At 31.7% G+C, this 72,089-nt stretch overlaps 6 protein-coding genes across 7 annotated transcripts; 4 read left to right on the top strand and 2 right to left on the bottom strand.

Moving 5' to 3' along the window:
- Positions 1-14,114: 14,114 nt before the first annotated feature.
- Positions 14,115-16,048, top strand: LOC108471197 (histidine-containing phosphotransfer protein 1-like). The gene is made up of 6 exons (XM_017772805.2): positions 14,115-14,619; positions 14,721-14,851; positions 14,964-15,032; positions 15,414-15,485; positions 15,576-15,648; positions 15,754-16,048. Exons 1-6 carry the CDS (start codon positions 14,560-14,562, stop codon positions 15,796-15,798), a joined length of 450 nt encoding a protein of 149 aa, XP_017628294.1. The 5' UTR covers positions 14,115-14,559; the 3' UTR covers positions 15,799-16,048.
- Positions 16,049-18,130: 2,082 nt separating this feature from the next.
- Positions 18,131-23,528, bottom strand: LOC108471715 (nucleoside hydrolase 3-like). Its single transcript, XM_017773294.2, has 13 exons — positions 23,302-23,528; positions 22,936-23,107; positions 22,356-22,535; positions 22,068-22,178; positions 21,532-21,846; positions 21,276-21,452; positions 20,916-21,197; positions 20,608-20,730; positions 20,274-20,471; positions 19,792-20,045; positions 19,361-19,562; positions 18,952-19,260; positions 18,131-18,788 (listed from the first exon to the last, which is right to left on the bottom strand). Exons 1-13 carry the CDS (start codon positions 23,355-23,357, stop codon positions 18,471-18,473), a joined length of 2,697 nt encoding a protein of 898 aa, XP_017628783.2. The 5' UTR covers positions 23,358-23,528; the 3' UTR covers positions 18,131-18,470.
- A 1,393-nt stretch (positions 23,529-24,921) lies between these two features.
- Positions 24,922-27,286, top strand: LOC108472733 (uncharacterized). Its single transcript, XM_017774290.2, has one exon. The coding sequence runs from the start codon at positions 25,071-25,073 to the stop codon at positions 27,036-27,038; it is 1,968 nt and encodes a 655-aa protein (XP_017629779.1). The 5' UTR covers positions 24,922-25,070; the 3' UTR covers positions 27,039-27,286.
- A 2,024-nt stretch (positions 27,287-29,310) lies between these two features.
- LOC108474120 (gibberellin receptor GID1C-like) lies at positions 29,311-32,076 on the bottom strand. Its single transcript, XM_017776029.2, has 2 exons — positions 31,638-32,076; positions 29,311-30,926 (listed from the first exon to the last, which is right to left on the bottom strand). Exons 1-2 carry the CDS (start codon positions 31,674-31,676, stop codon positions 29,931-29,933), a joined length of 1,035 nt encoding a protein of 344 aa, XP_017631518.1. The 5' UTR covers positions 31,677-32,076; the 3' UTR covers positions 29,311-29,930.
- A 14,985-nt stretch (positions 32,077-47,061) lies between these two features.
- On the top strand, positions 47,062-48,300 carry LOC108470366 (histone H2AX-like). Its single transcript, XM_017771637.2, has 2 exons — positions 47,062-47,488; positions 47,823-48,300. Exons 1-2 carry the CDS (start codon positions 47,288-47,290, stop codon positions 48,042-48,044), a joined length of 423 nt encoding a protein of 140 aa, XP_017627126.1. The 5' UTR covers positions 47,062-47,287; the 3' UTR covers positions 48,045-48,300.
- A 106-nt stretch (positions 48,301-48,406) lies between these two features.
- LOC108470365 (uncharacterized) lies at positions 48,407-51,718 on the top strand. 2 transcript variants are annotated; one of them, XM_053021926.1, is made up of 7 exons: positions 48,407-49,138; positions 49,692-49,910; positions 50,088-50,174; positions 50,341-50,487; positions 50,841-50,867; positions 50,971-51,066; positions 51,424-51,718. In XM_053021926.1, the coding sequence occupies exons 1-7, from the start codon at positions 48,917-48,919 to the stop codon at positions 51,427-51,429; spliced, it is 804 nt and encodes a 267-aa protein (XP_052877886.1). In that variant the 5' UTR covers positions 48,407-48,916; the 3' UTR covers positions 51,430-51,718. The 2 variants fall into 2 exon arrangements, with proteins under 2 accessions (XP_052877886.1, XP_017627125.1); XM_017771636.2 differs by having other exon boundaries at positions 51,147-51,718.
- Positions 51,719-72,089: the final 20,371 nt, after the last annotated feature.

Genomic DNA, 72,089 nt, shown 5'->3' with positions numbered 1-72,089 from the left:
CAAACCCATTTTTTCAACAACATCTTGCTTCATGAAAAGTCAATTACTATCGAATAGTAATTAAATTATTTATCATAGAAAAATGACTCATAGTCATGTTTATTTTTCATCTATCATGTAATGCCAATGAGAGGATATCATTTACCATTTAATTTGTTATGAATTCCACTGTTGTAAAATGATGCTACATACAAATAAAGTCGTATACCTAACGTACCAACTTTTGGTTCCTTATCTATTTGAACTCAGGTTTTCATTTACATCAAAATATACGAGTCATACGTACCAACACTATGTGTTGTATCTGGTGCCCTAAGTGTAATATATTTGTTTGTAAACTTTTAATTTTTTTAATAGATTTGTTTAATCAAACCAATTTATAGATTACATTAATATACTCTATATAATTGTCCTCATACGGTTTTACACACAAAGAAAAATAGAAGCAAATATTAACTCATTAGTTGTCTAATATTTAAACTAATACTAAACATTAGTAGACGATTTGTTTTAGTAGACAAACCTAAACATGTCATTAGTCTAATAAAAAATGAGCAAATCAATTGAAAGACTAATATGTCATCTATCAATTCCAATTGCGAAGATGCCTTGTCTTGGGCATCGGAGCAAATGACTCCCAAAAGATAGAGACATAGACATGCTTGACGGGACTGACAGTACATTAGACTGAATCCAAAAAGAATAGATCCTGAACCTGTTTATGGATTTATTCACTTGTGACATTCATAATGTGACATACCTAAATCTTGAGTGGATGATGAACTATGTATGCGTGACTCGTATACTTTAATGTAAGTAAAAGCCTGAGTTCAAATAGATAAGAAACCAAAAGTTGGTATGTTGTGTATACGACTTTTGTAGTATGTAGTGTCATTCAAAATAGTGGAATTCATAACCAAAGACATGGGTAAATGATATCCGCTCATTAGCATTACATGGTTGATGAAAAGTAAATGTGGCCACGAGTCGATCGTTTTTGTGATTAACGACTTAATTACTATTTGATAGTAATTGACTTTTCATGAAGAAAGATGTAATGGTTACTATGAGATAGAATATGGTCATATTAGGAGAATGAATATTATCCCAAAGAGATTAAAGATATCCTACGAGGGTAACATACTTATGACAAGGTCATTGGACAAACACTAATCGAGTTGCTTTCGTAATAGTATGCCGTTGGGAAGAGCTCAATCATGATACTATAGTGGAATGACTTTGTGACTAAATGAGTTTATAATTAATAGGTGAAAAGTTGAAACTTAATTATAAATCATTTGAGCCTCAATTGCATATGTTCAATCGGTCCCACCAATAGCTTGTTGAAATTAGAAATGAATTGCATGTTGAAACAAATGAACAAAAATGAATAGAAATGGTGAAAGTGGACAAATGAGAAACATTTGGAAATAATTATGGTTTTCTCCAAAATAAAATGAAAAATGAAAATAATTTGGAAAAGAATTTATATTTTTTGAATTAAAAGAAGTTCAAAAAATGGAAATAAACCATTTGACCATAGTGAACCGTTGAATGTAGAAATATTAAATATATTTTCTCATAGATTTTACGGTAAAGTTATCATAATTTCAGCAGAACCAAAATTGGGTTAAGAAGATTATTTAATTGATTTATTTGAGATGTTTATTTTGGGAAATAGAAAAAAAAATTAGGTTGGATTGAATTATAAAATACTAGATTAAAAGTCTGGGAAGTACTTTTAATTGGACCTGATATGGGAAAAGCCCAAAAGGCCCTCATATTAAAGGGAGAGACGAAAAACCTTTATTAACTATGGTTGTCGTCTGCTATACTTATAGTTAGACTAGGAATTTGTTTTTCTAATTGAAATAAACTTCTACAATTCAACAAGGGTTCTACTTCTTCTCTCTATAAGTAGATGGCACTGTAAGACAAATACAGAACTTTAAGATATTGTTACACTACTCGAAAATAGGGAATTGATTTTCAACTATTAAATCTATTTTCTGAAATAAAAATTTCTACCGATTTCTATAGAGAAAGAATTTTTGTTTTCACCCTTAAACAAAGAAAATTATTTCTGTTACTTTGTTTGATTTGAATTATTCAAGTCCACACTCAAAGCAGTTTGTGGTACAAGAATAGTGGAGAAGCAGTTCGATTGAAAATAGGGAATAACAAGGATCTGTCCACCTAAAAACGCATATGCGAATTTGGTTTTTATTGCATAAATATCATAAACCGGCTCGATTTTCAAATTTTTAATTTTCTGCTGTGCAAAGAAAATTGTTTTCTAACTAGACTTTTTCCAACACTATGAACATCACAAGTGAATAAATTCATTAACAGGTCTAAGATCTATTCTACTTGGGTCTTATACAATGTATTGTTAGCCTAGTTAGTCACATCTATATTTCTATCTCTTGGGACCCTTTTACTCTAATATCCAAGACAAGGTATCTCCCAATGGGACTCAATAGACGAATATTAGTCTTTCAATCGATTTTCTCAGTTTCGATTAGATTAAAGACATGTTCAGATTATCTACTAATAAAAAAATTTTCCGTACTACAAACCGACCACATAATACCACTTAATATTAGTTAAACATTAAATAGTCAAAGAGCCCATATTTGCTTTTATTTTGTTTTGCATACAAAAACCATTGAAGGCAATATACACATGATATTAATATAATTAATGAATATTTTATCAAACCAATTTGTTCAAAAAATACAAGTATATATAAACAAAAATACTACACTGATGGCACTAGATCCCAAAAATGCGTGTAACAACCCAAAAGTCAGTGGTGTTGGAAATGGTCGTTTCAGAACCCCATTTCCACTGAGTGAGTTTTTAAATATAATTATTTAATATTTACAAGATTAGTGTAAGGTTTACTTAAAATTTGGTTCTTTAATTTTGCCAATCAGGTAGTTAATTAAGGTATAATGATTAAATTGTAAAAATTCTCAACTATAGAATTATAATTAGGCCAAAGGTTTAAGAATTTATATAGTAATTAAACCAAGACCTAAAATAACAAATATACCATTTTATACTTTAGTGGACGGTTTGGTAGAATGTTTATTTAAAAATAATATTAAATTTATAATTATAATAATATGTATAAAATATATTACTAATAACAAATAAGAAAGTAAAAAAAACCCTCTCATTTCCTTCATCATCTTCACGAAGGAAGAAAAGAAAGAAAATTTAGGGTTTAAAAACTTCAAGCATTCGGCCTTGCATGGTAAGTGTATTCAAGTCTATTTTTCGTAAATTTTATGTTTTTGAGATCGGGGTAGCTCGATTTAGCTAACCCATGTGTTATTTTTCAAATTTTTTTAAGTTTTCTAATGTTGCAATTGTTGAATGCTTGATAAAATTGGTGTTAATTGGTTAGAGTTTAAGCTTAGATATGAAAAAAGACTAGTTTGTAAAGTGAAATTGTTAGTTTTGAATATAGGGACTAAAGTGCAAGAATTTTGAAATTTATCTTAAATTTATTTAAATATAGATAATACAGGGCTTTAGAATGATGAAATTGAGATTTATTTTGAAATCGAAGCTTAAATTTGAAAGTTATGGCAATTTTAATTTTAGGGACTAAATTGAATAAAATGTATAACTTTAAGGGAATTCGAAAAAATAAAAATTAGGCTGATTCATACATTTAATAGTCTATTATAAAATGTTTGAAATTGATAAATTGAATTGAACTATTATACAGATCAAGATTTGAATCAAACAGAGAATAATAAAAGAAAAGGCAAAATTACTGAATAGTTTTTGCAATTCAACTTGTCTGTCAGTTTTGTCAGTTAAGTTCATATGGTGTAATTTGTTTAAATCTTTATGTGTTTACTATTGTGAATATATGTATGATTTATTGAAATTTGAATTGTTTATGGTTTAGTACAAAAGGTGATAACTGAACTATATTGTAAAAAAAGTAAATATGAACTTAAATGTTGAATTTACCTTGATGAAACTTCGTAAACGTATCGTACACATGGATACGGATACAGATTCGTTATCAGTGATTATTGAGCTCCAATTTTTTTTACAGACTCGAAAATACATGTAACACAGATTTAGCTTAAGCGAGTAACCTGATGTCATTTTAAATATTTAGCCTGGATGGGTAATGTAACGCCCTCATCCCAACCTGATTCACCGAGTCTGGATCTCGAGTGTTACTTCACATAATACTTAGCAAAAAATTCAAAACAGTCAACATGTACACTTAACTAAAATTTTTTTTCTTATTATTTGATCTAAGGTCTCATTATTAAAAAAAAGTATTTAACAATAAAATAACATATCAAACTTGTCACAAACTTACTACAAAACAAAAGTTTGCTAAAGACAGATACTTTAAGGCATAATCCTACTATGCACCACTTTTCCAAATAGCCCATTGTATGCATAATAACCCGAATCGTCGCTTCCTTGACGTATTCCTGGCATACTCACTCTTTTAACAATACTTGAAACATAAACATAACACTTGTAAATTACACAAAGTTAGTGAGCTTTGATACATAATACCTTGGCAAATATTGTTATAATATCATCCAAGTGCCTGTATGTCAATTTCCATACTTAACCTATCATTTCTGTTTTGGGCAGACACTTTCATAATATTTGAACTTGCACTTATACACCAACAATCATACTTAACGTATCCACTTTCGCTTCACTACTTAGCTGATTTCAGATTCTACTAGATAATATTTCACTATCCTTTCCTCATATAACCCTAAAAATACTTCTCAAAGGAATACCATTATAGAGTCCACTTCTTACGATTTTTCTCTTCAAACCAACACTTAACATTTTCCCAGAATGGTTGTTCACAGATATTGTTCACGGGCGAATATTTACTATATAGATTCATGTTTGATGGATTCCTAGGCCGAGTTCAATACTATCAGTCGACCAAACAAATCATAACCTAGCTCAAACCCAACACATGCTTATACTGATAATGAATTGTCCAGATCATTTAGAAGAATTCCACACAAGAAAACCCAAGATGACAAACAACTCAGATTCTAGAAGGTTCCAGAAGAAGACATGATAATTCAGATATGGTGAATACCAGATAACACATATTTCAATTCTATTTAGCGTAGATGAACTCAAACTGACAAATACTTATATCTTTCATATCTATGAATATATACCCATATTCTAAACTGGTAGATTACTATGGCGAATACCCTCATTAACAATACAGATACATATTTTCTTCTAGGAACTTTCCTTAAAACATATTCGATTACATCACAAAACTAATCAAACAAAATTAACTTCATACGTATAATATCCTTATCATAGACTTATCTATCAGAGACTCACAGAACTTACCATAAGGACGGATAACCAAACTCTTCTACAAAGACATAATCGAGTACTTCAATGAGACAATACCGAATTTGCCACAAAGGCTATACAGATTTCGCCACAAATTCTATATAGAATTATCCACAAAGGCTACACAGAATACACCATAAAGGCTTAGCAGATCACCCCACACAGGCAATATACATAATCACGTGTTTACTGTCCCAATGGACTTTCACAGAAGCTGCTATGAGTTTTTCCTTCATGACTTAAACATATCTTCATGTCATGATCTGCTAGTTCGATTTACATAATATCGAAGGCATTACTATGAACATTCTTACTATCATATCATGCAATGGGTCTCAGCCACAAGGACTTACTTGTACTTATGTCGTGATCTGCCAATCCAGCCTTCATCTTATTGGAGGCATCACTATGAGTGTTTTCATATCATACATTACCATGGGTCTCAACCACATGGTCTTGCACTTATTTTTCTATTGTGATATATTAGTCTGGTTAGCAATATAACTGTCCTACTAGAGGCATCACAAAGGGACATTTTTCTTCGCATTCACTTACCCAAATTCATTCACACATCTGCTGATTCTTACTCTATCATCTTAGGCTTAACTTGCATACTTACCACTCATTTTCTTATTCAGTCAGTATTTCATACACATCGTCATCACACATGTAACATCTTTTCTATGTCTTATACCCTTACCATTTATACAAGATGTCATCATCATTTATATATATATAACTTGAATAGTTCACATGCAAGAGTCAAAATAGAGACTTAACTGATACTTACCTAGACTGTAGGTCGAAGCTCCAAATTCAAACATCCTTCTTGAACTAGCAGTAGTTGCTTAAAGAACATAGAATCACCATCAAAACCTACTTAAATACAAATTTTTAACATCTCAATCATATACAACCCTCATGCAAGGCCTTGTATTCATAGCTTACTATTTATATACTTCTTAACAACCTTATTCTTTCAAAAACTTAGCATGCGGAGCTACACTACTTACCAGGAAGTGGACAACCACTAATTAAATCAAGAACCTTAGCTTCTAACTTAATGAGGAAGAGATAACATTTAAATTTAAGAAAAATAATTAGAGAGTAATTTTGAAGGAAGAAGAAACTTCCTCACGAACCCTTCTCACACACATATATAATCAATTTCCTCTTAGTGAGACTTAATAAGTGTCACTTGAATACAAACTTTGTCTTTCTTAATGGCTTACAAATTCCAAGAGAAACATAAATGAGAATCCTATATAATTGATACTTTTCTAGTCAATTTAGTTGGCTCTTAACTAGATCGCTTTATGGAACCCATTCAACACAATGCTCAGGTAACTGGGCGTACTATACCTTTAATAGTTAGCCTCATCATGCTTACTATTTACTTATCATTTCCTTTTCTTAAATAATAGAATAACCTAAGATAGAATCTTTAATCATTTCTTTGGAAGATACTTTTCGCTAGAGGCACACTATACCTTTAGCGGTTAACCTCACCAGGCTTACTCTTTACTTATCATATCCTTTTCTTAAACACTAGAATAACCTGAGATAGAATCTTTAATCATTTTTTCGGCAGATATATTTTGCCAGACTCTGATTCTCCAAAAGACTGTTAATTGGCATCTTGTACTATGCCAAACAGATAACTTCACCAGCACCTACCTTCTTCTTAGATTCTCCAAACTTGAGGTGTGACAAGTAACCTAACACAATTATATGTTCAGCTCGGACAAGCAATAGGTCTGATAGTACTAGAGTATTCGAGTTCATTTATTGAGTTTCATTGGGTAATATGGATAATATGAAATGAGAAATCGAAGTGATCCAAAATGTATTGATGATAAATGGGAAACCGAAGTGATCCAAAATCTATTGATGATCAAATGTGATATTAATGAATGAGTTGAATGTAAAGATTTGGTACACATTATAAGTACTCCAATATTATGTATTGATATATTATAAATTTGGTACATTACATGATTGATTTTGTATTAACACTCGTTTTATTGTTGTGAACTGTTATGATAGGCAATCTTTACTATGTTATTTAGTTAGAGTTGTTAAATTGTAAATCGAAGTAAGTTTATCGTTTAAATACATAGGAATTTACTGAGCATTTGTTATATTTATCTCGTTGTTTTTCCCTTTTCTTGTTAAATTACCATCTTGTGGAACATGTCGATCAGGTCTACAAGAAGTGTCACACCCTAGTTAGGTGAACCATACCGATTTGAAAGACTACGCCAATGGAGACCGCCTAATTTGTGAAACTTAGACCTGGTGAAGATGATAACTTTATGGCGAAGAGCTACGAAGAACGTCGTTGATGCTGCAGAGTGCTAGCCCAAGCGATAGTAAGATTATAGTTAGGGCGAAGACCTTATTAGGCAGACTTTCCCGCTAATAAGATCACCATCCGTGTTTTAGTTTCGTTACTTAAATGAGTATGATGGCTTGTAGAAAACATTTAAATCACCTGGCATCCTAGTGGAGGCAACGTGTCAATAATTAGAACACTTGTAGAGCCTCGTAGAATGTGATTAATTAGTGGAAATGTGCGAAAATAGGTAATGATTAGAGATAATCCTGATTGAGATTTGGATGTAGGTAAGCTATAAATAGGATAGTGTGGTAATAGATAGAAGATTTTTTATTCATATTCTCCACCAGACTTTGTTATCATCGAAGAAACCAGAAGAGTTCTTTGCTGCTAGCAAGGGTATTAATTGTAAAAATTAGGAAAACTTAAGTTATAGTTATCTGCTAGTAAATTCTTAAACCTTCCTTTAAGTTTTGTCAGATACATGGAGACTAACTTAAAAAAAGATTAGTGTAATTTCTTTGAATAGTTGGTAGGAAGGAAACTCCTATCCAGAAACCGCTTGCTTGTTTATAGATTCGTACTATATCTTAAATATTTGGTTATTTTTTATTATTAAATAAGTTGTTTTATTGTTTAGCTAAAGAAGCGGAAGAAGTGTGCTAAAGGAAAAGAACCAGTAAAGTAGATAAAGCTCTAAGTAAAGTATTCTGGTGAGTTCTTCTCTACTTTGTGTCTGGTATCTGTGTTAAATTGCTTATTCTTAAACTTTGTACAGTCGGGTAAATAGCTTAATCATCTATTTTTTATGTTCATGTCTGAGAGGTCTCATTCAAAGAGTCAATGCATGAATTGCTAATTACAGTTAAATAGGCTGAGAAAGCTTAATATATATACAGTACTCCTTCATTGGTGTACAAGCTCTGTATCCAGATGGGTGTAAAGAGGTATCGGAGGGATATTGTATATAATAACAAAGAAGATATAAGATAATATGAATGGTGAAAACTCGACCTTGTAAGAGAACACTTAGATGTTCATACAATGAGGGGAGTTAGAAGGATACGGAGTTATTATTCTTACATAACTCAGATGAGTGGATTTGAAGATACAAGAAATATTTGGTTCTTTGAGAATTGAGGATCAGAAGTTAGCATAAGGAAGGGTATATGTAGAAAAAATGTGCATATGGTATTGCATGTTACATGAGCACATGAGCAGTAGACCTATCTGTTATAGTGGATAAATCACGCAAGTGAGGTATTCGTGGAGCAGATGTGTTCGTGATTATCTTATATGAGTATAGAAACAATGTTGTTCGCCAACCGGTTGAGTTAAATTCCAGTATCATCCACCAGTTGATTTGTAAACCAAAGTAATGTATCATCTAAACATGGCATACTAATCAAGTCTCTTTTTCATTCTTGTCTAATAGTAATTAAGTCGGGATCATTTTTTCCAAAAACTCACCATGTTCTTACGAACTTATCCAGTTTCTCCTTTCTTTCAAGTTCTTAGATTAAGCGTGGTAACTGAAAGGACACAACCAAATTAGCGGCCATCTGTGAGCCTTTTTAATTTCAGTATTAACATGTATTTGTTGGGGGTGTTAGGTCTCTTGTTAAATACCGCCACTTTGGAAATTTTTTGTATTGAATGTTATTTTGAAAACATTGAATGATGAATAGAAGTCTTGACAGTGTAACGATATTTATGATTCATTGATGTAAATTTAGTAGACAAAAAAGGGTAATCTGAGTATAATTAAGCCTTTAAATGTAGCAGACTATTACAATAAAATCATGCAACCAAATACAAGTGAACTCGGACTAGAGAAGTACTACTCTGTTAGAGAAAGTATTCACCAAAACGAATAATGTTCTTTTCTAGAAAAGAAGAAGTTAATAGATGTGTTTTTAAATCAAGTCAACCTGTGATGCTCTATATCCGTATCCGGGGATTGGGCTGGGAAGTTCACACTATCCCGTCATTGATTTTGTAGTCTTTTAAGCATTTAAAAATTATGGTTTTGTGGCATGTACATAGATGCTATAAGTGAGTTAATTTCGAATTATTAACTTGGTTTGAGTTTGGCTAGTATATGAATTATGAGATGTTAATGCTTATACATGTATTATGGCATGATTTGGTCATATGTTGAGACCATATGGATAGTGTTTAAATGGCTCATTTGAATGTACAATGGTACGATTTGAATATGAAAATGGCATGGTTAAATGTTGTTTTGAATGGCTTGAAAGCATGGAAGATTAATTTGTGTTTTAACAATTTGTTTGATGTGTTCTGGTGCCAAATTAAGTCATGTTGAATTGATTGATTTTGGTAAAAATTAAATGATGATATGGTAAGCAATTTGGTTGGTTTTGTACAGGAACAAAGTGCAATTATGCACCAAATGAATTAACGGTATAGCTGGCTTGGATTACGTGCCAAAAGGCCTATTTTGTGCCAAAAATAGAGTTCACATCACGATGTCAGGCGATGGTCTTTGCAATGGGATCTGGGTTTTGGGTCAGGGCGTGATGAGGAACCTCGTCATCACAACGAGGAAAAACATATGGTCAGTCGCGACATCGTTTTGAAATTTTGTAAATGTTGCAATTTAATCTTGATGTGATTTCGGGTTAATTCTAGAGAGTACGTAAGATTGTATAAGACCCAAGAAAGATTGTATAATGAATTATGATCTGTAATGGTGGTGTTTGTATGATTTATGTTTACATTGCATGTTATTCGACTGTAATTGCTCCGACAACGACTATAGCATTTTGTAACTCAAACCCGACGATCAGGTAGAACGAGGGGTGTTACAATGTGAGCGTACCTTATTCCATTATTCATAACTTGCATGTCAATATAAGTTTCCGAGAAAATTTACAAACTAAGTTGAATCTCCTCTTTACAAAGTAATGCTAAACCCTTCCTACATTGAACAGATTCGACAACGAAGCAATCGTACATGTTGTATCTCCTCCTGATAGATTCAAATTTAATAACCCTTAACTGGGTCTCATAGAGAAATACAACCAACATTCATAGTAGCTCTAGAACTGGACATAGGTTCCCAAGCCCATGACAGTTCCAATTAAGGAACCTCATTGGTCCCAACAGGGCTGCTCAACAGTCGCTGCCAATCGATCAATATTCCATTATTAAACCTACAATGAGTCACACTACCTCTCCCTTCCTCCTCTTCAATTGACCTTACAAGACTAGCCCTCTTCTTTTTCCCACTCCCTAAAGGTTTGAATCACCCAAAACTATTTTTGTTCACCTTAACAATTCAACGTCCACCCCTTTAACTTAAATGTTATTATATTAAAAGTTTGGGGCATCAAAGTTAACACCATGTATTACGCGTAAGTTGTTGATTTCGTCTCTATATTTTAATTTGGTTATTTATTTGAAATTTCAGTCTTGAACCAAATTATTTTCAAAATCTCCTTTGGTTAACATATTATTACATTTGTAATACCATGTCAATTTGCTATTTGCACAATGCTCAAAGAAAAGTCACATTATTTTAATAATTGGATTTAAAGACTATTGTTTGAATTAATATTGAAATTTCAAAATTCGAAAAGTATAAAAACTAAAGTTAATTAAGTTGGAGAATAGGGGACTAAATCCACAACTTATGCATACAATACTAACAAGAAAATTTGACCTAATAAATTTAATTGCTACCATTTAAATCATACTCAAATTAAAAAATTATGCAAAGACTGAAATTGATGAAATTAAAATATAAACTATAGACGATTTTATTTCAATGCAAATGTTGAGTTCACAAATAATTTACATACGGAGTCTATATTGGTTCGAAGAAATTCAAAAGCCGCACAGCAGTCAGTAACAAAGCAATGAATCATGCAAGGCTGGGTCCTTCGGAAATTTTCTAGTATTTCAAGAATCAGCCAACACATTGATACCAAACAAAATAAAAGAAACTAGTAATGGTAAAACATGGTCATGAATCATATTACTTTCTGCACTGTTTTTATGATAAGTGTGATGAGAGTTTCTTTCTGTTCTGTTCATTGTTTTTTTCTTTTTACAAAAACTTTGGATACCCAAAAACATCCTTCATCTTTGTATTTATGTGGCCTGCAATGGCAACTACATTTATGGCATGAAATCTCCCATGAAATTTGGCCCCCACCACCTAGAGATGCCCTTCCCATCAAAGGAGCTAGACATGGAGTGGTCCCTTCATCTCTAACCAGTCACTGAGATACTCTTTTCATCTTGCATCATCCCCCCATTTCCATGTCCTCACTGAGGGAAAATCTCTCCATAAAATCAATCTTTCACACATTTTACAACAAATTTGGGATTTGGCTACATGACAGTATTGACAGAACTGGATGGCAAACAAAACTTGAAAGGGCTTCATTTAGGCCCCCTATTACCATGGAGATTGGAGCCATTCTTCTTCTGGTGTCCAGTCCATATATTTTTGTCTTTTTAAGGGCTTGAATTGTCTTAATCCAACACACCACCTATGGAGGGTCCCCAATATCTGGCCCTAAAAACCAACCTAAATTGCTAATTCATGTAGTCTTCCTAATTAATTTCTCTTCCCAACCAATGATTTATGGTTCAGTTGGAATACAAATTATGTTATCAACTATTCTTCATTTCAAGAAAATCTTGGAGCAATTTTCGGTCATCTTAATATCTTAATTTCCAATCTCTTTGCCAACCATTTTAAATATGCTTTAAATCAAATATATTCTTGGATAGTTAAGATGATTATATATACATAGTTAAAACCTTGTAATTTTACATTCTCCTATTCTCCTATGCTTCAAAATTTTCAAATCTTTCATACTTAGTGTATGAGTGAATTGGATACTAATTCAATTAGATTATGACTAAAATATTATTATTTTATAAACTATATTGGTTATAATATATTCCAAGCCTCCATACTTTTTGTACATTTGGAATTTAATATCTTTACTTTTATTTCAAGAAATTTAGTCCTTACAATTCCAACAGTTAAATCATTCAAATTCTTTTGTTAAACTCAAATTTATAATAACTAAATGAGTTTTTTTTGTTTTTTATTTCAAATATCATACTAACAAATTTAACAAAATAATTTTATTAATACTCACAATTGAACTTAAATTTTAAAATCGAAAAATACGCTCACAATAGTATTCTAATCATACAAAAAGTACAAAAATTTGAAACATATTTTTATTAAATATATTATATTATTTTGAAAGTACTCTTGCCAAGGTTCGTACCTAAAAACAATAATATTCAACATATTTATTTTACCATTTCAACAACAACCTCATCTATTTTTATATAAATTTTTAATAAATATATTTTTTTCATCTAACATAATCTAAAATGAATTTATGCTTATGCAAAGCTTTTGGTTCCTATACCAAAAAAGATCAAGAAATATTTCATAATAATGTTACCTTAAAATAAATTTTAAGAATCAAATTCAAATTAACATCAATTAAAAAGTTAAATATAAATCTTTTATTATTGCATTTGTGATTAAGTAAAGATATAAATGTGAAGATAAAACATTTCAACATTAAAATGAAAACCAATTAAAGATGGTATATGGAAGAAAAATTCAGGTTGAGAAACTAAAAGCCAAAAATAAAGATTTTAAAGCATATTCTACAGCTTAAAATGTTCCCTATTGAACACTCTAAGCCAATTAATTATCTATGAACCATATTTACTTGAACAGACAACAAGGTAGCTTTCAACAACTGTGGCATGATAAGATTCTTGAAAAGATTGACAGCATAATATATGAAGGGATAAGAGGAAAAAGAAAAGGGCAAGAAACTTGAAAAAAAAGGAGTAGGTAAGATAGAAATGGATATGCTTCAGTAATAACAAGTATCATTGATTTGTTAAATTTAAAATGTTAATGTTTTCTTATTGATGAGATTAAATAACATCATCACCCTTTTTTATTATTTTTTGGTTTTAGAAGCGACAAAATATGAGCCAAAAGAAAACAAAATATCTCTCATGCAAAGCTGTAACATGGTTTTCACATCACTTTCTTCCAAATATGGCCTGAAAAGTGTGGGTTTTTTTTTTTTGAGTTCTTGTAAAATGGTTAATAGGGTTTTTTTATTTTGTTCCAATAATTGTATGTTTTTTTTCTGAACACAGTTTCCACTAATGAATCCCAACGAGAAATTGTGAAAGAAAATGTTTTCTACCGCTGGTGCCATAATTAAAACCTTGGACCCTAATGCTGGTGACAGTGGAATAAATTATCTAGAACTGAAAATGGGGGTGTTGGCAGTAATGGTAATACCATATCCTTTAGGCTGGTTGGCACTTTGCATAAGAAAAACAAAATAATAATAAACAAAATGAAAGAAAATGATGGAAGGGAGAGAGAGAGAGAAAAGAGCAATAATTACTGAAAGAAAAAGATGGTGAGGGTGAATTCATGGCATCAAGTTTTGGATCTTGTGATGCCTTTTTATTATATATCAGAGATTTTTCAACTTGCATACATGATGAGGTTAAAATATAGATAAGGCAAAGAAGTCATAAACACAAACCCAGAGGGAGAAAGGGATTAAAAAAACCAATAGGAAAAAGGGAGAGAGAGAGAAGGTGGTGACTTTACATATACCTTTGTTATTTATAGTCCACCTTCAAGGGCAAGATTCTTGGGCTCCTAACACTATAATATCATCCATTTATTTCAGGCTCAGCTTTCCATTCATTTTTTAAAGGCAAGAAGAATATGATCTAGTTCCTATAAGATCTGCAAGTGGGAAAATATAACTTAAAAGCAAGCTCCAATGGATTTGGTTCAGTTGCAAAGGCAATTTGTTGACTACAGAACCTCACTCTATCATGAGGTTAGCTTTTATTTTATTTTACTTTATTTTATTTTGCTTTCAGCTTTTGTGGTTTTTGATGTTAGATTTTTGAGTGATTAGTTTTATTGTATAATGAGTAGGGTTTTCTGGATGAACAATTCACCCAACTTCAAGAACTTCAAGATGAAAACAACCCAGATTTTGTGGTTGAAGTGGTGTCTCTTTTCTTTGAAGATTCTGAAAGACTTCTCAATGAACTGGCTAGAGCTCTGTGAGGGTTTTACCATTTTTAAACAATTCCTTTTGTTGTAAACTGAACTATCCATGTCTCTCCATATATGTTCTTAATGTGGTTTGGTTGTTGCTTTGTGATCTTAATATAGAGAGCAGCAGAGCATAGATTACAAAAGGATTGATGCTCATGTTCACCAGTTGAAAGGTAGTAGCTCCAGGTATTTTTCTCTAAATTTTTAACCTCGGTGACATTTTTTAGCTTCACATGAGATCATGGGACAACTTATGCATCACTTGTTTAGTAAACATGTTTTTTTTTTTCAATGGTTAACTTTGTACCAACATATGGCAAAGTTTGTCACTGAAAAAAATCAGTTCCAAACTGCAAATTCACTTTCACAGTTTTTGTACTGATACTCAACTGTAACATTTGTAATGTTGCAATAAAAATCTGAAATTTTAAAATTTGTATTTTATGGTCATCAATTTTTCATGTCCCACATGAAGGAAGTCCATTAATTGTATAGCTTTCTCCTATTTCTTGTTGTTGTTCATATTTATGTTGAATTTTTCATGGTAAAATGTTGTCAAATTAACAGCATTGGTGCTCAGAGAGTTCAGAAAGTCTGCATAGCCTTCCGCAACTACTGCGAGGAGCAGAACGTCGAAGGGTGAGTCCATTTTATGCCTTAAATCATTACATTTTATTGCATTTGCAGCTAAAAGTTATGAGAAGTTTGAAATTTTGATGTGTTACATAGGTGTCTTAAATGTCTGCAACAAGTGAGGCATGAGTATTCGCTTGTGAAAACCAAGCTTGAATCTTTGTTCCAGGTAAGGTTGCCTTGTAGAAGAGAGATTTTCTTTCTTTCCAAAATGGTTTTACCCTGAATTCTTTGTTAACTTCAAGGATTGATTTTTTCATTTCATGGACTGCAGCTTGAACAGCAGATCTTGACTGCTGGAGGCTCAATTCCAATGTAATAGTTTGGCTTCAAAAAGAGACCTAAAAATTATCTGCAGAGAAAAAACAAGGGACCAAAAATGATATTTTGGCAATGTAGAAAAAGTTATTTTCTTTTATCTTTGTTGGTTTTCAATTATTGCAGTTTTAGTAGGGTAACTAAGCTACTGAAGGGGATCTATCTACTTTCGAGCTTAAGCTTGTATCATATCTTCAGTGTATGAGCAATGACAAAGAATGTGAATAAAACCCTTCCAGCTCTTTCCTTTACACTGCTTTTCTTTCCTGATTTTGGATCATTCAATTTCATACTCCATTAATTATGTATCTGTTTAAAAACAACATATGGAGAAATGAAACAAAATCTTATCAGGAATCTTCCATCCTCTGGAGCAAAAGATTACAGATGTTTAACGAGATCTGAAAAGGGCAATTTACCAAACTAGTTTGCAGTCATTTTCCATTAAAAGGAACTACATTTACAACAGAAACCGTGCCTCAGAAAATCTAGACTTCTTTTGTTTCATTTTGGCATGTCTCTGAAGTAACCTCTTTAATGTCTGTACTAATATATCAGAAACTACTCAGCTTTATCCTCCCTACACCTCAAAAACATGGTTCAGACATGTCTAGGACAGTCAGTTTAGCAAAAGAAGTGAACTTTCATCTTTATCATCTGCATTTTAGACAAAAACGAGGCCTTACTAGCAATTTGGTAAAAGAACTAAAAGGGTTGGCTTGTTAATTAATGAATCAATTAGATTAATCCAACAACTACTCTTAGTTGTGAATAACAATTTGCAACCAAACTCAAAGAGTTGAGATTCCTCATGATTTTGTTGAAACAACTATTCTTATCAACAATTCCTGTTAAACTGTTGAATAACTAGCTAAAATGAATGCACATGCAACAATTTTGGTTGAATGAGTTCAACTACTATATGCATGTAGATGGAGATATTCAAAAGATAAAAACAAATGCATTGGCCAAATAAACATTATCACCGACCATTCACAGCCACAGACAGGATCCCATATTTGACGTTCTTTAATTAATGATTTATAAATTAGTTGTTACTGTTGCATTTTAGGCATTGAAAATGAAGTAGAAACCCCACGTTTTGTTGGGGTGATTTTCTCTCTTATAAAGTCTCAAAATGTTTTTATAATCACCATTTCAGTACTGGCCTGTCTCTCTATCACATTCATTGAACATGATTATTTTATATGGTCAAAACTATTGTTTTTCACATGAGTGGATGTCCCCCCTTAATTAGTTTGGAGGTAATCCTGCAAGTAAAGCCAAAACATATGCTGTAATGATAGAGCATCAAATAAATTTCTTTCATCTTTTCATAGTATTTTATAAGAATCGATATCATTATCACCCACCCAAGTCACCGACCATCTTCTTCAACGTTTTTCATGGTTTCAGGTCCATATATAATATATCACTGTACCAGTAAGAGGCTCTAGAATGTTACCTGCACTATGAGCATGTATGCTCGAATTTTTCATATATCTAAAGGATCATGCCCTTACATAAAAGATAGTTTAGGTTAAACAAAGAATCCAGATAACATAAAAAAATTTATAGAAAAAAAGTGAGGAATGGCCAATTTCTCATTAATGCAAAAGTAATAATTTCACAACCCCCACCCTGACCCTGTAAAGAAAAGAAGAAAACCTTCCAGCTGGGGGATTCCACTTTATGTTGCATAAGGTTAATATCTGAAGTAATAGAAAGGACAGAGGAATCCAAGTGCAGGGCTTATGCATGCATTGCCATGGTGTCATATACAACCACTCAGACATTGGAACTTCAAAGACATGACTCAGTACAATTTATGTAGAAGAACCAGGGAGCATAAAATGTTTCTTATGCAACCTAAAGTTTAGTACATGTCTAAATCATCACACCAGATCATGATTTTAAGTGCAAAGAGCTGAAATGTGAACCAATTGTCTGACCTAATAATATTAAATGTTGATACAAGGATTTTTTCAACTGTGTCCGGTGTGATGTGTTGTTCACTTTGAAGGTAAAGACCATCATCACGGTTCTGTCCTTCGAGACAAGTGCCTCGATAGGGGAAGGGTACCATTATATGCTGCAATGTTATTTTGTTTGCTTAACAATAATACTAGCAGGAGCTATGCTTGGTCAGATATTCATTGCTCTAATTATTCTATGATCACTAAATAATCTGTTTTTGAAGGATAATGTAAAGGTTTATGGAGGAAGCTTTGGCAAAAGCACTTCCCAAAAATCCAACTTCCACAAAATTCTCTTGATTGTCCCAAATATATAGAGACAAAAACTTCTATAGATTCTGAATGATTAGCAAATGATTAATTGCAATCTGATGATCTCACTATTAAAAAGGGGTACGCTATTTACATACTCATAATGGAGCATGCATCTTTGTTTAATGTACATATAATATTTGTAGGTAAGAACATGACAATGAAATATATTTACATTGAACTGCAGGGTGGATCTGATGATGAATTGATGGAGCTAGTAGCTCAAGCACGGGAAAAAGTAATAAATAACAGCAATGAAAGAGAAAATTCTTGTAACTTTTCCTATACTTCGCCTGCTGCTAAGCTCATACGCACTATGTAGAAGAAACTGCTTCAGAAAGATGTCAAAACTGTTGAAAAGAATGGTTAAATTTACAACAAACATTTACAACTTCTGATTATGACCGATGTTTATACTTTCTGGTTGTGAAGTCCACAGTCTTTCCTGCTCATGAAAGCTTGCAAGCACAGCAGATTGTCTGTGATCACCTAAGACCCTAGTGAAATGGTCATAATATGCCTGTGAATTAATATTTTCCAAAACCTTCACTTGTTTCCCTTGTTCTTCATCAATGGTTATCTCTCCTATCACTGTAACGTCTCCATCTGCCAAGACCTTAAGAGGCTTGGACGTAAATGTCTGGTTCAGATGTGGATTTCCAGCCAAGGTTACTGCACCAAGGATCTCTCCTAAAAATATATCCTGCAAAGACACAAAGTTGTTTCAATCTAATCTAAGTTCTCCGGCATCCATAAATTGCATTGAAAGTATTCAAGGATTTTAGCTTCTCTTCAAAAATATATGTATCATATCTGAAACTCATAAAACCTCATCATATATATGCTTGAAGGTTTTCTTAAATTACCATGTGATGATATCTATAATGTTGCTGTTGTAATTGCCAAAGTCTCGAAAGTAAACATCGGGCAAATACAAGTTCAGGAGTCTGAGTTGTGGCATTCATCCTGCTAAGAATGGTGCTGAAAGAACTAACTCTTCTTTGCATCTGCAGTGGAACAAGTATGATGCCCACAGATGAAGTGAAAACTTCCTTTGCAGCTAATGGATCAAGAAACATGTTAAATTCTGCATATTTATTCAAGGGAACAGTGAAAAGATTTCCTTTGCTATTGTCATAGACATTGCCTATGTGTCCTCCAACAATATGTATTCCCTGCATCAGAAAATATATGTGATCAATGTCATCATCTGGTCCAGGTCTCAATGCATTTTTATTTGCAGGGTGACTGAAATCTCTGATATCATATCATTACCTGAATCACCGAGCTTGCATTCTCCAACCTAAGGATCTGTGCTAAATTTGTCAAAGGTCCATTAGTCAATATTGTGACCTTGGATCCTGGATCCAAATATTCCACTACAGATTCCCAAACATCTTGAGCTGATGGCTGCCTGAGTTCGGGATTCTCAATATCTCTAGGAGCTCCATACTTGACAAAATTTGCTGCCGTATATCTGGAAAGTCATTAGAGGGCCAGTAAGCCACATATTTTAACTTGTTCTTCTCATGGTTTTTTAATTGTTATTATCATAGTATTATTTGGAATTTTATCAGTTTTTATCCACGGATAATGCTTACACAACTGGAAATGATGGGGTCAAAGGATTTAAAATGAGAATTTTCATGTTTGAACATTCAACAGATTGCACATATAAGAATGCAAATCTGAGGGCTGGGATTTACCTTCTTGGACTTCGAGGTAAATCACGAGCTAGTCCATATAGCGTGTCGGAGTCCAAGTAACCACCACTACCATGAGGGATCGCTTTGGAATACTTGCAGTCTCCAATAGCAGTGAAAGATGGATTGGCTTGACCAACTGCGAATGCATCACCAAGACCTACCGGAATGTCATCACGGCCCATCATATGTAATATATCATACACAACATCAATCGTTGCAGGAGTTGCCCAGCCTGTTGAGCTGATAAGTATTCCCTAGTTGAACATAGAAATATCAAGCATGAGGAACTTCAGGGAATCCATAACATTGGGAATAGTTATGTGTCCTGTTCCATGTAAAAGGCCTGAACATTGGTAATACTTAAATGACATTTATAGAACATTGCCATATTTGTTCACTTTAAAAGTTGCAGATGCTTAACTCATGAGATCAGCAGTTTGTATTGAGGTTAGACTTAGCAAACCCAATCCAGCTTAAAGTACCTTGAGATTAATTAATTCCACAGGTAACTTGAGGAGATATAAAAGAGCTAGAAAGTCCCCGGCGCTCATATCCATGTCGAAAACAATTGGATTTCCCCTCATCTTCTTTTCGAAATCTGGTTTATAAAGAACCTCCTTGTGGTTTGGATATTGGCTTCTGATATCAAACCTTCCACTTCTCTCAGGGCTATTTATAACCTACAATGAACAGAAGGGATGAAACTACAGTTCGGTTCCAAAAACTTACTACAGCATTTCCTGGTTACTTGTCTGTGAATTTACTAATTAAACAACATAAATTGGTGTTATTGAGAAACTATTAATAAGAGCTTACATTGAGAAAACTTTTATAAAATTCTCTCCCAAGTGAGCTTCCCTTATAATGACTGGCTTTAGCTTTCACTGCAACAAGAACACGCACGGCATCCTCTCCAGTATCTTCTTTCGTGTAACCATCCTGTTAGCATTGTATAATTCTGTCAGAAAATCAATATCATGGTTGAAAGAAGCTATGTTTTCTAAAAGATATACGATGAGTTCCTTACAGTGAGAGAACCTATAGATAAAAACTTCCATGTATAATTACCAGTACATATAAGACCTAAACTTTTTTAAATCAGCTATACTGGGTACTGGTAATACCTGACATTTCCCTTTTCCTTTCTGAAGGCAAAAGGGATCTTGCATTCCCATTTGAACATGGCCACTATGAACCCCATTCTTGTGTACATTAAACTTTGGGATTGAATATCCTGTAATCAGTGGATTTGAGCCATCTAATGCTCCATAAGGTTTATTTGAGGTAACGACCGTTATGTTCATATATTGCATCTCTGCAAACTCATTTTCTCCGTTATGATTGTGAGAGTTACGCATTGTAGATAATGCTACACCAACCAGAAAAGAGTCCCACATACAATATTGCTGCCAACATTTCATCAGTCACTTAGTTGGATGTCTGCAAAAGGGAAGAATGAATCACAAGGATTCAAGGGACATTACCTCATAAAATATATCACCCAACCAGGTATAGCGAATAATCTTCAAAGCTTGGAGGCAATATTTTGCCTCGTACGTATCCTGTCTCCTTTCAAACTCCATGAAGAAACTCTTACTTACAGGAATGGTATTTGTTGCATCTAGAGGAATAAGTGTAAATGGGATACCAGAATGCAAAACCTGCTCAAAAGAAAAAGATTCAAATACCGAATAGAGTAATGAATTCATGAATATCAAATGAAAACAACCAAAAGAACACCTTGTAGGCAGCAAAAGGATCTGAAAATATATTGAACTCAGCATATGGATTGCTATCTTGTGGATACAGATTACCAATATCAGCACATTCGATTGAATTACCAGAACCATCTTTCTTCAGACAGTTCGATCTAACCGAACCGCCCATTGCATAAATGTGCTTAACATTTTTCTTCAAGTGAGGATTGGTCATAAGAAAGATGGCAAAGTTAGTATGTGCTCCCATGAGAAACACAGTTGTAGGACCTGAAGATATTGTATCTATCATCACTTGTTGTGCTGTGGGTTGCTTAAGTGGAGTGTACCTCCTGCCACCCTATGTCATGTAGGGAGAAAAAAAGCTGTCACTAGGACTTGAAACACATTGAGAAACAAGTTTAATGAACTCAACACACCTGACAACATTTGAACTTGTCTCTGTAGAAACTTAAACTTTGTTTCATGTCCAACAATTTTTGAAAAATGGGGTAAAACATTTTTAAACTTGTTCGAGTGTCTTTTAGAAATAAGCCTTTAGACAAGAACTAGAAATGGGACCTGTGGAAGGAAAGCTTTTCTAATGCCATAGTTAGAATTGACATCAAGACGCCCTCTATGTGCCACAGGGATTGCTTGTCTATATCTACATTCCCCAGCTGTTGACATTCCCTGCCACGCAAAAAAATGTTAAAAATATCTTCCTTTTTCTTCATTTAATCATCACTCATAATTATACCTACGATAATGGGGTTCCATTATATTTATATATGTATCCTATATAGCTTGTTGATGAGACATGGAATGTTTTTATTGGTTAGTCAAAAAGGTTGAAAGATGATCCTGGACCTGGTCAATAATGGGTTGATATCCACCAACATTAGGAAGGATAGTGCCATTGGGCAAAATACCACCTTCACCTCCAACTCCCACAGGAATATCATCACGTCCCATCATGAATAGAATATCGTATAAATGATTAATGGCATGCCCTGCTTCACTCCATCCATTTGCATTCACTGTAATTGCCTGCCAAATGATAACCCCCATTGGAAATGGTTATATTTTACAATAAAGTAGTTGTTTGTTTAAGGAATGGCAACTTCACCAAATGTTGACTGGGTTTTTAGCCACTCAGTTATATTTATATATTAGCATTTCCATCAAATCTTTAAAGTATAAAATGGGCTATTAGAGTTAGATAAGCATGCAGCCACTTTTAGACTTTTTATCTTTAATGATAAACAAGGATTAATCATATGTCAATTGCTTTAAATATGACTGATGTTGCTATTCAAAGAGAGAGGGAACTGTTGTGAATAAACAATAGCAACCATGTAATGCAGTTTAATGTTGATCATTCAAAAGAGAGTGCGGGATATGAAGGTATTATCCTCTTTGGGTACCTATCGGCTCTAAAGGGTATTACCTGCAAGTCGAATCGCGTCGTGTCCTGCTTCAAAAGATAAAAGAGAGCAAAAACGTCGTCGGTATCAACATCTGTATCGACCAGAATCCGATGAGGCTGACGAACACCATTAGGATCCACCAAGAAAATCAAAGCTCCCAGACTTCCGATCATGGCTACTGCCAATATCACTCTGATAAAGATACATCTTGCATTAATATCCCCATGCAAACTTTGAAAGAGAAACAAAAACTATATCATAGAATATATATCCTTCCTAGTAAAAAAAAATCGGAAAGCAAACACGGTTCATTCCCATGAATATATGCTCAAAATGAACAAAATATAAGTGAGAAGAAGAAGAAGAAGAAGAAGAAGAAGGAGAACCTTTGACTTTTAGAGAGAAACCTTTGAACTCCATTGTTCCATACAAAGTCTAACATAGTTTACACACTATATGACTTCAAACATAACCTTTTGGATGTATGTGTATGTATGTATATATATATATATAGTGGAAAAGGCATAAAAAATGAAAAAGAAAAATGAAGATTAGTTTTGTTTATGCTAATATTTTAGTGGGGGAAATGATGGATCCCTGATGAACCAAAATGAAAGAGAATGGCGTAAGCCATAAAAGTACAAATATATGGAAACTTTATTAGGTTTCTATATTTGCATGCATACATTCCATTTGAGTTGTTTTGAAATTGAATTTTGCATTGTATTTGCATATCTAGCTACCATATAGAACAACTAATTCCCATATTTGTACCTCCATAAAAAATTATTTTTAATCCTGTGATCAATTTAATAAGTAAAATTGGAAGGTAAATTATGGTGAACATCTTTAAATTAACTAAACTTTGAGTAAAAAAGCTATAACTAATTTGATATTTACTATATATATATATATATATTTCCATCTTTATAAGTGAAAAGAATGATAAAATTTTTATATCAGATTTTTTATTTAATTTTTATACAATGTATAGAATTATTCATAATTTTTTCAATCCATAAATAAGAGGATAATGAATTTCAATACACTCAAACCTACACCTCCTACGTTGACAATAATATATATTTAATTCAATTATAAATTTTGTGAAATATATATTTTAAAAATTAAAATTGTCTATCGATTAAGACAAAATAGTAGTTCTTCCTAAAATTAAATACTCAACACGTTGGATAAAATTATTACTTTTGGTGGTAATTTTGTACTAACAATTTAGTAATTAAAAGTTGGTAAATAATAAGCAGATTATGGCATATGGAACCAAATGTGATTTTGGTTGAAATAGTGAATTGAAAAGATAAATTTTAAAGTATTGAGTTTAAATGTTATATTATGTGTCTATATTTTTTGAGAAAAATTATTATATTCATATTTCTATATTCATATTTCTGAAGTTTGTTAGATTTTACAAGCGGATTAAAAGTATGAGAAATGTATTTTAAGATACAATAAAAATAAAAAATATAAATATAAATAAATGTGATAAATTTACCTGATTATAAGATCTAAAAATTGTATTAGTGATGTATTAAATAATTACTTTTTTTAAAATTATATATAAAAATAGTCTCATTTGTTATTTTATAAAAATATTGGGGTTTTAACAATTTCACAATTAAATTAAGATTTTAACTTAATTGAAAGTGTCGTTAACTCAATTAAAACTTTAGATAATAATATAATAATTAAAATATATATTTAAAATAGAAATAAAAAGTAGAAATTAAAGACACCGAAGGTTAAAGGTTTAAATACAGTGTATTTTTGTACCAAAAAATACAATGTATTTAAATTAATTCAGTGTATGAATTTGGACATTAAAAACACACACAATGAATTTAAAGATTGCGAATAAAAAGCAGCCATGTTCACACAAATTTGTGATTGGAGAGGCTATATATAGTGAGCAAATAATAGCCACACCCCACAACTAAAATCCAAAATCCCTTATATTTTTATGGTTTTCTTTTCCCAAATTCCCAACAAATCTTGCACTTGGGTCCCGCCATTTTAAATTCTCAAACCTTAGCCTTGTTCTTTCAAAAATCCCTCCTTTTTAATCACCATATCTCCTTTCTCCACCTTAAAAACTCAAGCTTTTCAATTTCCACATACACATCCAGTACTGCCAAAAATGGCCAGAAAGAAGCCGGCCAAAAAGAAACCGACTCGTAATAAATCCCAAGACTTCCAACAACAAAACCCATCTCAAGAAATTCAAGACTCTGCCAAAGATTCGACCTTTACAGAATCTTCCAACGAAATGAACCCCCAATCTCCCATGGAAGATCCTAATGAGCAGCTTCAGAGTCTTCAGACTCTTAACTCATTACTTGTCAAGGAGAACTTTGAAAAGAGACAAGAGGTTGAGTTATTGGTTCAATATTATAAAGGCCTCGAGGCTGAATTGAGTAAGAGGAAGGAACTTGAGGGTGTGCAGAGTGACAAAAATATGGGGTTGGAATGGCAAAATGGGGTTCTTTCGGTTTATATGGAGACTCAAATGAAGGAAATGGGTGTTGAGAAGGAAAGGGAGATTGGGGAATTGAACAGTAAGGTGAATGGACTAATAAGCAGTCTTGAAAATGAAAGAGAAAGGTTGAGTTTGGTTTCTAAAGAGAGAGATTTGGCAAGGAATGATTTTGAGTTGCAGGTTAATGAGGGTAGTTTGATGAAAGCGAACCTAGTGGACATGGAGAAAAATGAGAGGGGATTTCTGGAAGAGATTGGGAAACTGAAAGTTGAATGTGATAAGTTGCTTGGGGAGAAGGAGGAATTGGAGAAGGTGAAGAGTTCAGTGGTGAAAGATAAAGACTTGTTGGAGAAGAACATTAAGGATATGGTCATGGAAGTTGAGGATTTAAGAATAAAGATTGAAAATCTTGAGAAGGAGAAGAAAGAGATAGAGATGGAGAAAATTTACCAAAGAGCGAAGATTGATGAGTTGGAAAAGAAAATGCGAAATATGGATGAGGTTATATTGAATTTCAATAAGGAAGAGGGGGTGTTGCGGTCCAAAGTTTTCTTGTTGGAAAAGAATTATGCTGAAGCAATGGATAGAGAGGCTGAACTGGCAAAAGAGATTGATGCATTGGTGGAAGAAAAGAGAGCAATAGAACAGAATCTTGAAAGGGTAATGGAGGAGAAGGATCTTGCCACAAAATCTTTGGAGACTACAGTGGCGGAGTCTGAGGATAAGCAGAGAAGAATTGACAAGTTACTGGAGGAAAGGGATGCAGCTACAAGAGTATTGGAAATGAATAAGAAGGAACTGAAGGATATGCGGGAGAAGATTGAAGACTTTCTTGCAGACAAAAGTGAGATTGAGAAGGTCAAATTTAGTGGTGAGATTAATAATTCTGAGCTACATAAAGAAGTGAGTGATCTGTGGGATGTTGTGAATAGGCTGCTAGAGGCATGTGAGGCTTATGAAAACAAGAAAAAAGATTTGATATCTGAAGTTAGCTGTATTAGAGTTTCATTTGATGAATTGACTCTTGAGAAGGACAATGCATTGAAAGTATTGGATGAGGAGAAGCAAAATGGTGTTAACTTGAGATTGAAAGTTTCAGAAATGGAGAAGATACTTGAGGAAACTGCGGAAGAACTGGCACAGAAGAAGGCTGAATTGCAGAACCTAATCAAGGAAAAGGAGGAGATGGTAAATCACTGCAGATCAATGGCTGAAGATAAAGTTGGGCTGCAGAAGGAACTTCTGGAGGCAAAGAGAACTCTCAATGATTTGAGGGCTAAAATGGAATCAACCAGCATTAAGTATCAGCAACTGTTGACTTTGTTGAAGAACACTGCTTCACGGTTATGTCAATCTAAAGGTGAAACTGATCGAAAGAAGAAGGAAGAAGCTGCTATTGCTGAAAGGAAACATGAAGAGGACATTGAACCATATTCAACAGAACTGGAGGCAATCAAACAAGCATTTGAAAACAAAGAGACGGTAGCTCAAGATTTGAAGCTGAAAGTTGAGATAATGGAGAAATCAGTTGCGGAAGCACAAAAGAAAAAGAGTTTATGGACTTTGGTCTCCTCTGCAACAACTCTTTTGGCTGCAGTAACCTTTGCATATGCTGCAAGACGATTTTGAGTGATTTGGTCAGTTGATTAGCTTTGCTTTCAGCACAATGTGACAAGTCAACGTGTATTGTTTTGCTTAGTGATAAATAATGTCTTTTTTTTTAAGTAACCTCAGGGAATGAGCATGATTTCTATATGTTAATGCCTCATATTTTTGGATTATACTGGTCTGCTGTCAGCTTGATCTTTACCATGTTGCTTATACTCTATATGTCATCAAATCAATAAATTGAAGCAGAAGTTTCTTGTTTCTGAAAATAGAGCCTTGATTTGACTATGGTAGTTGTTTGAAGTACTAGGCATCAGCTGACTAGGTATGCTTCCTCATAAGACTATTTCAATACAGGTAAATTACATGGTGTGCATATACATGCATCAGTGCAACATTTATAAGCAAACAACAAAACATACATTTACCGATATTTGTGCATCACTTCTATGGTAGTTAGACTTAGATTTTGGTAGTTGAACCTTTTCTATGTTCATTGTACCTGGTTCTACATATCCAATCATTAGGTGCATGTGAAATTATCGTAATGGACAAACCAAATGGTAAGACAGGTGAACTAAATCATCTGAATACATTGGTTGCATCTGAGTTCAATGAAATTAAGCATCAAATTTAATGATATGAGATCTCATAGTTAGGTGGGTTCTTTTTGGGCCATTGTTGTACTTAACCCAAAACATCTATTTCCCCCCAGTAAATTGAGCCATTTCATGAACTAGTTTCTATGTTCTTAGGAGAAGATCACTTAATCTTGATTGTGCTTAAATATGGTAAAAGACATTTCAACAATTTGATTTAGATAGTAGACAACAATGTTACGCTTCATTTATGCTCATCCCAATCTCCTTTTGTGTCTATAAAAAGTGATGCAGACTCATAGGACTGATTATAGCCACTAAGAACAAGTCATGTAGTATGTGGTACAGTTTATAGACCACATTAAGAGATTAAAAGAAGGTAGGCAATGGCAAAAACTTGATATCACAGAGGAACTGGTATTAGATGATACCAGATCTTAAAAGATGCCATCTCTACCTAATAAGGAGCGAAAACAATGCAGCTACCCTGCCAGGATCACTGTCACAATGTCATCTGATCTTTGTTTCAAAGGCCATCATAAAGACATAATTATGTAATAATTTGACTGGACACCAATCTTTTTCTTTAGTACTTTTTTAAGATTCAAGACCATATTACCATAAATCTCTCAAAGTAAATGGTTTGGGAGTTGGGATGGAAGATCATTACTCTTAAGATTTGACATTTTTATATCCTGATACATGGTATCATCCAGGTTGGAAAAAGGGATTGTCTTTAGAAAGGTGAGGTGAAAAACTTTTGTATGTTGGGGAGTGAGTTTTAAATTCTTCTGATAGATTGTTCCAGAGTTGGAAATTTATGACCTGAAATTTTCACATGCTGTAGATGCAATCCTAGTCAGAGCACATGACTAGAAACAAAGCAAAACAATTCCATGTGTTATTATTGTTTGTAATTGTTGGGGCAAAAAACAAAAAAGGAAAATAGATTAAGGAGAAATATGCAGAAGATAATAATAAATAGTGGACAAAATAAAACCAAAATCAATACTTGTTTCTAGCTAAGTAATTTACCCATATTTTTAATTGGTTCATAAAAGTCAATTAAACAAGGCTTGATGTGTTCATTAAAAAGGCTTAGCTGTTTTTAAAATTATGTTAATATTCTTTAGCACTATGAAAGCAAATCCTAACAGCTTACAAAAAGTGAGTGCTTCTCAAAGTGGTCCCCTTTAATGCATCCAAGTAGCAACCACCATTATATATGTGTTTGATTGCCCATTCCAAACAAGCCAATTTCTTTATTTTATGCAGCTTTCAAGCTCCAAAAAACTAGTCTTTCCATTACCAACATTCAAGAAATGACAAGAATGCATCAAATCAATCCCAATCTCAACCCATGGGCTGCTTTAGAATTTGCTTCCAATCATTTATCAAAGTGTCTGGATACCCTTTTGTCCTGGTTGGATTTAATGGATGAAATGGCAGCACGTTTTGATTTCCTCTTTCAATAATCTCACAAAATTATCTTCTGGGGGGGTTCCTTCAACTTTGGCTGATATTGTTTTTTTTAGGTGTTCTTGCCAGTCAATCATCCATCATTCCACAATATGTTAGGGTTAATCAAGCAGATAAAGCCAAAATGCCTGAGTATGATGAAACTTGTAGCTCATCGACACAATCTGATCCACTGATTCTTTTCACCTCAACAAGCAAACATAAGTTCTCAAAGCTTTGAAGCAAAAAGAAATCTCTAATCCAAAATTTCTCAATCTTATAAAAACATAGTGGTATTTACACTTTCCTAGTAAAGTACCAAACAAGGAAAGATCTAACAGTAGGCAAAAACAAAGATGAAAGACAAAATGGCTGAAACCAATTCAAGCAACATGCTTTTATATACTAAAACATATATGTATAGACATACAGGGTCACAACACCACGGAACCTTTCTAATTCATGTTCTAAAATTAGCATATATAACATTAAGCAGGCACCGATCCCTTGATCATGTACCAAATATTATCCATATATTGTCCTCATCTTCTCCTTTGGGGCAAGACGCTGGAATTTGTATTCTTAAAATTATTGGTCTGCCAAATATAGTCAAAAGGCTCTAATTGCCATAAGCTTTTTCACCAAATGCAGACCAGAACACTTATCGATCCAGCTACATGCTGAAATTCCTCTTCTTCACTATATAGGCAAGCTTGGTAGTCTATAAATCAGGAAAAAGCAAAGCCGAATAACACCATGATTAGTACGAGATCATAAACCGCAAACTTCTTAATTGCCACAAGTGGAATGTCAAGCTCCTGTCATTCACTGCTGCCTGTAGGTAAAGTTAATTCTATTAACAGTCAGAACTCACAAATTTACTTATCTCATCCATAACGATGTGGAAGTGATTGTTATTTGGCAACAAGTAGAAACCGATCGTCGCCTGTTCCATGTATAAGAGTTTAACCTCCTGGCCAGCCTTTTTGAGTCCTTCGACGAAAGCCAATTGCCAATCTTGAATAAGATCAAAGCCTGCAACCACAACAAGACTCTTTGGAAATTTGATTCCTTCAAGACTTCTACCGTTGGGACCAAATGGATTACATGCAGGATGGTCTCTGTCTTCACCTTCAGGAAGAAAAGCTCTCCAATACCAATCCCTGTCTCGTAGAGTGACAAAGTACTTCCCATCTAAACGCTTTTCAGATTCAGTTCTTTCTTGTCCACCAAACATTGGATTGAGCAATATATTTCCCAATACATCGATTCCTGATTCAACGGCTTGAACAGCAACATGGTGTGCAATGTTACCACCAGAACTATCCCCAGCCAAATATATATGAACCTTTGAATCTTTCCGACTTTGAAGCCATGATCTAGAGTTAACCCATTTAAGAGCAGTCCACCCATCATCATAAGCACAGGGATATCTATTTTCAGGAGCACGTCGATAATTCACAGAGACTACAACAGCCTTGCAAATACCTACCAATAGCCGGCATAGATTGTCATATATCGTGCTATTTGCCGAAGAATGTGCAAAGCTTCCACCATGAAAGAAAATTATAACAGGGACAACCTCCTCTGTAACAGGCTTCTCGAGTTCAGTAATATTAGGCTGAGGCTCTTCAGCACTTGCGGGTCTATAAATCCGACTCAAGAGACCCGTACCACGATCAATGAGCACATCAAATGAGAAAACCCCACCAACTGGATTCAAATTAGCAGGGACTCTGCGGTCAAGAAACTCTGCCAAGTGACGATTGAATGTGCCATCCGGTCGACGAAGAAGATTGTAGGCCAACTTAAAGTTGGAGATAAGGACCCATGTATTTAGCGGAACCACCATCTATATTAAGAGACAAAGGTAAACAAGAATTAAAAAAAGAGCATCTTCCAAAGAAACAAAATCACTAGATTATACATACATCAAGAAGCAACTAAAATCCCATCAGATCAAATCTAAAACAAAGAAGAATTTTTACCACCAAATTTATATTGACTGTCTAAAGTCATCAAAATAAATAAACAGAGAACCCTGGAGACCACAGAAATTAACAATACTCACTTTGTCACAAAAATAGTAAGAACATGTGCTATAATACTGATTTTCACAAACTAAGTATTATCCACTAAAGCAAGGTGAACAAATACATAACTAAAATCAGAAAATTCCAACTTTTTTGGAGAAACATAAAATCCCAAACCTAAATCACAAAAGGAAAATGAAAAAAAAAAAACGAAAACAATATAATACATAAACTCATATATGACGTTGAAGCTTAAAAATCAAATTAAACTGCTCCATACCCCAAAAACAGCAAAAGAATCAACTTTCCACAACCCATAACCCTAGATATTCAAATATGGAAAAAAGTTCAATAAATAAGATTGATAAGACCATCAGCTCTAACAAAAAATAAGCTAGAACTCAGCTTAATTAACCAAAACAACCCCGAAAATATATGAAGAATTCATTATAGAACTCAACTTTGACAACCCAATTCTAGAAAGAATATACACAATGAGTAAGTGGAAAAAAAAGGAGAAAATATTGTACCTTGCACTCGTTGAGGTTGATTTCATTACTTCCAGCCATTTCCCTTTCTCTAAACACTCAAAAACAAAACCCAAAAGCTTAAAACAGATCCTTGTGAAGAACAAACCAAAAACTCACAATTCATATCCCAAACCCAAATAAATAAAAAGTAAACAAAAAAAAAACCAACAAAGATGTAAATCTGATCTTATTCTCTCTTTTTTTCCACTTCAAAAGATCCCTCCTTTTGTTTTTCCTGCCGTTAGAGCTTATTATCAAGAGAAAAGATAAACAGCTTAAAAATCTCTTCAAAAGGAAACAAAGAGAGAGTAAACGATAAAAGATGAACCATCCGCACTGCAATTGAACAGAGAGAGAAGGGGGTTATATGTGTGTCGTGTGGAGTGGGTGAAGGATAGGAAAGGTGGCGCAGATTAGAAGACAGGAAAGATAGTTGCTAAAATATACATAAGGTGAAATATGGAAATGAGAGACGACAAACTGAGAGGCCAATAAGATAACTGTGATGTGGGTCCTATTGATGTGGATCAATTTCATGTTTTTTTAAAATATATAAATTTTATTTTGATTTATATTTTAAAAATGGCAAAAAAATAAAATACTTCCAATCATTATTCAAAATATATTGGGTAAATTCTACAAATGGTCACCTAATTATGCTTGCCTCCTTGTTTTGAATACCTAATTTTAAAAATTTTCAATTTAGACACTAAACTTTGAATCCATTCTTATTTTGGTCATCCATTGTTAAATTGATAATTGAATGACTTTAAGTAACTGGTAGAATAACACATTTAGCCCTCAATGCTTATACGTTCTATCAATTTGATCTTGATACTAAATAATTCAACAACTTTAACCTGTCACATTTATAAATTCTATCAATTTGGTCATTAAACACATCTTCATCATAAATTGAAACTACAAAAACAAAAAATATAATTGGAAAATGTTTGCAAGGTGAGGAATTGATTTTTTTTTTTTCAGCTGAGAAATTAGTAGTCTCTTTCTTGTTGAAGCAACATGAGAAATTTTTTTTCATCAAATTGGAATTGAACTTGAAACAACCAAAACACATAGGGAATGAAATATAGACGTTGCAAATGAAAAAAGGGATAACAAGTTCTCTGAGAACCTCTCAAAGAAGATTTAAGTACAAAAAGAACATTGTGTTTATTTTTTCATTAAAAACACTAGAATAATAGTACTCTTTCATTGCTCTTGTTTTTTATCTCCAATTTATTAGCAAAAAAAGAAAGTGATGGAAATTAGAATGGTTTCTCATATCGAATAAAAGTGCCCGGAAGCGGTGACGAAGGAGTGAGTCGCTCTGACTTTTTCCAATGAAAAAATCTTTACCATCGCCACACTGCTTACCACTTGGAGGCTCGAATCGTAAGAACACTATTCACCTTTCTTTCTCTCTTTATTTTTGTTTTTTGTTTTTATTTTGAATAAACAATTGGTTTTGTTTTGTTGGTGAAAATGTGAAGGATGTTCAAGGAATGTCCTCACCCAGATGAAAAGCAAAGGTTGTAGATGCGAAGGGGGTTAAGAATGGCAGCGAGGCAAATCAAGTTTTTATTTCAAAATAGGACACAAATGGAAGTGCTGTATCAGCAGTGCAGTTACGGCTTATGGGGCTTATTAATTTTTATTTTTGTTTCATTCTCCTTTTATTTATTTTTATCAATTCCTTCTCCTTTTATTCATACACGTTTTTTGGTTGATTTTGAAAAGGAATTACAAGTAATAATCTAAAAACAAATCAATTGAAATAATAATAATTTCCCAATGTGCTTCAAAATGAAGGAGTTTCAATTTTGTCAGCCGGAAAAAGAACAAAAAAAATCAATTCCTCACCCAAAAACAATGAGACCTTACACCCATTGAAATTTTTGTTGTTTTTAGAATTTTTATTTATGATGAAAATGTGTTTGATGACTAAATTGATAAAATTTATAAATGTGAAGGGTTAAATTTATTGAATTATTTAGAATTAAGATCTTTAGAATTAAGATCAAATTTATAAAATAAATACGTATTGAGTACAAAATATGTTTTTATACCAGTTACAAAAAGATTTTTATTATCAATTTAATGGTGAATAACTAAAACAACATTTAATTTAAATATTAATGCCTAAATTAATTTCTTTAAAATTGAATGATCAAAACAGAAATATAAATATAAATGAGCGGCTATTTGTATAGTTTATCTAAATTTATTTTAAACATTTAAGATTAACTTTTGAAAAAGGTGTACTTTTTTTTAATGATTTCGCAATAGCAAAAAATTATATTTGATTGTTTATCCAACAATGTGTACGTCTTAAAAATGATTTTTAAATCATTAAAGAATTATAGTAACATTTTAAAATAAAATGTCACTATTTATTTATTTAAAATAAAACGCGATTATTTAAATTAAAATGTCATTATTTGTGATAAAAAGAACATGATTGCATTTTCTTTTAAATAATATCATATAATTTATTTATTAAAAGCTGTATCAAGAATGTGAATTTTATATTAAATTTTAGGCTTAACAGTTTAAAATGTTGTTAATTTTTCTAAAAAGTAATTAAAATTTTATTTTATATTTAATTAGATAATTGAATTTTCAAAACGCATTAAAACGTTTTTCAAAATTTTTCAAGAAAAGTAATTAGATCTCTTTTTTTTACAATTAATTAGGTAGTTGAACTTTCAAAATCATAAAAAAAAAACTTTCAAACTTTTTTAAAAAGGCAATTAAACATTTGTTTCTTTTTTTACTTAATTGGGTACTTGAACTCTTAAAATGTATCAAAAAGCCCTTTGATCATTAATCACCCTAATTTTTAAATTAAAACAACACGTGTCATAATCATGGTGTGACATGTGGAAAAAATTATAAAAATAAATATAAATTATTAAATTTTAATTAAAAATATTTAAAATAATTAAAATTAGAAAAATAAAAATTTGTAAAAATTATACAAATGTATAAAATTTATAAAACGCATAAAAATTTCCTTTAATTATTAATTTTAACTGTTGACTTTTAAAGTTAACAATGCCAAGTTTTTTCAGTTAAAGCTATCACGTGAAATGTGATAAAATGATAAAAAATAAAATCAATAAAAGTTATAGAAAAATAATAAAATATTTCTTTTAAAACAATAATTTTATAATTTTTTATCAATTTTATATTTCTTTATATTTAAATAATTTTTTACTACTTTACAAAATTTTGTAATTTTTATATATTTATTTATTATAATTTTATTTTATCATTTTTTGTCACTTATCACATCATAATTATGACACGTGATGGCTTTAACTAAAAAAATTAAAAAATTAACTATTAAAGTTTTAATTATAGTCATATATTCAAATTAGGGCTTTAACGAATTTCTACTCCATTATTCAGGTACACATCTAATAATTTCTATAATTTTTCAAAATATATAATATTTTGTTTTGCTTTTTTATGTATAATATAAATTTTGACGAAATGTATAAACTATTTATATCATATTTTATGAAGACATTTTTTAATTATAGTCGTATTTTCAGTTGTGCATTCCCCAATAGAATAGGTCATTGATGACAACTAAAAGAAATACTTTTTTTTTTTAGTATTTATTTTTTTAAGAAAGAAACAAAAATGGGAACGGAGGGGACAAAAGCTACCGTGCGTGCGACCGATGACAGGTCACGTGAGGACAAACGGAGTCCGTCAGATCTCTTCCTCTGGGGGTGAGGCTCTATAATGACACTTTACCCTGTTTTTGACCTCAAAACCACGGAAATGCCACCCATGGGGGTAGATCATTTGATACCGTTTCGTTTTCTAGCTTTTGTCGTTTTACCGTAAGGCCCGTCCCAATTTACTTGGAATTTTATCATTTTATGTAAATCTCGAGACAGTTTACAATCAGTGTAAAAGTCGAACCCATGCTTTAATTTTTTTAAAATTATTTTATTTTAAAAATTCAAACCAAGCATTTATTGAGCTTTACCGACGTGTTTATTCCACGGCAGAAATTTGATAATTCATGTTGGAGTTTTAGGTTAATTGTATGAATAAAAATTCGATTAAATTTTAATTTAATTTATATTAATATTATTATCAATTTAAGAATATATAAATTTAAATATATTAAAATGTATTATTTTCTTTTTTATGAATTTTAAGTTAACAAGTTACTTTAGTTCTCATTCCTTAAACCCAAATACATGGAATTTTAAAATGTTGATTTTTTCATTGTAAGTAAAATCATTTTAAAAATAAAAATAATAATTGAAAATATCCAACTTGCTTCGCTTTTGATATGGATTTGATTGAATAGCGGGGTTTAATAACACGCGTGATCCAAGGGCTCCTTTGGATGCCCGTTTTCCTGTGGTGTGGTGAGATTGACTGTTATTTTAATGTAATTGTGCTGGTGGAAGCTGTTTGAATTGCACAGTATCAGTGTGTTAAATGCTACACAACACCAGTAGAAATAGAATTTTTCACTGGCCAAAAAACTTGCAGTGAGTTCAACGCAGGCATGCTTTTACCATTTTGCCTTTGTGATGTGATTTTTTTTTTTATAATTTATATACTTTAGATAAAATATATCTCATTTTATTTTTTTATCCCAATCTCTTTTATATTTAAAATTTTAGTTTTATTAAATTTAAAATAATGTTTCATTATAATAATATTGTTTGTATTTTCATGATAACAAATAATATTTTTAAGTGAATTTTATAAAAATATATTTATATAATTAATTAAAATATTTATAATAAAATATCGAATATACATTTTAATATTTTATTAAATGAATTTATAAATCTACATATTTTAATAATTTTATAAAAGTAAAATAATTTTAAAAACTTCTATTATATATCAATTCTAATCGATGTACTTAATAGTCATTTTTATTTCTCACTCATCACACTACAAATGCGTTTGGATCCAAACACACACTCCACCATTGTTTCTAATCTCACCGCTACAGTATCCAATCTTACCATTACAGTAACTAATCTCACCGCCACCGCTATTTTTAACCTCACCGGAGCTAAACACACCGCCCATCCAAACTAAGCCCAAGTCTTTTCTATGTTATATTAAGTGTTGAGTACTTTTTTTTTTTTATTGTCACTTGCTATTTGCTAACAATTACTTCTATTTTCCTTTTTGGAATTAACAAACAGTTTTTAATTTAATATCTTTCTATTTTTGGTATAATGTAAATTTAGCTCCTACTATTTAATTTTTTTATCATTTTAGTCCTAATGATTTTCTTATCACTTTGACCATTAATCTTTACATTTTAGTTAAATTGTTTTTGTTGAATTAAAATTTGATCGAATGTTAAAATTTAAACGATATCAAGATAACACATGTGTGACAGTTCACGTATACTTAATTGTTGGCATATATAATTTTTAAAATTTTTTGTATGAACTTTTTGAAAATTTTTATGTATTTTTTAAAAATGGCATAATAACTTATTTGGCTATCCAACTTTACAAAAAATTTATTTTAACCCTCTATTTAATTTTTCATATTTTTTAACCTTTAAACTTGTTTTTTTTTTGTTAAATCACCCAAAATAGATGAAAAAGTTAACATTTGTTAACTTTACTAATGTGACATACACGTGAGTTGCCTCGTGGATGACACATTAACATTTAATTAATTTTCTTTTGTGTCAAATCTCAAAATCATTATGTGTCATCCACAAGACAACTCACGTATATGTCACATCAACAAAGTTAACAAATGTTAACATTTCCATTCATTTTGGGGTGATTTGATGAAAAGTGTAAGTTTAAGGGCTAAAAGAGGTGAAAAATTAAATGAATGATTAAAATGACTTTTTTTTTATAAATTTAGAGAGTGAAAAAAATTATGAAGTATGGTTTGAGTATGGTCATGTTCAAGCATGTCGACTCTAGGATTCGAACTTGATTCAAATGACACTAAAAAGAAATCTACTTCCACTTCTTCCACCTTGATTGTCTTTTTGTATTAATTTTACTTTAATGTCTATTTTGATACTAATTTATTATTATTTTATTTTGGTTTTCACGTGCCGTTAATCGTGTTTTGTAGTTTAAGTTTTAAATTTACTTAGTAGCACAAATAATTCCATTTAATATGAAAATAATTAGATTTATTTATTATAATCTGAATGTATTAAATCAAAATCAAATTTTATATATACATATAAATCAAAATTAAAGTGTTCGGAAATAAGATAAATATAGTTATATGATAAAAGGAAAAATAATGCATGTGTCACATCGAGGTTTTCATTTCAAATTAAATAAAGAGAAAACAATGTATATCTTTTAATAAATATGTTGATAAATTGAATCAAGTTAGATTTTTAAAAATTTAAGTTCAGTTCCACTTAAAATTATTCAGATAATTGTTTTATTATTAAAAATAATATAAAATATTATTTAGAATTAATTATAAAAACACATAAAACATATTTATATTTTCATTATTTCTAAACAACAAAATCAACTAATTGGATTAATTTTGAAAAATATAAACTTTAAGTGGGTGTTAAGTTTTTAGGCATATGCATTGGTTGGTTGCATATCGCAATAGGTATGTGTACGTACTATATGCTCATTTGTCGCAAGTCATTATTTAATTGTCGAAACATGTGCCTGCCTGGTATAGAACGAGTAATGTGCCCATTTATAGGTTCAAAGACCTTTTTCTCTCCTTTTTCAGTATGAAATGAACGTATCCTACTTCAATGGCTTTACGTGCCACAGTGCTGCTCCTCCATCTATCATTATTATCTGATTTCAAGAATTAAAAACATTTTCCTTACATACATATCTGATAGAGAGAGTGATGAGATTTACTGTATTCTATTCACACTTAAAAAGGGTTATCCCTATTTTCTATAGTGAAAGCCAAAGAAAGAAAAACACTTTGGACATTTTGGGGATTCCCCCTCATCATCCACCCATAGCCACTGCCACATAAGATGAAATCTATATTGCCCCAAATGACCAATCCTTAAACATGATACCACCTCCACTTGGTTTGGATTTTTTTTTCTTTTTTCACAATGCAAGTGATTTCCACGTGTGGATAAATTGGAACCGTCCATCTTCTGATGCTCGATGCAGGAGAAGGATTTTATAGGGGGAAAAAGAGAGAGTCGAGGAATACTTGTCGTTATCCACCGTTCATTTAATACGGTTTCTTGGAAGAAGTGGGAGTGGGAGGGAATCAAATCAAAGGTGCATGTCCTTTTGCATGAACCAAGTACGTACGTTTGACAACTTATGAGTAGGTTACATCTTTCTTATTAACACGCTATAAAACTTGGTTTCGAACAAAATTAAATAAAACCTCTCCAGTCCACCATGGAAGAAAAATGGATGCCAGCTTCCAATGAAAGGTATAAAATCATAAATGAATGGCCAAAATTGGGTAGGTATTAAATGGGATGTTCTGAAATAAATTCCAAGAAGTTGACGTTGAATTTCCTCTTAAATCGAGTTTATGTCCTAGGGATCGGATTTGGAAATATTTTTCAACAAACATCAATCTTGTACTCCGAGACACCATGATGATTATGGCCTTACCTTTTCAGAATAGTAAAATATCATTTTAGTCCTCTTAAAATTGTAAATTACACGTTGATCATTTTCTTCAAAAATCCTAAAATAATAAGTATATACAACGATAAAGTTATACTTTAGTACTCTTAAAATTTTATAATTTTATTTTAATTTTGTCCTTATTGGGAAATTTATCGCTCAAAATATCTTTGGTCTTGAAGGTCGGCTTTTGTACTAAATTATGGCACCTTTCTTTTATTTAACAATATCGATGCAATTTGGAGAAATTATTTTATGAACCATTCCCACCACATCATTAATGGTCCCTTTCTATTTTAGTATTTTTTTTCATGTCATTGATATATAATTTTGGTATTTTTTTTACTCCGAATCTAAAATCTTAAACTCCAAACCTTAAACCTTAAACTCAAACCTTGAACTTTGAACCCAGGGTTCAAGATTTAATGTTCAAGGTTCGAGGGTGGTTTAAGGTAAAAAAAAACCAAAATTATGAATTAATAATATGAAAGAATTTGTTAAATAATATTAAATAATTAAAAATTGACTATAAATAATATAGTGGAAAGGTCTATAAAATAATTTCTATCCAATTAGGATGAATATTCAACCAAATTTTAGGAGTAAACAAAATTAGGTAGGCTCTCTATTTCTTAATCTAACACAATATATTAATCGATCTCGATTAGTCTCTTTGTCATTTGTCCCTCTCTCATAATTTATGGATGTTATTTTGAGAATTATAGTCTCATTTCTATTCATATCAGATTTAGCATTGCAAACCAAGAGCATAGTCATCTCATTTTCTTATTATAGTACTAATTTGATGGTGTACCGACCTGTCGGCACATTTGGTTCCAAAATGTATATACATCTATGTATAATTTCCATTCGTGTTTATTTCATATGATAAATAAATATAAACACACTTACCTGGTAGAATGGTAAATAACAGAATGGTAAAATTACGGTCAATTTATGGCCTTCTATGTAAAAGGTGGAAGGTGCGTATCAAGCATACACTGAGAGCATAGAACAGAGTGACCGATCATATAATTAAATTGGCTAGAACTAGACTCCAAAAATTACAAATATTTGAAGAGCCTCTTGAATCAGTGAAACATTTACTGCTATTAGATTATAATAGTCTTATGTCGGTTTGAAGTGTGATTTCTATTGTAGTTGTCTAAGGGTTGTTTCTTTTCTACCAAAAAAAATATTTTAATAATACAATTAATACAATATGTTTAACAAATATATAATATTTGTGCTTAATTTAAATAAATAATAATTTATGTCTTTAAAAATAAGAATATGATATTAAAACACAATTGTTGTGATATGTGCATGTGCCATGGACTCAGATTTTAACTTAACAAATTGTGTAAGTAACTTGTTTCCCAAATTACTTATACCTAAACACTCAGAATTTAAAATCTTAAAAAAAAAATTAAAGCGTTGAAGTTAGAAAAATTAATACTAGAAAAGGTAGTTAAAAAAGGTAAATGAAGTGGGAGCATGCTCTTGAATGATACAAATGGACTAATATATTTAAATTCTCTACATCAAAGGAATGTTGCAGGTGAATTTGAATTTTAAGGGTATAATTTTTGTTATTTTTAAATGCTATTTTTTTGTGAAAATTATGTGATTTTTACCACATCATTTAAATATTGTCCACGTTAAATTGTCATATCAATATCATTAAATTTTAATAGTTCAATTAGTATTTTCTATTAAAAAGCATACGTTAAAATATTCCAAAAGAATGTGACCAAAATGCTATAAGTTATAAACATTTGGTGTCAATTTTGTTATTATGTTAAATACTTTCATGCATTGTTTGGTTACTAGTGCAATAACACCATGAAAGAAACTTATTTATTACATATGTATTACAACAATTAGATATAAAGTAAAGAATAATTAGTATAAATTTAAATTTAAAATTAAAAATATAAGCAAACTTTTGTAAAAATAAGATCTCAGAAAATTTTTATTCTTTTACTAAAAATAAGTCATGAGAGTGAGTAAATATTACTTATCAAATTTGTTTATTGCTAACTCATTTACTCAAACATATGTTAAAAATTAATAATAATCCTTCAAACTCATCTTATTATATCATAATTTATAATTTAAATTAACTTAATAAATTATAATTTATTGGAGTATATTTTACTCAATAATTAGGCTCCAAATAAACCAAACCTTCTGAAATATATGCTCTTAGACTATCGCGTATGCGTTGATGATGAACCATCGTGTACTGCCCCGAGACGTGAATTACTTTCCCTCGTTTAAGGGACCGCTTGGCTTACTTTCTAGTTGGTCTAAATGTTGTATTAATTTCTTTAATTTCATTTGGTTAAACAATGAATGGGTCTGACACTTCGCCCCCTTTTCTTTTATCCTTTAGTTCAGCTTTTAGGTACAAACTAAATAAATAAGAAAGACTAAAAATGAATAAATAAAGAGCATGAAGAGCTGTCCTCTTTCTGAAATTTCAAGGACCTTTCCTTTGACAAATATTGTGCTAATCACATGGTTTCTTTGGGTTATGGGATATTTCCCACTAAGTTATATAATAATTATTACAAAAATATGAGATTTATTATAGGAAACTTTATGACATAGGAATATTATATTTTATATAATTTCTATTGCTATTTATATATTCAAAATTTAAATGAAAGAATAATATATGTTTAAATATATTTGGATTCACATTTTTTATTATTGTAATAATTGTTGGTATCAACTTGTATAAACAATGAACAAAAAAATAGAGAATATTAAATACAAATATTCTACGTGAAAAACTCCTTCGAAGCAGGGAAAATCACGGGCAAAAAAAATTTCATTAAAATGACAAATAATTTGAACGGGTATAAGATGAAGATAACCCAAAAAACAAATAAACCCTAAATCCTGTAAACAAAGCTCTTTGATTGAAACACGAAATTCCATCAAAGATCTCTCAAAAACTCTCTTAATCTTAATGTGATGAAAATATCAATTATATGTGTTACAAGGACTCTTTTATAGGCTAAAATTCGTGTGAATATATAACTAAAATATCCTAGAATAATTAGAGTTTAACTAAGAAAAGATAACAGAGTTTAATTGGGAAAAGAAATTCCGACTAATGTTGAAACACCTTGCCACATCACAACATTCCAAATTGCCTCGTCACAATGTTGTCTGTCGTCGTGGCAAAAAACTCCTCATTGTGACATTGCATCGTCGCCTATTAAAAGTGTTGTGATTCCAACGGTTTCTTTGCAGTACAAGTAACAGTAAGTGCCTAGAAGAGTTTGAAAATACGATCTACATTCTACAATAATAATGTTAATTAAATTAAGTGATGAGATAATAATATTGTATGAGGTTCACATTTGAAGAATAAATTTATTGTCATTAAACATTCAACCTAAAAAATTGAAATAAAAAAATAGCATATAATTCAAAATATAAAAAGTAGACAAAATATGATAAATATAATATTAAACTAACATTCTATATAAAATCAATTATTAATAAATAAAGTAAATTTGAATTTCAGAAAAAAAAGGATGAGTGAGAAATCAATAAAGAAATTATGAAGTGGAGTGGCATATGACTAGTTTTATTTTAGCCAAAGCCATATGAGTAAATAGGTGGATGATGATGGAATATTTTTAGCTATTGTCCTTGCAAACACGCTAAAACAAAATTGCTTTGGTGGAAACTCAAATAATAATCATAACAAAACTAAAAATACATTATTGCAAAAAATGAGTGACGAAGCAAGGAAAAACAAAACAGCTAGCACCACTGGCCTGCTGTCATTGTCTATGAACTTCACTGTCAAAGGGGTAGCTTTGGGATCTTTTTACTATTATTTATTATTAATTAGCCAATAGTCCACAATTGGTTCTTGGAAGCATTGGTGTTGAGTCAACAACTAGGAACAGTAGTTGGATTGTTGTGGATTAGCTCCTTTCTCCAGACATGGAGACAACACACTGGAGAGCTTACAGAAATAAACTACTCAAATAAATTTATTATCCACAAATGTTGGTGTATAATGCTTTTTAATGAAATTATTCCAATTGAGGTAATATTATTTGAAAGAATAATTATAAATCTCTAAAATATTATTTTTTAAGAAATAGTAAAATGCATAAAAATAAAACTCTTTGATTGCTTTTTGTTTCCCGAATGGACCAAATTTCACCGCTTCGTTCTTCCTAGCCTCACTTTTGCTTTAAATGTCTTTTGCCTTCTTTTACATATTTGTCATCCTTTCTTTATTATCCTTCTAATTTTTTTTTCTTTTTCGAGTTACATTCGAAGATTCATCTTTTATCAGATCAGAAGTGTTCAAAATAAAACTCTTTTAATTAATATATTTTTAGATGTATTAATTATTTTTATAGGATGTGGTTGTTGGAGATATATTATTGTAAAACAAAATCGTTAACGCTAACAATGAATTAAATTGAGCGAAAATAAATAAAGCAATCACTATGACATGGAAGAATCATGACCTTAGAAGCTAATTTTCCCTGATCGGTATAACTGTGTAGTGAACGTCACTCTTAAGGTTAACACAGTATTTCAATATTAATAAACTCAAATAAAGAAGGTGGAACACGATTGGTATTGCTCTTCTCGAAAAGAAATTGAGACCAAAAGAACAAAAGCAATTGGTCGGAAATCTGATCGAAAGAAAATCGATAAAACTACACTAAGTTCAATTTTCAGAAAAGAATGATCTCGTTTAGAGAACAAAAGGATGAGAGAAGCTGTTTTTCTCTTGTTGTGTTCTATCAAACATGAAGAGAATGACCTCTTATTTATACTGGATTTTGAAGGGGCAAAATGGTAAATTTGTAGAGTAAATTTCTTAAAAAATTTCAATAATATTTTGATTCTACCAAATTGTGATCGTTTAGAAATTAAATTCTGATTTTGTCAAATCGTAATTGTTTAAAAATATATATTTTTCAATTTCTTTATATTACCAATAGTAATTATGACCACTTCAATCAAGATGGAATTATTTATTTGATTTAATAAATTTGACCCAAAATTACTTCTTCTTCTTCTTTTCAAATTCAATAGTTGGGAGGGAGTCTTTGACAATTATATATTTTTACTATGTAGACTAAGTTCTATGGAATGAGATGTTCATATTTTCATTGAGCTTCTTCAAAGTGATGAACACTTTAGGCTTGCTTTGGACTAGGTTAGTGCATTAATCCAATGTTGTGAACCATTTTTCCTTTTAGAATATACTTGATTATGTACCAAAATGCATATAATAAAACTCACCAAATTTTGATTTAACAATACAAAAAGTATCCACTCTTTCCTAAAATCAACTCCTCTCCATATTCGAAACTCAATTTTATGGATAAAGTAAAGATTTCTAAGTTCTATCTATAAAGATGCCCCACTTCACAATTGGGAATAACATCCTTATTATAATGAAAAATAGTCCTACAAAATGGGATGTTGACAAAAATTGGGAGAGGGGAATGAATCTCTTTGGCTGTTTTAGGCTTTGGATGGCAAGCACTATTGCGGAAAATTTGGGAGGTGAGGACATTTTCTATACGGTTAAATATACTATCTACAATCTCAGGTTTTTTTTATTTTTATTTTTTTAATTTGGTATCTGTTTTTTTTTTGTTTCAATGTTAATTTTAGTATTATATCAAGATTTTGTTTCTCTTCATCGCGGGTAATCTTTGAAAAGCTAAATAATTACCTATAAAATGCGCTCTATTTCCATGGGCAGGAATTAAACTCCCGACCTCATGATTAAGAGACAGTAACAGAGCCAGTAAGAGACCCAAAAATAGTAAAATTAAATTTTGGCCTAAAAAATTATAAAAATTTGATTATAAAGACATAGGCTATTAAAATGATAAAATTATAATTTTACTATCAAAGAGGTACAAGTTAATTCTGCTCCAAATTTATTTTATTTTAGTTTTGCCATTATTAAAGGATAAGACAAACAATTAACACACTACACCACACCACATCTCATTAATATTAAAGGTGCACTTTTAACCAATTGAAGTAGTGTTTGATGTCCATCAACATTTATACATTAAGTGCAAAATCTTCCATTCCATAAGTAGATAGATTTAAATGTAGTAAAAATCAATTTGATTTGAAAGAAGTGGATTAAATTTTAAATTTTAAAAATTAAATAAATAGTTTAATTTTTGAATAATTTAAACTATTTGAATGATGAAATTAGAGTGATGCAAATTTGGTTTAAAAATTATTAGAATTTGAGATTTCAAATATAAGTTCTTCAACTTTTCATTAAACAGTTTAGCTCAAGTTTAAATAAAATTTGAGTTATTTAAATAAATTAAATATTTCATTATAATTCAATTCTATTTTTATCCATAAATGTTGAGTGTACTAGAAAATATATTATACTTTTAATAAGGTTAAAATCTTGAAAATAATATTATTAAGAAAATTAACTATGAATCTGGAATATAAATTATAAAACAAACATGTTGAATACAGGAAAAAAAATTATTGTACCCAAATTTAATCAAATTAAGGATTGAATGTTCATCACTAATCTAATCGACTAATCATCTTTAACCGGTATAACTAACCGATGTAACATATAAAAAATTCTATTTTAGTGAATTTTCTAGATCATTTGTTGATTCCACAATTTCTATTAAGTCATCGGTTCATAGTCTAATCCCACTAATCATCTAACTAATATAACTTTTAGATATAGCAAATAAAAGTCTTGTTTTTAGTGAATTTTCTCAGCTTCTCCCATTGCTTTCTGGATCACTTGTTGATAACTAAAATGAAGTTACCTAGTCATTATTATAGTCGAAAATTGTAGTTTTATAGGCTTTACTCGATTGAAGTGAATCTTCAAATTCTCATGATTTTTATCTCTTTTTTTCAATAAATTTTAGTTAAATTGTAGGTGATTTGTGAGTTTTAAATTATGTAAATTTATTTTAATTAAAATATATTTATTCTTTTATTTTTGAATTTCTTTCCACTCGATTGAATTTAGTAAAAATTGAATCAACTTCGATTTTAATTAGTTCATAAAGTTTAAATTTGGTTTGGTATGATAGATATTTATTTTTTCTATTTTAAATCCAATTATTGGGTTTTTATAATAATTTTAGTATTTTGTAATTTAGCCGTTGATTGATAAGTTGACGTACTAAATAGAAAGATCTAATAGCTAATAATGTTGAAATAAATCCAAAATTAAACGAAATTTTTGATCATACCCTGATTGTATTATAAAGAGAAAAACAATAAACTTGTTTTTGTTAAAACCCACATCCCTTTCATATCAACAATATTTTCTAATGGGAAATTACAATATAACTATTTTATAGGATAAAATTATAATATATATCTTTTCATTCTTTTAAATATTTGAAATGATAAATTTAATTATATCTATTTTTTTGACATAATGTTTAAAATTATTCATGTTCCTTCTCCAATTTATAAAAGAAAAAGATAATACACTTTAACATACTTAAAATAACTATATTTATAACAATTAAATTAATACTTAATCGACGGAAGATACGAAAAGAAAGTATGTCAACTTAAAGATGGGAAAGGGCCTAGCTTCGTTAAAAGGACAGGAGGAAGTGACCTATCCCTTTGATTTTATATTTGTTGAGCTTTTGAGGGCCCAAAAACTATGATGATTTGAAGCCCAAACAACAAGATTTGGACTTGCGGGAAATCAAGTTTTCAACAACATTGGGCTACTTTAGCTGCCCGACGCCGTTTGACCTCACCCCGAGAAAGAAAGTGTAAAAAGAAAGGAAATATTTTCCCGCGAAAACCCCGAGATTCTGGTGCCACGTTGACGATCCTCGCGAGCCTTCCATCAATCAATCAAATTCGCTACCAAGCTTTTGCTATATAACCCCACTGCTCCCACTTCATTCTCAAGCAGTCCTTCAAAATTTGAAACTCCCGACTTTCACGTTTTCAATTCTGAAAAGAAAAAGTTGGTTAGGGATTTTGAGGATGAGTTCCACAGGAGGATCAGCGAAAGGAGGGAGAGGGAAGCCCAAGTCATCGAAGGCGGTGTCGAGGTCTCACAAGGCTGGGCTTCAGTTTCCCGTGGGGAGGATCGCCAGGTTCTTGAAAGCTGGCAAGTATGCCGAACGTGTCGGTGCTGGAGCTCCCGTCTACCTCTCTGCCGTGCTTGAGTACCTCGCTGCTGAGGTGAGTTCTCATCTTTAGAGGGATTATGTTTTTTTGGGAAAAAAATTGACATTCGTTGGGCTGTTACCTTAAATTGATTTTGGGTGATTTATTTTTAGGGAAAAAAAACAGTAAGTGGCTTTTTCTGGCTAGCTTTTGAGATCATTGTTTAAAAAACCATATATTCTAGGTCTTCATTTGGTTGCTTTGATGTTTTTTGGGTAATTTGGGAAAAGTGGGTTATTAGGTTTTATTTTATTTGCCTTGGTTTCTACCTTTTTGGATCAAGTTCTTATTTTTCTTTAATTTCTAGTCTTGCTGTTTCTCAATTCCTTAATTCTTTGTAATTATCAAGGTACTAGAACTTGCTGGAAACGCAGCGAGAGACAACAAGAGGAATCGAATAGTTCCAAGGCACATCCAATTAGCAGTGAGGAATGATGAGGAGTTGAGCAAGCTTTTGGGTTCAGTTACTATTGCAAATGGAGGTGTTTTGCCTAACATTCATCAAACCCTTCTTCCCAAGAAAATGGGAAAGGGTAAGAGTGACATTGGCTCTGCTTCTCAGGAGTTTTAGGCCTTAGTTTTGATTTTTTGTTTTTTAATGCTTGTATAATATAAGCAGGTTTTCTTGATCTCCTTTTCTTATATTTTGAGCAAATGTAGTTGCTTATTGATGTTAATATAAATGTACTTTTTTTTTAAAAAAAAGTTCTTTCTCATTGATTTGAGGCTTCGTTTGTTGGAAAATTTTTGTGACTGCATGAGTTGTTTAGTGCATCAGAAAACCCAGATTTTTAAGCAAGAATGAAACGATATTGGATTTTGCAGAAGCTTGTTGGAACCTGGTCTAGATGTGTAGGCAGAACTAGCTAACGTGTTGAATTTGAGGGTTCTAATCATAGCCAAACTTGCCCGCTATTTGTACATTTGAGAGCAAAAAGGCATAATCGTTTTTCACCAAAACTCCATACAATTGTGTGGGATGGTAGATTGAGGGAAGTTTTACATCAGGTTGAGGATGCTGTCGTTGGGCTCGATGTTGATAACATTGGCCGAGCAATCTTCCCAACACCATTGCCTCTTCCAGTTATGAATTTTCATCTGGCTTCATGTTGATGAATGATGATGCAAGACTACTCAATTCAGCCCATCTTTTTTCTTTGTGTGTGTGGAATAACACTGATATCTCTGTGTCATGTCGTTTGGTTGAACATTGAATTACGGTGACCGATCACTTGTTATCTACTCGGTTGATTCAGCGTTGTTGGAAGGTGGTTAAGATTGGGTCGTTGGTCATTTAGGCAGAGGAAAAAAAGTTCAATTTACTAAAAAGTACATTATCCTTTTTTGTGTGGCTGAGAAAACATGTAGCTTAAATTGAAAGAGACAGGCACTTTATGTAAGAGAACTAAAGACTTTAGGAATGAGTTGTTCTTATTTAAAGTTATGGGCACTTCTGTTTGTTTTTTGAATTTGAGTTCATGTCCAAGGCTTAGGTTGTCTACGTTCAGGATTTTAAGTTCAGCAGAAATTGGTGTGTCGAGAAGACAAGTCTTGGAACAAGTTGATAAGGAGCTGAGCAAGGGAGATGAGAGGGCTGCTCTCTCTCTTGTCAAGGACTTGCAAGGAAAGCCTGGTGGCCTTCGATGTTTTGCTGCTGCTCGTCAGGTTTTTGATTCTTTATGAATTGTGTTAGTTTTTGATTACTTTGTGTTCATTGATTTTGTTTTGAAAATGAGAAGAGGTAAATCAGAAACCACGAAACATCTATGGGTATTGGATATCATCTTTCAAATATATGAAAAAACTTGGGAAAAATTGAGCATACACATATCTGGCATTCACCCTTCAAGCTTTAGATAACACAGATAGATATTACAAAAATGCTGCATGTTTTTTTTTTTCTTTTGCTGTGGATTCCATTAATAATTGGTCAGTGGATGCTTAGTTTCCTATGTTTAATATGTAAAAAAGCTCCGAGATTGCTGCTGGTATTTCAAATGCATAAAGACTGTTGCAAAGAAAGGGGGCTTATGCCTTTCAAGTTTAGCTGATATAGGTTTCTCTTTAATCTTAAATGGAAGCAACATAGGATTTTTCTCTGGAGTTTAACACTGTTACTTGGGATTGGATACACAGCCAAAGTTGTGTGTCTTGTGATGATTTACATCATATAATGTATAAGATTTGCGGTTGGTTTGAGGTGTAAATTTGCTTGCAGGTTCCCCAAAGACTCTACACCTTGGACGAATTGAGATTGAATGGAATAGAAACCGCATCTCTTCTATCACCAGTTGATTCAACTCTGGGTTCAATAGAAAGGAACCTGCAACTTGCTGCTATCTTAGGAGGGGTTGCGGCTTGGAATGTTTTTAGTTTTAACCAACAGCAAATCCTGTTTATTTCTTTGGGATTCTTGTTTCTCTGGACACTAGACTTGGTAATTTTTTCGTTCTGATAATCTAACTCACTTTATTCATGAACCGTCCCCTTTATATCAAATTAGAAGTTTATTCTCATGAATGTGTTCAATTGGCTGACGAGATTTCTTGTTCATACTTCATTGCTTTAAACGTCGATCAATTGGTTGATCTGGAATAGCCATTGTTTTATATAGGTTTCATTCAATGGAGGAATTGGCAGCTTGGTCCTTGACACAATTGGTCACGCTTTCAGTCAAAAGTACCACAACAGGGTTATTCAAGTAGTACCTCTCTTCTGTTTTCATGTATTTGACTTCAGTTCATGATGACCATGTCTAAATCACTTCATAGATATGTGTTCATTATTATTAGTCTTTCATACTGCGGAAAGACTGAAACTGATATCCACAGAAACCAATTTCTTATTATATACCGACTTCGGTGCAGCATGAAGCTGGTCATTTCTTGATCGCATACCTGGTGGGCATCCTTCCTAGAGGATATACATTAACTAGTTTGGAAGCTTTAAAGAAAGAAGGATCGCTCAATATTCAAGCAGGAACAGCCTTTGTCGATTTTGAGTTTCTCGAGGAAGTCGGTTTTCCCCCCTCAATTTGTTGTTTACTTGTGTAGCTTTCTTTTATCTCTGCTATATTCCACTCAGCTACTGCTGCTGCTCCCCATTCTATCTTCAATTTGGGTGGCCATAAATGTTACCTTGTCCAATCCTAGATGGTGACCCTTAATGGCTTAATCCTAGTTTATGGAAAATGGAACGACATACTTCGGTTAATTGTACCATAACCTTCATAAGTTAGTTTGCTAGATATCATTGCTGCTAGTTTATGCAGACTAGCAAGAACAGAATATAATCAGATATGCTATATGAACTCAAGCATGTAAAGCAATCTTTTAACTCTCTTTTCCAATGTTTTTATTTCATGCAGGTCAATGCAGGGAAAGTATCAGCTACGGTCTGTAATCTACTTAAATTTTCTTTATTTTCCTGTTCTTAGACATAGATTTCAGACGACTTCGTTTACAAGAATTCTTATGGTGAGAATGTTTCTGAACCAGACACTGAACAGATTCTCATGCATAGCACTAGCAGGTGTGGCAACCGAATATCTGTTATTCGGATACGCTGAGGGAGGCCTTGCTGATATAAACAAGGTACACAATTCATCTACCTAACTTCCATCCTAAGCTGTAGGAGTTTGAGTTCTGAGTTGAACTTTGAGATTTTGGATCAGTTGGATGGATTGCTCAAAGGCTTGGGATTCTCACAAAAGAAAGCAGATTCCCAAGTTAGGTGGGCTGTACTTAACACCATACTACTATTGCGTCGCCATGAAGCAGCTCGATCTAAACTTGCAGAGGCGATGTCCCTGGGAAAAACTGTGGGGTCTTGCATTGACATTATAGAGGATAATGTCAATAATGCTGACATATAGTTGCCTCTAGCTTTACTGGCTAACCTTTTTTTGTTCAGTTTTGTCATTTCTTTTTTCACTTGTTTTATGTACACAGAAATGAGTCTGTTGCTCATAAGTTTCAAGTTCTAATGACTGAAGTTCAAGGATGCAATGATAACCTTCAGATGGTGCTTACAATGTTCAGAATAGAAAATATTTACCGGTAATTAAATTACAGGGACGATGTACATTGGAGAAAATTTCTTCATATTCTAATTCTTTTTATTTGTCAGTCAAGTTCGTGTAGTAATAAACGGTGAGCTTTTATGCCCTGAAGTCAGACCCATGAAAGTTCTTTGACAATGGATCCGTTTGTTAAAAGAAAAAAAAGTAATGGTCAACGGAAATAACTTGCAAGTCAATGAGAAATAATTTTTTTTTTATCTTTTTAAAAAGTGTAACTCATTTTTTACAAAAAAAAAATTGAGTAATTTTGTTTGTATATAATACTAATATTAGCTTATGTAATTGATTAAATTTTAATTCGATTAGTATGAATATTGTTGTCAATACAGGAAGATGTGAGTTCTAGTGTGTTGAAGTGCATTGTCTTCTTATTTATAGGTTGGGGAGGGGTAACTTATAATGAGATTGTTCAAAAAAATGTATTGCACATGGGTCATATATAAATAAATATAAGTAAGTTTATGTTTGATAATTGGAAAATTAAGTGTTGAATATAATTATATTATTTGATAAAATTAAATATTAATTTTAAATTATTATTAATTTTAAATTTTAATCTTATTAATATAATATTTTATAATATTTTGATAGTTTTCGTAAAAGATAAATATGATGATTTGAATATTTAATTTTATAAAAATAATTTATTTTAATTTTAATAAAATAAAATAAACTTAATATTTTCTACATTAAGGGATAAGGAGTTACCTACTTATTTATCTTATTCAACCTTTCTTTTGAAAATTTTATATTAATTAAAATTTAAATTAATTATCAACATATTTAAAATATTAAAATGTTGAAAACTTTTGTTTTCAGTGGTTTATTAAACATAACCTAAGGCTTTGGTTTGATAAATTGTTGAAAAAAATAAAATTAAATGAAAATTAATATTTTTAATGATTTAATTTTTGCACATGTTTAATAATCTAAAACAAAAACAGTTTGATAGAATTTTTTCAAAAGTATGGAAAATGATAAGTAGATAAGAGCTAGTTATTACTTAATGGAGAATATTTTTACTTAATTTAATTAATTAATTAATTTTAATATTATATTATTCGCAAAAATTTTACTTTTGTTTAGAATATTGTGAAATATTTAAAAATTAAAGGATAAAAAGTAAAAATATATATTTTTGTAATTTAAAATCTATATTTATCAAACAATCTAATTCTATTCAAAGCAATATATCAAATAGATTTTATAACTTAAATTCAGTATTTAAATATTCAATACTTCAATTTTAACACTTAAATTCAGTAATTAATTCTCTAGTTTATCAAGCAACCCTAAATTACAAATTATAAAATATATCACTCAAAAACTACTTAAATTATCTCCAACATAACAATTCAAATTTTTTCATCTAAAGAAAAGCAATTTAACTAAATAAAAAGGAGTTGGGGCAAAAGTGACAAAAGAGGCAACTATTAGGAGTTTAAAATTTTCATTATACCAAAATGAAATTGCTATCATTTCAATGATTAAAAGGTATTATATATTCAAATAATTAATTGATCATATTTTTCAATAATAATGCTCACATATAATAATACATGCAGATACAATAATTTAATTGATATATATATATTTAATTTATTCATAATTTATTCACCAACTAAAACACTTAATAATAAATAATAATGAGTAAAAATTGCTCAATTATAGAAAGAAATAATTTCATAATGAATATCAAAGAAGAAATAATTTCATAATGAATATCAAAGAAAAATAATTTACATACATAAATCATTAAATTAATCATAAATATAATTTTGATAAGTCAAAGTACTAAAATATATAATTTTTTTACAGAAAAACCATATTAAATTAATTAACTATTGTTATATATTTATTATATGACCCAATACTATCCTTAAATTCAAGATTATTCAATTTGTTGATTATTTGCTTAATCATTGCAATTCGACCATAATTGATGAGCTTGTTGGACCGATTTACCTAAAAAGGCTCATTTCTAAGCATATTTATGAAAATGGGCCGATTACAGCATTATTTACCAAAAATGACCAGTTTTGACAAAACGCGTCCATGTAGGAATGTTTTAGAGGGAAATTTCCAAGAAAATGCGCTCCTGGAGGAGCATTTTTGCCATGTCTGCACAAAACACGCTGATATGGACGCGCTTTGCTGACATGGTAGCAAAAACGCGTTGACATGGACGTAATTTTACCCATTCTCGAATTAAATTTTCAAAAAAGGTCATTTTTAAAAAAAATTATAAAAATAGACCAACTGAATTGAAAATTTACGAGAATAAGCCTTTATAAAAACCCAAAGTAGCAACACCTTTTTTTTAATTTAGGATGTCACCAATTAATATGGAAATAAAACTAACAAAGCAGATCTTTATATAGACTCAAAGTCTTATTTTTCTTGTTTTCTTAAGCAATGTGAGATATAAGACATGTGTATATATAAACTCATGAATAGGTTTGTAGCTTTATAGAGTTTAATTTTTTTACAAAAGTTAACATTTGTTACATTATAAATAAAACTTTTAAACTCTATAAGTAAAAAATTATAAAATATAAAATGAGTATGGTAAAATATTAAAAATAAATATTTAAAAATTACTAATAGTTGAGTGATCATTTGTAAGTTTTATAATTCGATAACCAAAAATTATAATTAAGTGACTACTAATGTAATTTAATCTAGATATAAAATTATGAAAAATAATTATTATATTTTATGTATATTATATATTTCTATAAAAAACTTATTTAACATAATTATATACTATGTTTAAATAGATTATCTATCTAGTCAAAATACATCTGAAATAATTTATCAACATTCATTAGGTGATAAAAATTAAATTAAAATTAGGCTTAAAAATTAATGAGTATAGTAAAATATTAAAAACAAATAAATATTTTAAAAAATATATCAATTTTTAATATTACAAAAAATATACTATTTATTACCAAATACTCATCATTTATTTATTAATCAAACATTCATAATATAAAATGAAATAATAAAAAATTAAAAGTATAACTTCTAAATTTAAATAATCGAAAATTATTTTAAAATTAGAATTACATGGATATTAACTTCAAACATTTAAAATTGAATAGAAGATTATTGCATGTACAAGTTTCATATATGTAATTTATTTATTTTTAATAGTCCTTTGTATATGCTAACAATTCTAAAATGCAACAAGATTAAAGATCTCAAAAGATAATTTTATAATATACTGAAAATGTCAACAAAATATAAAAAAATAGAAATTATTTTGTAAAAAATTATAAAATATAGTGTAGCCTTTAATATTATGTTGTTAGTTAAAAGATGAAAGAATCACACATTGTTTAGGACTAAGATGCAAACTTATTCATGAGTCTATATATATGTCTCATCTCCCACATTGTTTAAGAAAACAAGGAAATAAGATTTTAAGTCTATATAAATATCTGCTTTATTAGTTTTATTTTCATATTAATTGGTGACACCTTAAAATAATAATAAAAAAGGTGTTGCCACTTTGAGTTTTTATAAAGGCTCATTCTCGTAGATTTTCAAAAAAATTGGTTTATTTTTATAATTTTTTTAAAAAAATGACATTTTTTAAAAATTTAATCCAAGAAAGGGCAAAAACATGTCCATGTCAGTGTGTTTTTGCTGCCATGTCAGCAAATAGTGTCTATGTCAGCGTATTTTGTGTTGACATGGCAAAAAGGCTCCCCAAAGGCGAATTTTCCTGGAAATTTCCCCTTAAAATGCTTTTATGTGGACGCATTTTGCCAAAATTGACCCTTTCTTATAAATAATGCTGTAATCGACCCATTTTCGTAAATATACTTGGAAATTGGCCTTTTAGACAAATCAGTCAGCTTGTTGACTTTCTATCCCTATTCTAAGTTTTTTTTTTTTGCAAAATTCTCCTACATTTTGAATATCATAACTGATAAGATATTTATTCGTCTATTTTTTACTTCTACTTACCAGTGTTTGCATCCTTGATTTCTTTAAGAGTTTTCACCTTCCTTTCTTTTAATTATGAACTCTTATTCTTTTCATTTATTCTCCGAGTCAATCTTTGACTGTTTACTTTATTAATTTATGGGTTATTATATCTAATTGAATTAACCCTCAAATAATTTAAGCTTACATTAATTAAAGAAGCCTCTAATAATCAATGTCTGATATTGATATATTGAACTTTACTTCATCTCCATTTATTGTTTTATTTACAATTACTATTTTGATAGTTGCCTCCATATGGATGTTCAATATCTACTCTTTTATTGATGCATATGTGTTTACACTTGATATTATTCTCCATTTTTTTGGTGTAAAAATAAAAATAAAAATTACATTAACTTAAAGCAACTGAAATATCCTGTGGTACTTCTTCAACTAAAACTAACCATTCCTTTCTATCAAAAGCCATTTTGGTAATGTAGTCAGCATCCTTATTCTCATATCTAGGAACAAATTCAGAAACCATTGTCCAATATTTGTCAATAGTTGATGAATCCGCCTGATCAAGGTAGAGTTCAGGGAATTCTTGAGCGGGTTTTGAATAGCTATCACAACCTCCATGCTGTCTGTTTGGATCAACACTCTCTCATAATTTCGACTTTGCAAAATGAACAATCCATTATAGATTTTTCACAATTCTGTATTGAAGACTAAACATTTTTCCTACCATCTGTTGAAGCTTAAAATCCATTTACCTTCATGATCTCGCAAGACTCCTCTAAAAGTAGCATTACTAGTTTCCATCTTAACGACACTATCTGTATTTAGTTGGACCCATGATTCCTTCCAACGAGTCGCCATTTTTACTTGTTGGCTTTTAAATAGACTTCTATTCTGTACTAATCTATATTACTTAGTCAACTGTAAGATATTTTGATAATCTCATTAGCATTACATCGCGTACCTCTGAAAATAAAGAGATTTCTGTTCTTCCATATGCGTCATGCAAGGAGGCCAAAGAGACTCGTCCATTCTAGATCCATCAATGACAGCCTCTATTTATCTTGCAAATTATTCCCAAACCACTCATATAAGCTACCTAAAAAGAATCCCCTTTGTTTTCCTATAGGGATTACCTGCAACCAAACCTCCTTGGCCTTAACACAGTCACAAATGGCATGTAATATGTCTTCTAATTCTATGCTACATAGTGTACAAGATCTATCAATTCCAAAACCTCTCCTCATCCTTTCAACATTTGTTAACAGTCTCTGCTTTAACACTAGCCAAATAAAAAACCTGACTCATTGGGGACCCTGAAATTTTCATAGGATAGACCAAGTTATGTTTTTTTGGATCCCAAGTCATTTTCTTTAACTTTCAATAGGCACTTTTAATAGAAAAGGACCCCGAAGAAGTGCCCATCCATACAATCTTAATAGGACCCGCCGTAGAATATGGTGGAGGAATACTTACAATTCGGTGGATAATCATCTTTGGAATCCATAACCGGAAGAGATCTAGAGTCCAAACTCTGCTTTCTGTGACCATATCCTTACGTGTACACTCTGAAGCGAGATTACCATGAGATGAAATTTGTTTAACCAAAGGTCCAACACCTAAAATGTATGAATCTTGCCAACATTTGATCTCATTACTATCACCAATAGACAATATAAGTTTTCTCTTAATAAATTCCAAACATTAGATAAGGGTACGCCATAAGAATGAGCATCTTCTTCTTTCAGTACTATCAGGTATACCTTCCTTCATTCCATACTTTGACTGAAGGACTTTAACCCACAAAGCTGAAGGATTAGTTACCACATTAAACCCGATTTTGAGTATAAAGGAAGTGTTGTGATCTCTCAATTGCCTTATCCTAGGGCCTCCACATGATTTAAGCTGGCAAATCGAATTCCAGCTTACCAACGCCAATTTTTTCCTCTCATTAAAAAACCCCCAAATAAAACTCCTAGCAATTAGCCCAATTTCCTCGCATATTGTAATAGGAATCATCATAGATTGCATAAAGTAGCTGGGGATTGAGAGAAAAATAGATTGGGTTAGTCTTACTCTACCAGTTAATGAAAGTTTCCTAGCATCTCAATGTCGCAACTTATTTCGAACTTTGTCAACAACAAACCTTAATGAACTGTTGGTTACCCTTTTATGAAAAAGAGGCACCCTCAAGTAGGTTCCAAGATTTGCCACAGTCTGAAAACCCCTCCAAGCTTTTCCTTAGTTTGCTCATCAACTAAATTAGAGAAAAATACATTTAACTTTCCTGTATTAACTTTGTGACCAGAAAAACCACAAAACTCCTCTAAAATATCCTTAATTCTCTTAGTCTACCCAAAAATAACTAAGTTATCAACGAAAAAGAGATAAGACAACATTGGACCTGATCAAGAGAGACGGACAAGGCTTAATACTCTTGAATTGACTGTTGTTTTGATACTGTGTCCAAGCCATTCCATACACAGGACAAAAATGTATAAGGACAAGGGACACCCTTGACGAATGCATCTAGCAGGACGAAAATTTTCTGTTGGGATCTCATTCTATAAGACCTACATAGAAGAACTGATGATAACAAATATGATAACATTACAAAAGAAATCAGATACATCTGCAGCTTTCAATGAGGCGTCAATAAACTCCTAATTGACACTGTCATAAGCCTTCTCAAGATCAATTTTAATTTTCATCCACTTTCTTCACTTCAGCTTGCATTTCATGGAGTGAATCACTTCTTGTGCTACAATAACATTATCCTTGATGTTCCTTTCGACTATGAACCCTGCTTGCTCTAGAGCTATGATTTTAGGAAAAATAACTTCGAAACGATTTACGATAACTTTCATCACTAATTTGTAAAGAACCGTGTATAAGATGATTGGCCTGAAATGAGCAAAACTCTCAGGGCTGCTGACATTTGGAATAAGGACAATTAGAGTATTATTCAAGTTTGAATCAATATCTTATCCATCAAAAACCTTTTGAATCCACTCACACATAGCATCCCTAACTATATTCCACTGGCTTTGAAAGAAAAAGGTGTGAAACACATCACTCCCAGGTGCTTTTAATGGAGCCATATCAAATAAAGCTTTCTTGATTTCATCCCCTGAAATCACCTTTCCCAGAAAGAGAATATCATTAGACTCAAGCTTTGGAAATTTATTAGGTGGCAGATCTTTCATTCTAGTAGGGTGCTCCCTGTATAATTTTTGGAAGAAGGCAATTGCCTCCTATTGTAAATCGGTTTCATCAAATATCCATTCACCCTTATCGTTTTTAATAGCCAAAATCCTATTATGCTTCCATCTTTGTAATGTGCATCTGTGGAAAAAGGTGTTGTTACAGTCCCCTAAACTCAACCAATCGCATCTAGCTTTTTGCTTCCATAGTAATTCCTCATAATGAAGAACTCCTTTCGGATCATTTCTTACTTTCATTTCTAACCCAACTAAATTGCCAGAATGTGTGCTTTTCATATTCTTTTGAATACATGAAAGCTTCCTCAAAAGCTATTTTTTAGAACACTAAGATGACCATAAACAAACTTATTCCACAATTTTAAACTCACGGTACAATGAGCAATAGAGTCAAACATATTCCCATCAATTCTCTAATTATCTCTAACAAAGTCAGTAAACCCTGGATGGTTAACCCAACTTCTAAGAATCTAAAAGGTCTCCCTTTAAACAGGCTTTTCATTGGTTTTAAGGACAAAAGAAGAGGTTTGTGATCCGATTTCATTCTTGAAAGATTAGTAATGATGCAATTAGGAAAAATGTTAACCAACGCATCATTTCCAATTGCTCTATCAAGGCATTCAGAGACCCCTCTTCTATGTCAAGTAAAGTATGGTCCTTTGAAACCCAAATCTTGAAGCTCAACAGATTCTATTAAATCACCAAATAAGGGGCACCTTCTACCATTTCTTTTACCACTTATTTTATCATCAGAGGATAGAATCGTATTAAAGTCTCCAATAGCATTCCAAGGATCTGTACCGGACGAAATGCTCAATTTTAACCCCTCCTGTAATTTCTTTTATTTCTGACTATCAAGACTGTCATAGACAAAAGCAACATAAACAAGTTGAGAAAACCCACCCTTAAACACACGCATTAGGATAAATTGAGAATGATTAAATATCGCATTTACTCGTTCTAAATCTTTCAAACTAATGCATATACCCCTAAAAAAACTAATGGCCACCACTCAATGTGAATATTGGGGTTTTTTTTTTACCATAATAATATAAAAAAATAAAAAACAAAAATAGGTTGGGACAAAGATAAATTACGGAAATGGTATAGATGAAGTGGTGAAGGGTGGTGTATAGGCGGCAAGACCCTCAAATTCTGACTACAACAGTAAAAAAAAAGTTTTAAAAAAATAATAAAAATAATGGGGTTGACGGGACAGGACACAGGTGGTGCCTAGGGAAGAGGTGGCACTGTTGGAGGAACTGGCGCAGGCGGCACCAGTGGTGGGAGTGGTAGAGGCGACACCACTGTGCTGGATGAGACGGCTGCATGCTATCTTTGTTTGTTTTTTTGTATGTTTGGGGACCTTATAATGGTCCCTACTTCTTTTTCAACTAGTGGATGAAGGAGAAGAAGGGGAAGGAGAAGAAAAGAAGAAGAATGAGGAGGAGGAGAGAAGGGCGACAAGGGAAGAAAAAAGGAAAGAAAAAAAAAAAGAGAAGGAGAATAGAGAGGGAAGGAGAAAGATAAGGAAAAAATATAGAAAAAAAGGTATTTTTGTTATAAATTAATGGATAAATGGATTAATGTTAATTTAATTTATTTTTGTTGTTATTATTGTTGATTTAATTCATATTTAATTTTTAAATTTATTTTTGTAAGGTATTATTTGGTTAAAAAGAGCTATTATTGTATGTTTGTATTTATTTTATATTTTTATTCATTCATAATGTATTTTTAATTTAATGTTTGTTGAAGTAAAAAGCCTATTTATGTTATATACAAAGAATGTTTTATTATTTTATGTAATTTACTTGTCATGTGTGTTTTAGGTTGATTAAATAAATTTTAATATAATTTATTTGGCATGTTATTATTTTGATTATTTTAATATTTTTATGAAATTTATTTAGCATGTTATTATTTATTTGGCATGTAAGCTTGATTTTGAAAAACAAGAAGGTTGCCCAATATCTTTCTTCTGGAAAATTAAATATTGACTTTCATCATTTACAATTAAACCAATATAATTAGCAAATTTTATAGCTTAATTTTATTAATTTTTTATAAAATGAATGTCAAATAAATTTTGGGTTATTTTAAAAATAAAATAAAATAAAAATGCTTTTTCTTTCTAGAGCATTTCCTTTATCACAATTATAACATTTAAAAAAAGTTCCATTTTAATATTTCATCAAATAAATGTGGATAGTTTTCTCAAGCTAGTAATATAACACAAATGGAAATGAAACAAATAAAAATTAGAGACTAAAGTGAAAACCACAATATTAAATATGTTCATGGACAAGATTGAATCGAATTTATATATGACATAGAATATTATATATACAAACTTATATTCACTCGATTTTAGATACGAACTTCAAAATCATTCTAGACTAATTCATATATTTAAAATAGATAAATATATAAGCTAAGTCCCATATTTTTAATTTTAAAACATGTTATTTTTATTGAATTTTTATTATTTATATTATAATATTATATATTAAATTTTTGTATAATGTGAAATTTATTTAAATAGTATGTTAAAGATATTTTGTTGTTTGAAAAGAATATAAACATTTGCAATTAATTGATACTAAAAATAGAGTGCTACTTGAATTGAATGTGAAAAACATTTATTTATTTATTATTTTCTAGATATTGTAGGTATCACAATGGCTCTATTGATTAAAAATGGTGGTCACATATCGCATACGATTAATAATATGGTAATATATTATTATTTGTTAATCATGGGTTCCTTTAAAAAAAGATCTACGTAATTTACAGAAATAAATTATGTTATTATAACTATTTTCTGTAATTTATCACTGTCAGGGCTCGTACCGCGCATTAAGGGGTCGAGTCAATGGTTTAGGATATTTTCCTGATGCACGACTAATGCCATACTTGGAGTTAGCTAGATTCGGGTTAGTAGCATCGATTCGGACGTTTGATTTGCGATACGATTTAATATCCGTATTGGTCGAGCGTTGGCGCTCGGAGACCCACACTTTCCATTTGCTGTGTGGGGAGTTCACAGTCACTTTGGAGGATGTTGCATTGCAACTTGGGCTCCCAATCGACGGGAGTGCCGTAACAAGCGTAAGTACGATAGTTGAGCTGGCTATCCTTTGTCATAGCCTACTAGGATTTTCGCCCGCTGATGATGAGTCCAATTTTACAGGTTTGAAATTTTCATGGTTGAAAGCAAATTTTAAACATTTATCAGTTAACGCCACTGAGCATAAGGTGATGTGCGCAGTTCAAGCATACATTATACATATTATATGGGGTATAATGATGCCCGATGCCAACAACAACAATGTTCATTTGATGTATTTACCCCTATTAGCTGATTTGCAGAATGTTCGCTCGTATAGTTAGTGTAATATCCTGATTTTGGGCCTAGTCGGAATAGTGGTTTCGTGACCACAAAATCTGAGATAGAAATAATTATTTTATGATTATTTTAAGGTCTATGATATGATTGCATGATTGTGTGAAAATTTCGTGAAGAAATTTTATGCATAAAGTGCTTAAATTGAAATTAGGGACTAAATCGAATAATTTGCAAAACTTGCATTCTAGAAGTTTCTAGTATGAAATTGTTTTGAAATATTAATTAGGAGGTCTTAAATAGAAATTTTACCAATTTCTAAGTCTATGGACAAAAATTGGACATGGATGGAATTTTGGAAAGTTTAGTAGTAAGGGCATTTTGGTCATTTAGGGTAAAATGAATTAAAATACAAAATTAAAAGCCAATTTTGCTCATCTTCAACCCCATGGCCGAATATAGCATGGAGAAACCATGGCTAGGGTTTTTCAAGCTTTCAAGCTCGATTGTAAGTCCGTTCTAGCCTCGTTTTTAATGATTTTTACGTTTTTGGAGTCCCGGTAGCTCGATTAAGCTTATGCTAGCAATAATTCAACCTAGGGTTCATATTTGGAAAAATACCCATAGGTGAAATTTGTGTATTTTGGTGTTTTATGATAGAATATGAGGTTTTAAATTATGTTAGACAACTTGTACTACTCGGTTTTAAGTGAAAACGAGCAAAAGGGCTTAATCGGTAAAAATATCTAATAGTCATAAGTACATGTTAGATTGAGAATTTGATGTTTCCATAGAAGGGAAAAATGATCAGCATGTCATAAAACATAAGAAAATAGGCTGAAGTTTAATTTACGAGCTTTGGGGCAAAAGTGTAAATATGCAAAAGTTTAGGGGCAAAATTGTAATTTTGGAAAAATATGATTTTGGGTCAATTTGAATAATGTGAGTCCTAATTAGACTATATTTTAAATGATAGAGAAAGGAAAACTGAAATTTGGGCTAAAATGGAAAAATACCAAGTTGTGGACGAAATGGTAAAAGTAGTAATTTTCGCATACGAGGTAAGTTCATGTGTAAATAATGTAGCATAATTGTTATTTTTAAAGCATAATTGTTATTTTTAAGTTATTGATGTTAATTATATGATATGCTGATTTTTTTATCGTGAAATATTATGCTTTGTGGTTAATGTTGAGTAATATGCAAATTATGTTTACTACTTGATAAATATGAATTGCTACCGAGTATCGGTTCCGATATTCCATGGAAGACGGCAATGTGAGATCGAGGAAAAAAGCCCGTTTGAACCTTAGGAATAGATTAGGATACAAGTGACATGTCACTAGGATGGTTGAGCATCCGAACTCGTTGAGTTGAGTCCGAGTTCACTTATGGATGCGAATGTCCGAACTCGTTGAGTTGAGTCCGAGTTCGTGAAATGTAACTAGGCATCCGAACTCGTTGAGTTGAGTCCGAGTTCACTTATGGATGCGAACGCCGAGCTCGTTGAGTTGAGTCCGAGTTCACTTAGGGCGGGTTACATGATTTCTTGATTACATATGAGGCACTTATGTGCAAATTATCCGTGTATCCGAGTTGTATTCCGATGTGTTCAACGGGTGAAATTTCTAGTGAAATGAAAGAACACTTAAGATGCAAGCGACATTTTGGTAATTGTTGTGAAATGGACACTTTGGACAGGTATGTTCTTAACCCTCGGGTTGATAATAGATACAACAACGATAAGGTAGTAAAATGATGAATGATGTTTAGAAATATGATATATGTTTTGGTGATACCATGCTAAAGTTGTTTGGTATATTTGTATTGTTATGTTACTTGTTATTTACATATGAACTTACTAAGCATTTATGCTTACTCCTCCTCTTTATTTACTGTAGTTTTGAACAAGCCAGCTCGGGAATCGGACGGGTCAAGGTTCGATCACACTATCCAAAGGACTTTCATCTAGGTAAATGGCTTGTAAAACTTAAGTATGGCATGTATAGCAATATATTTATTTTGTGTAAATAATTTTATGATATGGCCATGATTGGTTGAGAAAATGTTTGATATTGATAAGTCATGGTGATGGTTAAATTTAGATCATGTTTGATATCATGGAAGTTTAATAGGTTATCTAGTTCATAATAACTCATGAAAAGATGAAATTTGCCTTAAAACAGAATATTGCTGCAGCAATGACATGAATTTGAAAAATCACTAAAAATAGTATAAATGGAATTAAATAATGAATAAGTTATGGAATCGAAGCTTGATGAGTCTATTTTCATATGGATGAAGCGAAACAGGTATATGAGCTATATTTTATGAGATGTTTAAATTTTTGTGAAACAGGGCCAGAGCGATTTCTGGATCCCCTGTTCTGATTTTGGAAATTCACCATAAATTTTACAAAGATAATTATAAGTCATGCTTTATATGTACAGATTCCTTATTGAGTCTAGTTTTATTATAGACAAACGGCATAGTCATTGAAGCTCTGTAAAGGGAGATATATGATTCGTAATACACAGAGGTCAGAGTAGTCAAACCCTGAAACAGGGGAGACTTTAACTAATAAACTGTACTACTTGGCCCAACTAAAAATTCTAGAAAAAAATCAGTAAATAGATATATGAGTCTAGATTTAGGGAAAATTTACGGATCCTGATTTTGAGTTTTGTAACTTGAGATATGATTTTTCTTTTAAATGTAACGCGAGTAGCTAGAAAGCTGTGAATGTAGAAACAAAAGATTTGAAGTTCTTAATTTGATAAATTATGTTCGGTAACTCCTCAAGCTCGACTCCGGTGATGGTTTCGGGCGTGGGGGCGTTACATTTAGTGGTATCAGAGCAGGTTTAGTCGGTTCTCGGACTAACCTAGCATGTGTAAAAGCTTAGCTATACATGCCACTGATCTGTGATAGTGTGATGTCTTCCGACACGTATGAGTACCGTCTTATTTAGACAGGGTACTCTCCAACCGAGCTGCGCTGACCATGTTCAATGTTATGCGAAGGTATTTGAGTAAAGTTATGATTATGATAAGTCTCGGTTCAGAAAAGTATGAATAAAAGTTTATGATACATATGTGATAATATGTGAGATGAAAGTTCATGTTGTGATAAATATCCATATTTGCTTAATGCTCATACGATGTAGTGTATGTGGCTTACTTGATAAGATGAACGGAATAAATAGAAAGTAGTAGAGATATGAATAAAGGTCATAATATCATGATACGAATGAAAATGTCCTTGTCTTGATTGGACGTTGAATGTTGATGAATGTTAATGATATACAATTTTTTATGAGATAAAGGATTATAATGAAATGAACTTATATATGTTAAATTGTTGGACTGAATTATATGATTGTAATGATATGTACATGATGATGCACGAAATGAAAGTTGTGATTGTGATGCAAATATCTATGTTTGTTTGGCCTTATATGATGTCATGAGCATGAATTAATTTAATTAAATGAATGGATAAGTAAAGCTATCTAGAAAACAGAGAATGTATGCATAAGTATACTGTCTAAATGGGACAATAGGAAAATTGGTGTAAGCCAACATGAATGAATGACATGATTTTTATGATGTTACTATGATGATCGAAGTTGTGTCATATGTGTATGTATAAGAAAGTCGAGTCAGAGGTCCTACAACCCCTCCCCCTTACCAAAGTGGTACTTATAATGGAATTTCATGAGATTTGTATTGAATAAGTTTTCGGTTGAGAACCCAAAGAGTTCAGTGATAGAATAATTATAAGTATGATCAGAGATTGAAAATGAGCTGATAAGTAAAGTCAGAGCCAGTAAAGTATCAGATTGACGTAAAGATTATTGGAGTTATGCACTGTCCCAGTTAGAAAAGGAATTCTCCTTGGTAAACCGAATTACTCAGGTGCAAGGTCGAGAAAAGTGTAAATCGAAATTTATCCAGAACTGGCCTTCTTTAGTGAATGGTTTAATATAAAATTTGTGACGGCAGAACTAGTTGGGGAAATGATTGTAACGTCCCCCCTACCCGAGACCGTTTCCGAAGTCAAGCAGGAGACATTACAAAACTTATCTTAGCACTTAAACAGTTTTCGTAGTAAACTATCCATCTGCGTCACAGTCGCTAAAAAAATCAAATCTCGAGTTACAAAACTCGAAATCTAATTCCGTAAATTTTCCCTGAAACTAGACTCATATATCTACTTAATAATTTTTTTCTAGAATTTTTGGTCAGGCCAATTAGTACAGTTTATTATAAGAAGTCTCCCCTGTTTCAGGGTTCAGTTACTCTGACCCTTGTGCACTACGAATCAAATTTCTTCCTGTACAGAAATCCAATGACTATTCCATTTGTTTCAATTAAAAATAGACTCAATAAGGAATCCATACAAATAAAGTTTGAGTCCTAATTCTTAATACACAATTTATGGTGAATTTCTAAAGTCAGAACAGGGAATCCAGAAATTGTTCTAACCCTGTTTCACCAAAACGTAAATATCTCATAAAATACAACTCTTTTACCAATTTTGTTTCTTCCATATAAAAATAGATTCATTAAGATTCAATTACATATTTTATTCATCATCTAATTCACTTTATACTATTTTTGGTATATTTTCAAAGTTGGACTACTGTTACTATCCAAATCTGTTTTAGTATAAAATGTTGATAACTAAGTTTATAACATCTTCATTTCTTCTTTTACAACATTTACCAACAATTCCTCTTATTACTCTTCACTAACATATCAAAACATACCATTCTTAAGGTTTTGGTAACATTTACAAAACATACCAAAATATCATTTAACAACTTAGATACTTTCAATATAACCAAAAGACATCCTAGGTACAATGCCATTTTCCAAAAGATAGAAACTTCACCAATTTGAGTTTGGGGATCGGCTTGTATGCTGAGTCCTTATACTTTCGTACCTAGCCTGCAAGACGAAACAAACCGCACGCTGAGAATACTCTCAGTGGTATTTCCATAAACAATAGCTTAATCAACTTTAAAACATGGTAATTCAAACACATTATTGCTATTATTCAATATCAATCAAGACTTTAATAACCTTTACTTTATTTACCCTTATTAACATAACTCGGACATCGACGGATACACGGATCCAACCCACACTCCGGGATAAGCACATAGGGCTTCATCGAATAAATCCGAACTTTAACATTATAGTACACAAAGTACTTCATCGGAACAAATCCGAACTTTAACGAAGAGTCGACACATAGTGTCTCATCGACTCAATGTCGGAATATCCCAATACTTCCAATTCCTATGACATGTCAACTATATCCGACTAGCCCGACATCGTTAATAGGGTATTCAAAATCACATTCATTTCAATATGGTAAAAATACTTACCTCATTCACATTTTCATACAATATAAATATCAAATATAGCAATAACGATTAAGCTCGGTTTATAGAAATACAAACCACTATTTATCGAATTTAATCGATATCTTCGCTCACTTTCTCTTTTCCTTCTTTGATGACGATCCGTGCTACGTTTGCTACTAACAATCATACAATTAAAATTCATCAATATACTAATTCATAAAACACATTTTCACTTTCTATCAAACTTTTACAAAATTCCAATTTCGTCCTTTTTCCATTACTAATCTTTTTCTTTAACTTAAGCTTCATATTCTCTTTTAATCAACTCATTAACAATTTCTAACTCATAAAATTTATTATAAAACATAAATTTTGAGCTCTATTCAACTTAATCCCTATTTAAACCTAACTTAGAATTCTTTTAATAAATCACTCAATTTTCACTTCTAACTTCAATTCCTATCAATTTAACCCATAAAACCTCAATTTATTCAACTAAATCAATATCTAAAATTTTCTATTTTTCTTCATTTTAACCTCATACATGTAGAACTTTGAATTAGGCATCCATAAACATAAAAATCATAAGAAAATGAGCTAAAACAACTTACCAATTAAACTTTAGGGCCTTAATCCTCAAATTTCCCTTTTCTTTTCTTTCTTTCTTTCCTTCTTTCTTTCTCACGTTTGCTCTCTGTAACTCTTTCTATGTTTCTTTACTCATTATTATTTATTCATTATACTATATTATATTATTATTAACCTATAAAAATATAATTAACATGTGTAATAGCTATAACATAAAATATCTTATAGCTATTACACATATATACAAACTATTACACATGTTATATCATACATTCACACACATGGCACTTAAGGTCTAATTGCTAGATTAGTCCCTTTTACTTCTTTAATCTATAATTAAACTTTTATTCCTTATGCAATTTAATCCTTTAAACTAAATTCAAGCTACTTCACTTAATTAAACACTAAATAACCATTCAACTATAATTCATAAATATTTCTAATAAATATTCATGAATAAATTTCACTAAACAAGACTCAAGACTCAATTTCCGATACCGTAACTTTCGGTTCATTACAATTCTCTCCCCTTAATAAATTTCGTCCTCAAATTTACCGAAAAGAGATGGGGTATTGAGATCTCATCGTTTTTCGGTTCCCATGTAGCTTCTTCAACACTGTGACTTCGCCATAGCACTTTTACTAAAGGAATACGTTTATTACGTAATTCTTTTACCTCTCGTGCTAGAATCTCAACCGGTTCTTCTTCATACGATAAGTCGTCGAATCTCTACATTCTCGGTCGTAATAACATGTGAAGGATCCGATCGATATCTTCTTAGCATAGAAACATGGAAGACATCGCATTTTTCGTAGTTCGGAGGTAAGGCCAATCGATACGCCATGGTCTAATTCTCTCAATAACTTCGTAAGGCCCAATAAAACGAGGACTTAATTTTCCTTTTGACCAAATCTTAGAATTTTCTTCCAAGGTGAAACCTTTAAAATACTTTATCCCCGATCGAGTATTCAATATCCCGTCGCTTCAAATCGCATACGATTTCGTCTATCAAAAGCGTTTTCAATCTTTCCCGAATTTTCTTAATCGTACTTTCCGTTTCTTGAACCAATTCAGTCCAATCATCTTCTTCTCATTCATTCATCCAACATACGGTGATCGGCATCTTCGTCCATACAAAGCCTCATACGGTGCCATCTCAGATACTTGATCGAAACTATTATTATACACAAATTGCTAATGACAAATAATATTCCCAGTTAGACTCAAAATCAATCATACAGTGCTCAAGCATATCTTCTAAAATTTGTATTACCCGCTCAGATTGACCATCATCGTGGATGAAAAGTCGTACTAAAATGAAGTCGAAAATCGAAAGATTCATGTAATTGCTTCCAAAACCTTGACGTAAACCTTGGATCTCGTCGAAATTATTGATTTTGGAATACCATGTAATCTAATGATTTCCGAACATAAACCTCAAGAAGTTTCTTTAACGACCAATCGGTTCTCACAGACTAAGAAATGAGTGACTTCGTAAGTTGATCAACTATTACCCAAATAGCATTCTTTTTACTTGTAGACATCGGTAATCCCGTCACAAAGTCCATCGTTATTCGGTCCCATTTCCATTCAGGAATATTGATGGGTTGAAGTAATCCCGATGGAACTTGATGTTCTGCCTTCACTCGTTGACAAGTCAAACACTTTGCCACATATTCAGTTATATCCTTTTTCATTCCCGACCACCAATACAATTCACGCAAATCACGATACATTTTCATACCTCCAGGATGAAATGCAAATGGACTATTATGAGCTTCTCAAGAATTAACTCTTTCAACTCGTAATTATTCGAATGCAAAGTCGATTCGAAATCTTAAGCGACCATTTCCATCAATGCTAAAATTTCATTGTACCATTCGAATCATCTCTTTTCTTTAACAACTTATCATCTTCTAACTGGCTTGATCCGATTCGATCAAACATTATCGGCTTTATTCTTAATTCACCAAAAGGCTTCCATCTTCAAGTGATACTAAGTTGTGCAAACATTGCTCGTAATTCAATCGCAGCTTTTCTACTCAAGTCGTCGGCTACTACATTAGCCTTCCCTAGATGATAGTCTATGACACAATCATAGTCTTTAGAAGCTCTATCCAACGCCTTTGTCTCGATTCAAATCTTTTGTGAAAGTAGATACTTCAAACTTTTATGATCCAGTATAAACATAGCACTTTTCACCATAAAGATAGTGCCTCCAAATCTTCAAGGCAAAATTACATTGCTAATTCTAAATCATGAGTTGGATAGTTGCGTTCATGCGGTTTCAGCTTGCCGTGAAGCATAAGCAATGACTTTCCTGCTCGCATCAAGACACATCCCATCCACTCAATGAAGCATCACCAGACACTACAAAATCTCTTTCGATTTCGTAAAGTCAACACCGGTGCCTCTGTTAACATTCGCTTTAATGCTTCAAAACTTTTCGACATTGCTCATTCCAAACAAATGGAATATTTTTCGTAGTAGCTTGGTCATCGGTAAGGCTATCTTTGAAAATCCGCTGACGAATCTTCGATAGTAACCACCAATCCGAGAAAACTTCGTACCTCGATACATTCTTAGGAACTTTCCACCTGAATAACCGCTTCAATCTTCTTTGGATCCACTCTAATTCCATCCGCCGATACGACATGACCAAGAAACACAACTTCGATAACCGAATTCACACTTGCTCAATTTTCCGTACAATTGCTTTTCTCGTAGTATTTGCAAAACAACTGGAGATGTTGCTCATGATCTTTTTCGACTTGGAATACACCAAAATATCGTCGATAAAAACTACTACGAACCGATCCAAGTATGGTTGAAAATCCGATTCATAAGATCCATAAAAGCAAAGCAGGGCATTTGTCGGTCCAAATGGCATCACTAAAATTCATAATGCCCATACCTCGCACGGAATGCCATCTTCAATATGTCGCACTCTTTTACTTTCAACCGATAGTATCCCGACCTTAGATCAATCTTTGAAAATACTAAGCTCCTTTCAGTTGATCAAACAAATCATCTATTCGGGAAGTGGATACTTGTTCTTGACAATCAATTTGTTGAGTTGTCGATAATCAATGCACAATCGCATCGACCCATCTTTCTTCTTAACAAATAACATTGGAGCTCTCCATGGTGATGTACTAGGTCGTATAAAACCTCGTCCAATAAGTCTTGCAACTGTACTTTTAATTCCTTTAGCTCAAGAGGTGCCATACTGACGGAGGTATCGATACGGATCTCAGACTGGTAGACTTCAATCACAAATTCTACCTCTCGATCGGGGTAATCCGGTAATTCCTCGGGAATACATCGAAAATTCACATACAAATCAATTTTACTACATCGACTTTCAACCGAATCCGAATTAATCACATATGCTAAGAAAGCATTACAACCTCGATGAAGAAGCTTGCTAGCTTTAATGGTCAAACAATACGAATTGATCCACTAGTCCGAATACCATTTACTTCAATTCTATCTTCACTTTCATTCGAACAATAAACTTCTTCTTATAACAGTCTAAAATCACTCCATGTTCGATAACCATCCATTCCCAAAATAACATCAAAGTCGCCAAATGGCATAATCAATGATCAACAGGAATATTCTATCTTGAATCATTAACGAACATCTTTGACATATATGGTTCACTAAAGTAGTTTGTCCCAATGGACTAGACACTTCTATTATAACTTTAGACAATTCAAACTCTAATTTTTTGTCTCAACTACTTTCAGATTAACATATGAATGTGATGACCGTGGTCTATTAAAGCATAAACGGTCTTTGAATTCAAGAAGAATATACTGTCACCACATCGTGAGCATCTTTCTCTTCTCGAGTCCTCACAACATACGCCGAGCTGGAGCTCTAGCTTCAGATTGTTGTGTAGCACTCTCACTAGTTCTTCTAGTACCACCTCTAGCAACGAACTACTTGGCCGATCCCCCTCCTGGAAGCAAATTCAGATCTTTGCACTCACCGCTTGTTGTTCCAGATATCTTTGGGCAATCTTTAATAAAGTGATCGGTAG

The sequence above is a fragment of the Gossypium arboreum genome, chromosome 11 (genome assembly GCF_025698485.1).
Source record: "Gossypium arboreum isolate Shixiya-1 chromosome 11, ASM2569848v2, whole genome shotgun sequence".
Classification (NCBI taxonomy): domain Eukaryota; kingdom Viridiplantae; phylum Streptophyta; class Magnoliopsida; order Malvales; family Malvaceae; genus Gossypium; species Gossypium arboreum.
Note: the sequence above shows the minus strand (reverse complement) of the source record. Positions and strands in the feature narration are given on the sequence as shown.

What these genes read in the sequence shown, in the direction of transcription:
- LOC108474120 (XM_017776029.2), bottom strand. Translation starts at nt 31,676, where the DNA reads ATGGCTGGAAGTAATGAAATCAACCTCAACGAGTGCAAG. An exon ending in TCAACCTCAACGAGTGCAAG is followed by an intron (nt 30,927 to 31,637) that starts GTACAATATTTT and finishes CTCTTAATATAG; the next exon opens with ATGGTGGTTCCGCTAAATAC.
- LOC108470366 (XM_017771637.2), top strand. Translation starts at nt 47,288, where the DNA reads ATGAGTTCCACAGGAGGATCAGCGAAAGGAGGGAGAGGGAAGCCCAAG. An exon ending in TTGAGTACCTCGCTGCTGAG is followed by an intron (nt 47,489 to 47,822) that starts GTGAGTTCTCAT and finishes GTAATTATCAAG; the next exon opens with GTACTAGAACTTGCTGGAAA.
- LOC108471197 (XM_017772805.2), top strand. Translation starts at nt 14,560, where the DNA reads ATGGATTTGGTTCAGTTGCAAAGGCAATTTGTTGACTACAGAACCTCA. An exon ending in TTGAAAGGTAGTAGCTCCAG is followed by an intron (nt 15,033 to 15,413) that starts GTATTTTTCTCT and finishes TCAAATTAACAG; the next exon opens with CATTGGTGCTCAGAGAGTTC. An exon ending in GAGGAGCAGAACGTCGAAGG is followed by an intron (nt 15,486 to 15,575) that starts GTGAGTCCATTT and finishes TGTGTTACATAG; the next exon opens with GTGTCTTAAATGTCTGCAAC.
- LOC108472733 (XM_017774290.2), top strand. Translation starts at nt 25,071, where the DNA reads ATGGCCAGAAAGAAGCCGGCCAAAAAGAAACCGACTCGTAATAAATCC.
- LOC108471715 (XM_017773294.2), bottom strand. Translation starts at nt 23,357, where the DNA reads ATGTTAGACTTTGTATGGAACAATGGAGTTCAAAGGTTTCTCTCTAAA. An exon ending in TTTATAAAAGTTTTCTCAAT is followed by an intron (nt 20,472 to 20,607) that starts GTAAGCTCTTAT and finishes TGTTCATTGTAG; the next exon opens with GTTATAAATAGCCCTGAGAG. An exon ending in ATTATAGATATCATCACATG is followed by an intron (nt 18,789 to 18,951) that starts GTAATTTAAGAA and finishes GTGTCTTTGCAG; the next exon opens with GATATATTTTTAGGAGAGAT.
- LOC108470365 (XM_017771636.2), top strand. Translation starts at nt 48,917, where the DNA reads ATGGGCACTTCTGTTTGTTTTTTGAATTTGAGTTCATGTCCAAGGCTT. An exon ending in GTTTTGCTGCTGCTCGTCAG is followed by an intron (nt 49,139 to 49,691) that starts GTTTTTGATTCT and finishes ATTTGCTTGCAG; the next exon opens with GTTCCCCAAAGACTCTACAC. An exon ending in GCCTTGCTGATATAAACAAG is followed by an intron (nt 51,067 to 51,146) that starts GTACACAATTCA and finishes ATTTTGGATCAG; the next exon opens with TTGGATGGATTGCTCAAAGG.